Consider the following 68,986-nt stretch of genomic DNA (forward strand, 5'->3'; position numbering starts at 1 on the left):
TCCACTTCAACCACTTCCTCCACTTCCTCCACTTCCTCAACTTCTTCAACTTTGTCCACTTTGTCAACTTCGTCAACGTCGTCTTCTTCGTCAACTTCGTCCCCTTTGTTCACTTCGTCATCTTCGTCCACTTCGTCAACTTCGTCATCTTCCTCCACTTCGTCCACCTCCTCAACTTCCTCCATTTTGTCCACTCCGTCAACTTCGTCCGCTTCCTGCACTTCCTCAACTTCCTCCACTACGTCCACTTGCTTCACTTCGTCCACTTCCTCAACTTCCTCGACTTCGTCCACTTCCTCAACTTCTTCCACTTCGTCCACTTCGTCCACTTCATCAACTTCGTCGACTTCGTCCACTTCGTCCACTTCGTCCACTTCGTCCCCTTCGTGAACTTCGTCCACTTGGTCCACTTCGTCAACTTGGTCCACATCGTCCACTTCGTCCACTTCCTCCACTTCCATTACTTCCTCCACTTCCTCAACTTCCTCAACTTCCTCCACTTCCTCAACTTCCTCCACTTCCTCCACTTCCTCCACTTCCTCAACTTCCTCAACTTCCTCCACTTCCACCACTTCCTCCACTTCGTCCACTTCCAGCACTACATCCACTTCCTCAACTTCCTCCACTACGTCCCCTTCGTCCACTTCCTCCACTACGTCCACTTCCTCCACTTCGTCAACTTCGTCCACTTCGTGAACTTCGTCCACTTCGTCTACTACGTCCACTTCCTCCACTTCGTCCACTTCGTCTACTTCGTCCACTTCGTTAACTCCCTCCACTCCCTCCACTTCCTCAACTTGGTCCCCTTCGTCAACTTCGTCAACTTCGTCATCTTGGTCCACATCGTCCACTTCAACCACTTCCTCCACTTCCTCAACTTCTTCAACTTTGTCCACTTTGTCAACTTCGTCAACGTCGTCTTCTTCGTCAACTTCGTCCCCTTTGTTAACTTCGTCATCTTCGTCCACTTCGTCAACTTCGTCATCTTCCTCCACTTCGTCCACCTCCTCAACTTCCTCTATTTTGTCCACTCCGGCAACTTCGTCCACTTCCTCCACTTCCTCAACTTCCTCCACTACGTCCACTTGCTTCACTTCGTCCACTTCCTCAACTTCCTCGACTTCGTCCACTTCGTCAACTTCTTCCACTTCGTCCACTTCGTCCACTTCGTCAACTTCCTCCACTTCGTCAACTTCCTCCACTTCCTCAACTTCGTCCACTTCCTCCACTTCCTCCACTTCCTCTACTTCCTCCACTACGTCCACTCCTCCACTTCGTCCACTGCGTCGACTTCGTCCATTTCGTCCACTAAGTCAACTTCGTCCACTTCTTCCACTTCGCCCACTTCGTCCACTTCGCCCACTTCGTCCACTTCGTCAACTGGCTCCATTTCCTCGACTTCCTCGACTTCCTCCACTTCCTCAACTTCGTCCACTTCCTCCACTTCCACCCCTTCGTCCACTTCCTTGACGTCCTCCACTTCCTCCACTTCCCCAACTTCCTCAACTTCCTCCACTTCGTCCACTTCGTCCACTTCGTCAACTTGCTCCACTTTCCCCACTTCCTCCACTTCCTCCACTTCATCAACTTCGTTCGCTTCCTCAACTTCCACCACCACTTCCTCCACTTCCTCAACTTCCTCCACTACGTCCCCTTCGTCCACTTCCTCCACTTCATCCACTTCCTCCACTTCGTCTACTTGGTCCACATCGTCCACTTCGTCCACTTCATCCACTTCGTCCACTTCGTCCCGTTCGTGAACTTCGTCAACTTGGTCCACTTCGTCTACTTGGTCCACATCGTCCACTTCGTCCACTTCGTCGACTTCGTCCACTTCCTCCACTTCCTCCACTTCCTCCACTTCCTCCACTTCCTCCACTTCCTCCACTTCCTCCACTTCGTCCACTTCGTCAACTTCGTCCACTTCGTTAACTTCCTCCACTCCCTCCACTTCCTCAACTTGGTCCCCTTCGTCAACTTCGTCAACTTCGTCAACTTGGTCAACGTCGTCCACTTCAACCACTTCCTCCACTTCCTCCACTTCCTCTACTTCCTGCACTTCCTCAACTTCTTCAACTTTGTCCACTTCGTCAACTTCGTCCCCTTTGTTAACTTCGTCATCTTCGTCCACTTCGTCAACTTGCTCCACTTCCTCCACTTCGTCCACTTCCTCCATTTTGTCCACTTCGTCAACTTCGTCCACTTCCTCCACTTCCTCAACTTCCTCCACTACGTCCACTTGCTTCACTTCGTCCACTTCCTCCACTTCCTCGACTTCGTCCACTTCGTCAACTTCTTCCACTTCATCGACTTCGTCCACTTCGTCCACTTCCTCCACTTCGTCCACTGCGTCGATTTCGTCCATTTCATCCACTAAGTCAACTTCGTCCACTTCGTCCACTTCTTCCACTTCGCCCACTTCGTCCACTTCGCCCACTTCGTCCACTTCGTCAACTTGCTCCACTTCCTCGACTTCCTCGACTTCATCCACTTCCTCAACTTCCTCCACTTCCTCAACTTCGTCCACTTCGTCCACTTCCTCCACTTCCTCAACTTCCTCCACTACGTCCACTTCCTCCACTTCCTCCACTTCGTCCACTGCGTCGACTTCGTCCATTTCGTCCACTAAGTCAACTTCGTCCACTTCTTCCACTTCGCCCACTTCGTCCACTTCGCCCACTTCGTCCACTTCGTTAACTTGCTCCACTTCCTCGACTTCCTCGACTTCCTCCACTTCCTCAACTTCGTCCACTTCCTCCACTTCCACCCCTTTGTCCACTTCCTTGACGTCCTCCACTTCCTCCACTTCCCCAACTTCCTCAACTTCCTCCACTTCGTCCACTTCGTCCACTTCGTCCACTTCGTCAACTTGCTCCACTTTCTCCACTTCCTCCACTTCCTCCACTTCATCAACTTCGTTCACTTCCTCCACTTCCACCACTTCCTCCACTTCCTCAACTTCCCCAACTTCCTCCACTACGTCCCCTTCGTCCACTTCCTCCACTTCGTCCACTTCCTCCACTTCGTCTACTTCGTCCACTTCATCCACTTCGTCCACTTCGTGAACTTCGTCCACTTCGTCCCCTTCGTGAACTTCGTCAACTTGGTCCACTTCGTGAACTTGGTCCACATCGTCCACTTCCTCCACTTCCTCCACTTCCACAATTTCCTCCACTTCCACAACTTCCTCCACTTCCTCAACTTCCTCCACTTCCTCCACTTCCTCCACTTCCTCCACTTCCTCCACTTCCTCCACTTCCACCACTTCCTCCACTTCCTCCACTTCCACCACTACATCCACTTCCTCCACTTCCTCCACTACGTCTCCTTTGTCAACTTCCTCCACTACGTCCACTTCCTCCACTTCGTCAACTTCGTCAACCTCGTCAACTTCCTCAACTTCCTCTACTTCCTCAACTTCCTCAACTTCCTCCACTTCCACCACTTCCTCCACTTCGTCCACTTCCACCACTACATCCACTTCCTCAACTTCCTCCACTACGTCCCTTTCGTCCACTTCCTCCACTACGTCCACTTCCTCCACTTCCTCAACTTCGTCCACTTTGTGAACATCGTCCACTTCGTCCACTACGTCCACTTCCTCCACTTCCTCCACTTCGTCCACTTCTTCCACTTCGTCAACCTCGTCCATTTCGTCAACTCCGTCCAGTTCGTTAACTTCCTCCACTCCTTCCACTTCCTCTACTTGGTCCCCTTCGTGAAATTCGTCAACTTCGCCAACTTGGTCCACATCGTCCACTTCAACCACTTCCTCCACTTCCTCCACTTCCTCAACTTCTTCAACTTTGTCCACTTCGTCATCTTCGTCAACTTCGTCCCCTTCGTCCACTTTGTCCACTTCGTCCACTTCGTCAACTTCGTCAACTTCGTCCACTTCGTCAACTTCGTCAACTTGCTCCACTTCGTCCACTTCGTCAACTTCGTGAACTTGCTCCACTTCCTCCACTTCGACCACTTCCTCCACTTACTCCACTTCTTCCACATCGTACACTTTGCCAACTTCGTCCACTTCCACCACTTCCTCCACTTCCTCCTCGTGGAGCAAGTTGACGAAGTGGACGAAGTCGAAGAAGTGGAGGAAGTGGATGAAGTGGAGGACTTGGAGGAAGTGGACGAAGTTGACGAAGTGGAGAAAGTGGAGCAAGTGGACGAAGTTGACGAAGTGGACGAAGTGGATGAAGTGCAGGAAGTGGAGGAAGTGGACGAAGTGGAGGAAGTTGACGAAGTGGACGAAGTTGAAGAAGTGGAGGAAGTTTTGGAAGTGGAGGAAGTAGACGAAGTTGAAGAAGTGGAGGCAGTGGTCGAAGTGGAGGAAGTGGAAGAAGTTGACGAAGTGGAGGAAGTGCACGAGGTGGAGGAAGTGGAGGTAGTGGACAAAGTGGACGAAGTTCACGAAGTGGAGGAAGTGGAGGAAATGGAGGAAGTGGAGGTAGTGGAGGAAGTGGCCGAAGTGGAGGAAGTGGACGAAGTTGACGAATTGGACGAAGTTGACGAAGTAGATGAAGTGGAAGAAGTCAAGAAGTGGAGGGAGGAAGTGGAGGAACTGGACGAATTTGACGAAGTGGAGGAAGTGGACGAAGTTGACGAAGTGGACGAAGTGGACAGAGTGGACGAGGTGGAGGAAGTGGACGAAGTGGACGAAGTTGAAGAAGTGGAGCAAGCGGACGAAGTTGACGAAGTGGAGGAAGTGGAGGAAGTGGAGGAAGTGGAGGCAGTGGAGGAAGTGGAGGAGGTGGAGGAAGTGGAGGAAGTAGAGGAAGTGGAAGAAGATGAGGGAGTGGAGGAAGTTGACGAATTGGACGAAGTTGACGAAGTGGACGAAGTGGAAGAAATGGAGGAAGTGGACGAAGTTGACGAAGTGCACGAAGTGGATGAAGTGGACGATGTGGAGGAAGTTGACGAAGTGGACGAAGTGCACGAAGTTGAAGAAGTGGACGAAGTTGAGGAAGTGGAGGAAGTGGGGGAAGTGGACAAAGTGGAGGCAGTGGACGAAGTGGAAGAAGTGGAAGAAGTGGAGGAAGTGGACGAAATGGAGGAAGTGGAGGGAGTGGAGGAAGTGGACAAAGTGGACGAAGTTCACGAAGTGGAGGAAATAGAGGAAGTAGAGGAAGTGGAGGAAGTGGAGGAAGTGGAGGAAGTGGAGGAAGTGGAAGAAGTGGAGGAAGTGGAGGAAGTGGAGGAAGTGGAAGTGGAAGAAGTGGAGGGAGTGGAAGAAGTGGAGGGAGGAAGTTGAGGAAGTTGAGGAAGTGGAGGAAGTGGAGGAAGTGGACAAAGTGGACGAAGTGGACGAATTTGACGAAGTGGAGGAAGTGGATGAAGTGCAGGATGTGGAGGAAGTGGAGGAAGTGGAGGCAGTGGACAAAGTTGACGAAGTTCACGAAGTGGAGGAAGTGGAGGAAGTGCACGAAGTGGAGGAAGTGGAGGAAGTGGAAGAAATGGAGGAAGTGGAGGAAGTTGACGAATTGGACGAAGTTGACGAAGTGGACGAAGTGAAAGAAGTGGAGGAAGTGCACGAAGTGGAGGAAGTGGAGGAAGTGGAGGAAGTGGAGGAAGTGGACGAATTTGACAGAGTTGAAGCAGTGGACGAAGTGGAGGAAGTTTACGAAGTGGACGAAGTGGACGAACTGGTCGAAGTGGAGGAAGTGGACAAAGTTGACGAAGTGGAGGAAGTGGACCAACTTGACGAAGTGGATAAAGTGGACGAAGTTAACGAAGTGGACGAAGTGGACAGAGTGGACGAAGTGGAGGAAGTGGACGAAGTTGAAGAAGTGCAAGAAGTGGACGAAGCGGTTGAAGTGGAGGAAGTGGACGAAGTTGACGAAGTGGAGGAAGTGGAGGAAGTGGAGGCAGTGGACAAAGTTGACGAAGTTCACGAAGTGGAGGAAGTGCACGAAGTGGAGGAAGTGGAAGAAATTGAGGAAGTGGAGGAAGTTGACGAATTGGACGAAGTTGACGAAGTGGACCAAGTGGTCGAAGTGAAAGAAGTGGAGGAAGTGGAGGAAGTGGAGGAAGTGCACGAAGTGGAGGAAGTGGACGAAGTACAAGAAGTTGAGGAAGTGGAGGAAGTTGACGAATTGGACGAAGTTGAAGATGTGGACGACGTCGTAGAAGTGGAGGAAGTGGAGGAAGTGGACGAAGTTGACGAAGTGGAGAAAGTGGAGGAAGTGGACTAAGTGGACGAAGTTGACGAAGTGGACGAAGTGGACGAAATGGACGAAGTGGATGAAGTGTAGGCAGTGGAGGAGGTGGGGGTAGTGGACGAATTTTGACGAAGTTGAAAAAGTGGACGAAGTGGAAGAACTGGAGGAAGTGGAGGAAGTGGAAGAAGTAGACGAAATTGACGAAGTTGACGAAGTGGAAAAAGTGGAAGAAGTGGAGGAATTGGGGGAAGTGGAGGAAGTGGAGGAAGTCGAGGAAGTGGACGAAGTTGACGAATTGGACAAAGTGTACGAAATTGACAAAGTGGGGAAGTGGAGATAGTGGAGGATGTGGACGAAGTCGACGAAGTGGAAGAAGTGGATGAAGTGCAGGCAGTGGAGGAGGCTGAGAAAGTGGACGAATTTTGAGGAAGTTGAAGAAGTGGAGGAAGTGGAGGAAGTGGAGGAAGTTTACAAACTTGACGAAGTGGAGGAAGTGGAGGAAGTTGACGAAATTGACGAAGTTGACGAAGTTGAAGAAGTGGAAGAAGTGGAGGAAGTGGGGGAAACGGAGGAATTGGACGAAGTGGAGGAAGTCAAGGAAGAGGACGAAGTTGACAAATTGGTCGAAGTGGACGAAGTTGACAAAGTAGAGAAAGTGGAGGAAGTGGAGGAAGTGGAGGAAGTGGAGGAAGTGGACGAAGTTGACGAAGTTCAAGAAGTGGACGAAGTGGAAAAGTGGAGGAAGTACACGAAGTGGACGAAGTGGATGAAGTGGACGAAATTGACGAAGTGGACAAAGTTGAGAAAGTGGACGAAGTGGACGAAGTGCAAGAAATTGAGGAAGTGGAGGAAGTTGACGAATTGGACGAAGTGGACGAAGTGGAGGTAGTGGACGAAGTGGACGAAATGGAGGAAGTGGAGGAAGTGGAGGAAGTGGAGGAAGTGGACGAAGTGGAGGAAGTGGAGGAAGTGGATGAAGTGGACGAAGTTGACAAAGTTGAAGAAGTGGACGAAGTGGAAGATTGGAGGAACTGGAGGAAGTTGAGGAAGTGGAGGAAGTGGACGCAATGCAGGAAGTGGCGGAGGTGGTCGAACTGGACGAAGTGGACGAAATTAACGAAGGGGAAGAAGTGGACGAAGTTGACGAAGTGGAGGAAGTGGACGAAGTGGAAGAAATTGAGGAAGTGGAGGAAGTTGACGAATTGGACGAAGTGGACGAAGTGGACGAAGTGGAAGAAGGGGAGGACGTGGAGGAAGTGGAGGAAGTGGAGGACTGGGAGGAAGTGGACGAAGTTGACGAAGTGGAGAAAGTGGAGGAAGTGGAGGAAGTGGACGAAGTGGAGGAAGTGGACGAAGTGGAGGAAGTTGACGAAGTTGACGAAGTGGACGAAGTGGACGAAGTTGAAGAAGTGGAGGAAGTTTAGGAAGTGGAGGAAGTAGACGAAGTTGACGAAGTTGAAGAAGTGGAAAAAGTGGAGGCAGTGGTCGAAGTGGAGGAAGTGGAGGAAGTGGAGGAAGTGGAGGAAGTGGAGGAAGTGGAGGAAGTGGAGGCAGTGGAGGAAGTGGACAAAGTGGACGAGGTTCACGAAGTGGAGGAAGTGGCCGAAGTGGAGGAAGTGGACGAAGTTGACGAATTGGACGAAGTTGACGAAGTGGACGAAGTGGACGAAGTGGAAGAAGTGGAAGAAGTGGAGGGAGGAAGTGGAAGAAGTGGAAGAAGTGGAGGGAGGAAGTGGAGGAAGTGGAGGAAGTGGAGGAATTTGACGAAGTGGACGAAGTTGACGAAGTGGACGAAGTGGACAGAGTGGACGAAGTGGAGGAAATGTAGGAAGTGGACGAAGTTGAAGAAGTGCAAGAAGTGGACGAAGTGGTCGAAGTGGAGGAAGTGGACGAAGTTGACGAAGTGGAGGAAGTTGACGAAATGGAGGAAGTGGAGGAAGTTGAGGCAGTGGAGGAAGTGGAGGAGGTGGAGGAAGTGGAGGAAGTAGAGGAAGTGGAAGAAGTTGAGGAAGTGGAGGAAGTTGACGAATTGGACGAAGTGGAAGAAATGGAGGAACTGGAGGAAGTGGAGGAAGTGGAGGAACTGGAGGAAGTGGAGGAAGTGGACAAAGTGGACGAAGTTGACGAAGTGGAGAAAGTGAAGGAAGTGGACGAAGTTGACGAAGTGCACGAAGTGGATGAAGGGCAAGAAGTGGACGAAGTGGAGGAAGTTGACGAAGTGGACGAAGTTGAAGAAGTGGACGAAGTGGGGGAAGTGGACATAGTGGAGGCAGTGGACGAAGTGGAAGAAGTGGAGGAAGTGGACAAAGTGGAGGAAGTCGAGGAAGTGGAGGAAATGGACAAAGTGGACGAAGTTCACGAAGTGGAGGAAATAGAGGAAGTGGAGGAAGTAGAAGAAGTGGAGGAAGTGGAGGAAGTGGAAGTGGAAGAAGTGGAGGGAGTGGAGGAAGTGGAGGGAGGAAGTTGAGGAAGTTGAGGAAGTGGAGGAAGTGGAGGAAGTGGACAAAGTGGACGAACTGGACGAATTTGACGAAGTGGAGGAAGTGGATGAAGTGCAAGATGTGGAGGAAGTGGAGGAAGTGGGGGAAGTGGAGGAAGTGGAGGAAGTGGAGGCAGTGGACAAAGTTGACGAAGTTCACGAAGTGGAGGAAGTGGAGGAAGTGCACGAAGTGGAGGAAGTGGAAGAAATTGAGGAAGTGGAGGAAGTTGACGAATTGGACGAAGTTGACGAAGTTGACGAAGTGGACGAAGTGAAAGAAGTGGAGGAAGTGGAGGAAGTGCACGAAGTGGAGGAAGTGGAGGAAGTGGACGAAGTGGACGAGTTTGACAGAGTTGAAGCAGTGGACGAAGTGGAAGAAGTGGACGAAGTGGAGGAAGTTTACGAAGTGGACGAAGTGGACGAACTGGTCGAAGTGGAGGAAGTGGAGGAAGTGGAGGAAGTGGAGGAAGTGGAGGAAGTAGAAGAAGTGGAGGAAGTGGAGGAAGTAGAAGAAGTTGAGGAAGTGGAGGAAGTTGACGAATTGGACGAAGTTGACGATGTGGACGACGTCGTAGAGGTGGAGGAAGTGGAGGAAGTGGAGAAAGTGGACAAAGTGGACGAAGTTCACGAAGTGGAGGAAGTGGAGGAAATGGAGGAAGTGGAGGAAGTGGCCGAAGTGGAGGAAGTGGACGAAGTTGACGAATTGGACGAAGTTGACGAAGTGGACGAAGTGGAAGAAGTGGAAGAAGTGGAGGGAGGAAGTGGAGGAAGTGGACGAATTTGACGAAGTGGAGGAAGTGGACGAAGTTGACGAAGTGGAGGAAGTGGAAAGAGTGCACGAAGTGGAGGAAGTGGACGAAGTGGACGAAGTTGAAAAAGTGCAAGAAGTGGACGAAGTGGTCGAAGTGGAGGAAGTGGACGAAGTTGACGAAGTTGAGGAAGTTGACGAAGTGGAGGATGTGGAGGAAGTGGAGGCAGTGGAGGAAATGGAGGAGGTGGAGGAATTGGAGGAAGTAGAGGAAGTGGAAGAAGTTGAGGAAGTGGAGGAAGTTGACGAATTGGACGAAGTGGAAGAAATGGAGGAAGTGGAGGAAGTGGAGGAAGTGGAGGAAGTGGAGGAAGTGGACGAAGTGGACGAAGTTGACGAAGTGGAGAAAGTGAAGGCAGTGGACGAAGTTGACGAAGTGCACGAAGTGGATGAAGTGCAAGAAGTGGACGAAGTGGAGGAAGTTGACGAAGTGGACGAAGTTGAAGAAGTGGACGAAGTTGAGGAAGTGGAGGAAGTGGAGGAAGTGGACAAAGTCGACGCAGTGGACGAAGTGGAAGAAGTGGAAGAAGTGGAGGAAGTGGACAAAGTGGAGGAAGTCGATGCAGCGGAGGAAGTGGACAAAGTGGACGAAGTTCACGAAGTGGAGAAAATAGAGGAAGTGGAGGAAGTGGAGGAAGTAGAGGAAGTGGAGGAAGTGGAGGAAGTAGAGGAAGTGGAGGAAGTGGAAGAAGTGGAGGAAGTGGAGGAAGTGGAAGTGGAAGAAGTGGAGGGAGTGGAAGAAGTGGAGAGAGGAAGTTGAGGAAGTTGAGGAAGTTGAGAAAGTGGAGGAAGTGGAGGAAGTGGACAAAGTGGACGAAGTGGACGAATTTGACGAAGTGGAGGAAGTGGATGAAGTGCAGGATGTGGAGGAAGTGGAGGAAGTGGAGGAAGTGGAGGCAGTGGACAAAGTTGACGAAGTTCACGAAGTGGAGGAAGTGGAGGAAGTGCACGAAGTGGAGGAAGTGGAAGAAATTGAGGAAGTGGAGGAAGTTGACGAATTGGACGAAGTTGACGAAGTGTACGAAGTGAAAGAAGTGGAGGAAGTGGAGGAAGTGCACGAAGTGGAGGAAGTGGAGGAAGTGGAGGAAGTGGAGGAAGTGGACGAGTTTGACAGAGTTGAAGCAGTGGACGAAGTGGAAGAAGTGGACGAAGTGGAGGAAGTTTACGAAGTGGACGAAGTGGACGAACTGGTCGAAGTGGAGGAAGTGGACAAAGTTGACGAAGTGGAGGAAGTGGACCAACTTGACGAAGTGGATAAAGTGGACGAAGTTAACGAAGTGGGCGAAGTGGACAGAGTGGACGAAGTGGAGGAAGTGGAGGAGGTGGACGAAGTTGAAGAAGTTTAAGAAGTGGACGAAGTGGTTGAAGTGGAGGAAGTGGACGAAGTTGACGAAGTGGAGGAAGTGGACGAAGTGGAGGAAGTGGAGCAAGTGGAGGAAGTGGAGGTAGTGGACAAAGTTGACGAAGTGGAGGAAGTGGAGGAAGTGCGCGAAGTGGAGGAAGTTGACGAATTGGACGAAGTTGACGAAGAGACGAAGTGGACGAAGTGGACGAAGTGGACGAAGTGAAAGAAGTGGAGGAAGTGGAGGAAGTGGAGGAAGTGCACGAAGTGGAGGAAGTGCACGAAGTGGAGGAAGTGGAGGAAGTAGAAGAAGTTGAGGAAGTGGAGGAAGTTGACGAATTGGACGAAGTTGACGATGTGGACGACGTCGTAGAAGTGGAGGAAGTGGAGGAAGTGGAGAAAGTGGACACAGTGGACGAAGTTCACGAAGTGGAGGAAGTGCAGGAAATGGAGGAAGTGGAGGAAGTGGCCGAAGTGGAGGAAGTGGACGAAGTTGACGAATTGGACGAAGTTGACGAAGTGGACGAAGTGGAAGAAGTGGAAGAAGTGGAGGGAGGAAGTGGAGGAAGTGGTGGAAGTGGACGAATTTGACGAAGTGGAGGAAGTGGACGAAGTTGACGAAGTGGAGGAAGTGGACAGAGTGCACGAAGTGGAGGAAGTGGACGAAGTGGACGAAGTTGAAAAAGTGCAAGAAGTGGACGAAGTGGTCGAAGTGGAGGAAGTGGACGAAGTTGACGAAGTGGAGGAAGTGGAAAGAGTGCACGAAGTGGAGGAAGTGGACGAAGTGGACGAAGTTGAAAAAGTGCAAGAACTGGACGAAGTTGACGAAGTTCAGGAAGTTGACGAAGTGGAGGATGTGGAGGAAGTGGAGGCAGTGGAGGAAGTGGAGGAGGTGGAGGAATTGGAGGAAGTAGAGGAAGTGGAAGAAGTTGAGGAAGTGGAGGAAGTTGACGAATTGGACGAAGTGGAAGAAATGGAGGAAGTGGAGGAAGTGGACAAAGTGGACGAAGTTGACGAAGTGGAGAAAGTGAAGGCAGTGGACGAAGTTGACGAAGTGCACGAAGTGGATGAAGTGCAAGAAGTGGACGAAGTGGTGGAAGTTGACGAAGTGGACGAAGTTGAAGAAGTGGACGAAGTTGAGGAAGTGGAGGAAGTGGGGGAAGTGGACAAAGTGGAGGCAGTGGACGAAGTGGAAGAAGTGGAAGAAGTGGAAGAAGTGGAGGAAGTGGACAAAGTGGAGGAAGTCGAGGCAGCGGAGGAAGTGGACAAAGTAGACGAAGTTCACGAAGTGGAGGAAATAGAGGAAGTGGAGGAAGTAGAGGAAGTGGAGGAAGTGGAGGAAGTAGAGGAAGTGGAGGAAGTGGAAGAAGTGGAGGAAGTGGAGGAAGTGGAAGTGGAAGAAGTGGAGGGAGTGGAAGAAGTGGAGAGAGGAAGTTGAGGAAGTTGAGGAAGTTGAGGAAGTGGAGGAAGTGGAGGAAGTGGACAAAGTGGACGAATTTGACGAAGTGGAGGAAGTGGATGAAGTGCAGGATGTGGAGGAAGTGGAGGAAGTGGAGGAAGTGGAGGAAGTGGAGGCAGTGGACAAAGTTGACGAAGTTCACGAAGTGGAGGAAGTGGAGGAAGTGCACGAAGTGGAGGAAGTGGAAGAAATTGAGGAAGTGGAGGAAGTTGACGAATTGGACGAAGTTGACGAAGTGGACGAAGTGAAAGAAGTGGAGGAAGTGGAGGAAGTGGAGGAAGTGGAGGAAGTGGAGGAAGTGGACGAGTTTGACAGAGTTGAAGCAGTGGACGAAGTGGAGGAAGTGGACGAAGTGGAGGAAGTTTACGAAGTGGACGAACTGGTCGAAGTGGAGGAAGTGGACAAAGTTGACGAAGTGGAGGAAGTGGACCAACTTGACGAAGTGAATAAAGTGGACGAAGTTAACGAAGTGGGCGAAGTGGACAGAGTGGACGAAGTGGAGGAAGTGGACGAAGTTGAAGAAGTGCAAGAAGTGGACGAAGTGGTTGAAGTGGAGGAAGTGGACGAAGTTGACGAAGTGGAGGAAGTGGAGGAAGTGGAGGAAGTGGAGGAAGTGGAGGCAGTGGACAAAGTTGACGAAGTTCACGAAGTGGAGGAAGTGGAGGAAGTGGAGGAAGTGCACGAAGTGGAGGAAGTGGAGGAAGTAGAAGAAGTTGAGGAAGTGGAGGAAGTTGACGAATTGGACGAAGTGAAAGAAGTGGAGGAAGTGGAGGAAGTGCACGAAGTGGAGGAAGTGGAGGAAGTGGAGGAAGTGGACGAGTTTGACAGAGTTGAAGCAGTGGACGAAGTGGAAGAAGTGGACGAAGTGGAGGAAGTTTACGAAGTGGACGAAGTGGACGAACTGGTCGAAGTGGAGGAAGTCGACAAAGTTGACGAAGTGGAGGAAGTGGACCAACTTGACGAAGTGGATAAAGTGGACGAAGTTAACGAAGTGGGCGAAATGGACAGAGTGGACGAAGTGGAGGAAGTGGACGAAGTGGACGAAGTTGAAGAAGTGTAAGAAGTGGACGAAGTGGTTGAAGTTGAGGAAGTGGACGAAGTGGAGGAAGTGGACGAAGTGGAGGAAGTGGAGGAAGTGGAGGAAGTGGAGGTAGTGGACAAAGTTGACGAAGTGGAGGAAGTGGAGGAAGTGCGCGAAGTGGAGGAAGTGGAGGAAGTTGACGAATTGGACGAAGTTGACGAAGAGACGAAGTGGACGAAGTGGACGAAGTGGACGAAGTGGACGAAGTGGACGAAGTGGAGGAAGTGCACGAAGTGGAGGAAGTGGAGGAAGTAGAAGAAGTTGAGGAAGTGGAGGAAGTTGACGAATTGGACGAAGTTGACGATGTGGACGACGTCGTAGAAGTGGAGGAAGTGGAGAAAGTGGACAAAGTGGACGAAGTTCACGAAGTGGAGGAAGTGGAGGAAATGGAGGAAGTGGAGGTAGTGGCCGAAGTGGAGGAAGTGGACGAAGTTGACGAATTGGACGAAGTGCACGAAGTGGATGAAGTGCAAGACGTGGACGTAGTGGACGAAGTTGACGAAGTGGACGAAGTTGAAGAAGTGGACGAAGTTGAGGAAGTGGAGGAAGTGGGGGAAGTGGACAAAGTGGAGGCAGTGGACGAAGTGAAAGAAGTGGAAGAAGTGGAGGAAGTGGACAAAGTGGAGGAAGTCGAGGCAGCGGAGGAAGTGGACAAAGTGGACGAAGATCATGAAGTGGAGGAAATAGAGGAAGTGGAGGAAGTAGAGGAAGTGGAGGAAGTGGAAGAAGTGGAGGAAGTGGAGGAAGTGGAAGTGGAACAAGTGGAGGGAGTGGAAGAAGTGGAGAGAGGAAGTTGAGGAAGTTGAGGAAGTTGAGGAAGTGGAGGAAGTGGAGGAAGTGGACAAAGTGGACGAATTTGACGAAGTGGAGGAAGTGGATGAAGTGCAGGATGTGGAGGAAGTGGAGGAAGTGGAGGAAGTGGAGGAAGTGGAGGCAGTGGACAAAGTTGACGAAGTTCACGAAGTGGAGGAAGTGGAGGAAGTGCACGAAGTGGAGGAAGTGGAAGAAATTGAGGAAGTGGAGGAAGTTGACGAATTGGACGAAGTTGACGAAGTGGACGAAGTGAAAGAAGTGGAGGAAGTGCAGGAAGAGCACGAAGTGGAGGAAGTGGAGGAAGTGGACGAGTTTGACAGAGTTGAAGCAGTGGACGAAGTGGAAGAAGTGGACGAAGTGGAGGAAGTTTACGAAGTGTACGAAGTGGACGAACTGGTCGAAGTGGACGAAGTGGACAAAGTTGACGAAGTGGAGGAAGTGGACCAACTTGACGAAGTGGATAAAGTGGACGAAGATAACGAAGTGGGCGAAGTGAAAGAAGTGGAGGAAGTGGAGGAAGTGCACGAAGTGGAGGAAGTGGAGGAAGTGGAGGAAGTGGACGAGTTTGACAGAGTTGAAGCAGTGGACGAAGTGGAAGAAGTGGACGAAGTGGAGGAAGTTTACGAAGTGGACGAAGTGGACGAACTGGTCGAAGTGGAGGAAGTGGACAAAGTTGACGAAGTGGAGGAAGTGGACCAACTTGACGAAGTGGATAAAGTGGACGAAGTTAACGAAGTGGGCGAAGTGGACAGAGTGGACGAAGTGGAGGAAGTGGACGAAGTGGACGAAGTTGAAGAAGTGTAAGAAGTGGACGAAGTGGTTGAAGTTGAGGAAGTGGACGAAGTTGACGAAGTGGAGGAAGTGGACGAAGTGGAGGAAGTGGAGGAAGTGGAGGTAGTGGAGGAAGTGCGCGAAGTGGAGGAAGTGCGCGAAGTGGAGGAAGTGGAGGAAGTTGACGAATTGGACGAAGTTGACGAAGAGACGAAGTGGACGAAGTGGACAAAGTGGACGAAGTGGACGAAGTGGAGGAAGTGCACGAAGTGGAGGAAGTGGAGGAAGTAGAAGAAGTTGAGGAAGTGGAGGAAGTTGACGAATTGGACGAAGTTGACGATGTGGACGACGTCGTAGAAGTGGAGGAAGTGGAGGAAGTGGAGAAAGTGGAGAAAGTGGACGAAGTTCACGAAGTGGAGGAAGTGGAGGAAATGGAGGAAGTGGAGGTAGTGGCCGAAGTGGAGGAAGTGGACGAAGTTGACGAATTGGACGAAGTGCACGAATTGGATGAAGTGCAAGACGTGGACGAAGTGGACGAAGTTGACGAAGTGGACGAAGTTGAAGAAGTGGACGAAGTTGAGGAAGTGGAGGAAGTGGGGGAAGTGGACAAAGTGGAGGCAGTGGACGAAGTGAAAGAAGTGGAAGAAGTGGAGGAAGTGGACAAAGTGGAGGAAGTCGACGCAGCGGAGGAAGTGGACAAAGTGGACGAAGTTCATGAAGTGGAGGAAATAGAGGAAGTGGAGGAAGTAGAGGAAGTGGAGGAAGTGGAAGAAGTGGAGGAAGTGGAGGAAGTGGAAGTGGAACAAGTGGAGGGAGTGGAAGAAGTGGAGAGAGGAAGTTGAGGAAGTTGAGGAAGTTGAGGAAGTGGAGGAAGTGGAGGAAGTGGACAAAGTGGACGAATTTGACGAAGTGGAGGAAGTGGATGAAGTGCAGGATGTGGAGGAAGTGGAGGAAGTCGAGGAAGTGGAGGAAGTGGAGGCAGTGGACAAAGTTGACGAAGTTCACGAAGTGGAGGAAGTGGAGGAAGTGCACGAAGTGGAGGAAGTGGAAGAAATTGAGGAAGTGGAGGAAGTTGACGAATTGGACGAAGTTGACGAAGTGGACGAAGTGAAAGAAGTGGAGGAAGTGCAGGAAGAGCACGAAGTGGAGGAAGTGGAGGAAGTGGACGAGTTTGACAGAGTTGAAGCAGTGGACGAAGTGGAAGAAGTGGACGAAGTGGAGGAAGTTTACGAAGTGTACGAAGTGGACGAACTGGTCGAAGTGGACGAAGTGGACAAAGTTGACGAAGTGGAGGAAGTGGACCAACTTGACGAAGTGGATAAAGTGGACGAAGATAACGAAGTGGGCGAAGTGGACAGAGTGGACGAAGTGGAGGAAGTGGAGGAAGTGGACGAAGTTGAAGAAGGGCAAGAAGTGGACGAAGTGGTTGAAGTGGAGGAAGTGGACGAAGTTGACGAAGTGGAGGAAGTGGACGAAGTTGACGAAGTGGAGGAAGTGGAGGAAGTGGAGGCAGTGGACAAAGTTGACGAAGTTCACGAAGTGGAGGAAGTGGAGGAAGTGCACGAAGTGGAGGAAATGGAGGAAGTTGACGAATTGGACGAAGTTGACGAAGTGGACGAAGTGGACGAAGTGGACGAAGTGGACGAAGTGGACGAAGTGGACGAAGTGAAAGAAGTGGAGGAAGTGGAGGAAGTGGAGGAAGTGCACGAAGTGGAGGAAGTGGAGGAAGTAGAAGAAGTTGAGGAAGTGGAGGAAGTTGACGAATTGGACGAAGTTGACGATGTGGACGACGTCGTAGAAGTGGAGGAAGTGGTGAAAGTTGACAAAGTGGACGAAGTTCACGAAGTGGAGGAAGTGGAGGAAGTGGAGGAAGTGGACGAAGTTGACGAATTGGACGAAGTTGACGAAGTAGACGAAGTGGAAGAAGTGGAAGAAGCGGAGGGACGAAGTGGAGGAAGTGGAGGAAGTGGACGAATTTGACGAAGTGGAGGAAGTGGACGAAGTTGACGAAGTGGACGAAGTGGACAGAGTGGAGGAAGTGGACGAAGTGGACGAAGTTGAAGAAGTGCAAGAAGTGGACGAAGTGGTCGAAGTGGAGGAAGTGGACGAAGTTGACGAAGTGGAGGAAGTTGACGAAGTGGAGGATGTGGAGGAAGTGGAGGCAGTGGAGGAAGTGGAGGAGCTGGAGGAAGTGGAGGAAGTAGAGGAAGTGGAAGAAGTTGAGGAAGTGGAGGAAGTTGACGAATTGGACGAAGTGGAAGAAATGGAGGAAGTGGAGGAAGTGGAGGAAGTGGAGCAAGTGGACAAAGTGGACGAAGTGGACGAAGTTGACGAAGTGGAGAAAGTGAAGGAAGTAGACGAAGTTGACGAAGTGCAGGAAGTGGATGAAGTGAGAGAAGTGGACGAAGTGGAGGAAGTTGACGAAGTGGACGAAGTTGAAGAAGTGGACGAAGTTGAGGAAGTGGAGGAAGTGGGGGAAGTGGACAAAGTGGAGGCAGTGGACGAAGTGGAAGAAGTGGAAGAAGTGGAGGAAGTGGACAAAGTAGAAGAAGTCGAGCCAGTGGAGGAAGTGGACAAAGTGGACGAAGTTCACGAAGTGGAGGAAATAGAGGAAGTGGAGGAAGTAGAGGAAGTGGAGGAAGTGGAGGAAGTAGAGGAAGTGGAGGAAGTGGAAGAAGTGGAGGAAGTGGAGGAAGTGGAAGTGGAAGAAGTGGAGGGAGTGGAAGAAGTGGAGGGAGGAAGTTGAGGAAGTTGAGGAAGTGGAGGAAGTGGAGGAAGTGGAAAAAGTGGACGAAGTGGACGAATTTGCCGAAGTGGAGGAAGTGGATGAAGTGCAGGATGTAGAGGAAGTGGAGGAAGTGGAGGCAGTGGACAAAGTTGACGAAGTTCACGAAGTGGAGGAAGTGGAGGATGTGCACGAAGTGGAGGAAGTGGAGGAAGTGGAAGAAATTGAGGAAGTGGAGGAAGTGGAAGAAATTGAGGAAGTGGAGGAAGTGAAAGAAGTGGAGGAAGTGGAGGAAGTGCACGAAGTGGAGGAAGTGGAGGAAGTGGACGAGTTTGACAAAGTTGAAGCAGTGGACGAAGTGGAAGAACTGGACGAAGTGGAGGAAGTTTACGAAGTGGACGAAGTGGACGAACTGGTCGAAGTGGAGGAAGTGGACAAAGTTGACGAAGTGGAGGAAGTGGACCAACTTGACGAAGTGGATAAAGTGGACGAAGTTAACGAAGTGGGCGAAGTGGACAGAGTGGACGAAGTGGAGGAAGTGGACGAAGTTGAAGAAGTGCAAGAAGTGGACGAAGTGGTTGAAGTGGAGGAAGTGGACGAAGTTGACGAAGTTGACGAAGTGGAGGAAGTGGAGGAAGTGGAGGAAGTGGAGGCAGTGGACAAAGTTGACGATGTTCACGAAGTGGAGGAAGTGGAGGAAGTGGAGGAAGTGCACGAAGTGGAGGAAGTGGAGGAAGTAGAAGAAGTTGAGGAAGTGGAGGAAGTTGACGAATTGGACGAAGTTGACGAAGTGGACGAAGTGAAAGAAGTGGAGGAAGTGGAGGAAGTGCACGAAGTGGAGGAAGTGGAGGAAGTGGACGAGTTTGACAGAGTTGAAGCAGTGGACGAAGTGGAAGAAGTGGACGAAGTGGAGGAAGTTTACGAAGTGGACGAAGCGGACGAACTGGTCGAAGTGGAGGAAGTGGACAAAGTTGACGAAGTGGAGGAAGTGGACCAACTTGACGAAGTGGATAAAGTGGACGAAGTTAACGAAGTGGGCGAAGTGGACAGAGTGGACTAAGTGGAGGAAGTGGACGAAGTGGACGAAGTTGAAGAAGTGTAAGAAGTGGACGAAGTGGTTGAAGTTGAGGAAGTGGACGAAGTGGAGGAAGTGGACGAAGTGGAGGAAGTGGAGGAAGTGGAGGTAGTGGACAAAGTTGACGAAGTGGAGGAAGTGGAGGAAGTGCGCGAAGTGGAGGAAGTGGAGGAAGTTGACGAATTGGACGAAGTTGACGAAGAGACGAAGTGGACGAAGTGGACGAAGTGGAGGAAGTGGACGAAGTGGAGGAAGTGCACGAAGTGGAGGAAGTGGAGGAAGTAGAAGAAGTTGAGGAAGTGGAGGAAGTTGACGAATTGGACGAAGTTAACGATGTGGACGACGTCGTAGAAGTGGAGGAAGTCGAGGAAGTGGAGAAAGTGGACAAAGTGGACGAAGTTCACGAAGTGGAGGAAGTGGAGGAAATGGAGGAAGTGGAGGTAGTGGCCGAAGTGGAGGAAGTGGACGAAGTTGACGAATTGGACGAAGTGCACGAAGTGGATGAAGTGCAAGACGTGGACGTAGTGGACGAAGTTGACGAAGTGGACGAAGTTGAAGAAGTGGACGAAGTTGAGGAAGTGGAGGAAGTGGGGGAAGTGGACAAAGTGGAGGCAGTGGACGAAGTGAAAGAAGTGGAAGAAGTGGAGGAAGTGGACAAAGTGGAGGAAGTCGAGGCAGCGGAGGAAGTGGACAAAGTGGACGAAGTTCATGAAGTGGAGGAAATAGAGGAAGTGGAGGAAGTAGAGGAAGTGGAGGAAGTGGAAGAAGTGGAGGAAGTGGAGGAAGTGGAAGTGGAACAAGTGGAGGGAGTGGAAGAAGTGGAGAGAGGAAGTTGAGGAAGTTGAGGAAGTTGAGGAAGTGGAGGAAGTGGAGGAAGTGGACAAAGTGGACGAATTTGACGAAGTGGAGGAAGTGGATGAAGTGCAGGATGTGGAGGAAGTGGAGGAAGTGGAGGAAGTGGAGGAAGTGGAGGCAGTGGACAAAGTTGACGAAGTTCACGAAGTGGAGGAAGTGGAGGAAGTGCACGAAGTGGAGGAAGTGGAAGAAATTGAGAAAGTGGAGGAAGTTGACGAATTGGACGAAGTTGACGAAGTGGACGAAGTGAAAGAAGTGGAGGAAGTGCAGGAAGAGCACGAAGTGGAGGAAGTGGAGGAAGTGGACGAGTTTGACAGAGTTGAAGCAGTGGACGAAGTGGAAGAAGTGGACGAAGTGGAGGAAGTTTACGAAGTGTACGAAGTGGACGAACTGGTCGAAGTGGAGGAAGTGGACAAAGTTGACGAAGTGGAGGAAGTGGACCAACTTGACGAAGTGGATAAAGTGGACGAAGATAACGAAGTGGGCGAAGTGAAAGAAGTGGAGGAAGTGGAGGAAGTGCACGAAGTGGAGGAAGTGGAGGAAGTGGAGGAAGTGGACGAGTTTGACAGAGTTGAAGCAGTGGACGAAGTGGAAGAAGTGGACGAAGTGGAGGAAGTTTACGAAGTGGACGAAGTGGACGAACTGGTCGAAGTGGAGGAAGTGGACAAAGTTGACGAAGTGGAGGAAGTGGACCAACTTGACGAAGTGGATAAAGTGGACGAAGTTAACGAAGTGGGCGAAGTGGACAGAGTGGACGAAGTGGAGGAAGTGGACGAAGTGGACGAAGTTGAAGAAGTGTAAGAAGTGGACGAAGTGGTTGAAGTTGAGGAAGTGGACGAAGTTGACGAAGTGGAGGAAGTGGACGAAGTGGACGAAGTGGAGGAAGTGGAGGTAGTGGACAAAGTTGACGAAGTGGAGGAAGTGGAGGAAGTGGAGGAAGTGGACGAGTTTGACAGAGTTGAAGCAGTGGACGAAGTGGAAGAAGTGGACGAAGTGGAGGAAGTTTACGAAGTGGACGAAGTGGACGAACTGGTCGAAGTGGAGGAAGTGGACAAAGTTGACGAAGTGGAGGAAGTGGACCAACTTGACGAAGTGGATAAAGTGGACGAAGTTAACGAAGTGGGCGAAGTGGACAGAGTGGACGAAGTGGAGGAAGTGGACGAAGTGGACGAAGTTGAAGAAGTGTAAGAAGTGGAGGAAGTGGTTGAAGTTGAGGAAGTGGACGAAGTTGACGAAGTGGAGGAAGTGGACGAAGTGGACGAAGTGGAGGAAGTGGAGGTAGTGGACAAAGTTGACGAAGTGGAGGAAGTGGAGGAAGTGCGCGAAGTGGAGGAAGTGGAGGAAGTTGACGAATTGGACGAAGTTGACGAAGAGACGAAGTGGACGAAGTGGACAAAGTGGACGAAGTGGACGAAGTGGACGAAGTGGAGGAAGTGCACGAAGTGGAGGAAGTGGAGGAAGTAGAAGAAGTTGAGGAAGTGGAGGAAGTTGACGAATTGGACGAAGTTGACGATGTGGACGACGTTGTAGAAGTCGAGGAAGTGGAGGAAGTGGAGAAAGTGGAGAAAGTGGACGAAGTTCACGAAGTGGAGGAAGTGGAGGAAGTGGAGGAAGTGGCCGAAGTGGAGGAAGTGGAGGAAGTGGAGGAAGTGGACGAAGTTGACGAATTGGACGAAGTTTACGAAGTAGACGAAGTGGAAGAAGTGGAAGAAGTGGAGGGAGGAAGTGGAGGAAGTGGAGGAAGTGGACGAATTTGACGAAGTGGAGGAAGTGGACGAAGTTGACGAAGTGGACGAAGTGGACAGAGTGGACGAAGTGGAGGAAGTGGACGAAGTGGACGAAGTTGAAGAAGTGCAAGAAGTGGACGAAGTGGTCGAAGTGGAGGAAGTGGACGAAGTTGACGAAGTGGACGAAGTTGACGAAGTGGAGGAAGTTGACGAAGTGGTGGATGTGGAGGAAGTGGAGGAAGTGGAGGAGGTGGAGGAAGTGGAGGAAGTAGAGGAAGTGGAAGAAGTTGAGGAAGTGGAGGAAGTTGACAAAGTGGACGAAGTGGACGAAGTTGACGAAGTGGAGAAAGTGAAGGAAGTAGACGAAGTTGACGAAGTGCACGAAGTGGATGAAGTGCAAGAAGTGGACGAAGTGGAGGAAGTTGACGAAGTGGACGAAGTTGAAGAAGTGGACGAAGTTGAGGAAGTGGAGGAAGTGGGGGAACTGGACAAAGTGGAGGCAGTGGACGAAGTGGAAGAAGTGGAAGAAGTGGAGGAAGTGGACAAAGTGGAAGAAGTCGAGGCAGTGGAGGAAGTGGACAAAGTGGACGAAGTTCACGAAGTGGAGGAAATAGAGGAAGTGGAGGAAGTAGAGGAAGTGGAGGAAGTGGAGGAAGTAGAGGAAGTGGAGGAAGTGGAAGAAGTGGAGGAAGTGGAGGAAGTGGAAGTGGAAGAAGTGGAGGGAGTGGAAGAAGTGGAGGGAGGAAGTTGAGGAAGTTGAGGAAGTGGAGGAAGTGGAGGAAGTGGACAAAGTGGACGAAGTGGACGAATTTGCCGAAGTGGAGGAAGTGGATGAAGTGCATGATGTGGAGGAAGTGGAGGAAGTGGAGGCAGTGGACAAAGTTGACGAAGTTCACGAAGTGGAGGAAGTGGAGGAAGTGCACGAAGTGGAGGAAGTGGAGGAAGTGGAAGAAATTGAGGAAGTGGAGGAAGTTGACGAATTGGACGAAGTGGACGAAGTGAAAGAAGTGGAGGAAGTGGAGGAAGTGGAGGAAGTGGACGAGTTTGACAGAGTTGAAGCAGTGGACGAAGTGGAAGCAGTGGACGAAGTGGAGGAATTGGTCGAAGTGGAGGAAGTGGAGGAAGTGGAGGCAGTGGACAAAGTTGACGAAGTTCACGAAGTGGAGGAAGTGGAGGAAGTGCACGAAGTGGAGGAAGTGGAGGAAGTAGAAGAAGTTGAGGAAGTGGAGGAAGTTGACGAATTGGACGAAGTTGACGATGTGGACGACGTCGTAGAAGTGGAGGAAGTGGAGGAAGTGGACAAAGTGGACAAAGTGGACGAAGTTCACGAAGTGGAGGAAGTGGAGGAAATGGAGGATGTGGACGAAGTTGACGAATTGGACGAAGTTAACGAAGTAGACGAAGTGGAAGAAGTGGAAAAAGTGGAGGGAGGAAGTGGAGGAAGTGGACGAATTTGACGAAGTGGAGGAAGTGGACGAAGTTGACGAAGTGGACGAAGTGGACAGAGTGGACGAAGTGGAGGAAGTGGACGAAGTGGAAGAAGTGGACGAAGTTGAAAAAGTGCAAGAAGTGGACGAAGTGGTCGAAGTGGAGGAAGTGGACGAAGTTGACGAAGTGGAGGAAGTTGACGAAGTGGAGGATGTGGAGGAAGTGGGGGCAGTGGAGGAAGTGGAGGAGGGGAGGAAGTGGAGGAAGTAGAGGAAGTGGAAGAAGTTGAGGAAGTGGAGGAAGTGGGGGAAGTGGAGGAAGTGGAGGAAGTGGAGGAAGTGGAGGAAGTCGAGGAAGTGGACGAAGTTGACGAATTGGACAAAGTGGACGAAATTGACAAAGTGGAGGAAGTGGAGGAAGTGGATGAAGTGCACGAAGTTGACGAAGTTGAAGAAGTGGAGGAAGTGAAAGAGTGAAGGTAGTTGAGGAAGTGGAGGAAGTTGAGGAAGTGGGGGAAGTAGAGGAAGTGGAGGAAGTCCAGGAAGTTGACGAAGTGGAAAAAGTGGAAGAAGTGGAGGAAGTGGGGGAAGCGGAGGAACTGGACGAAGTGGAGGAAGTCGAGGAAGTGGACGAAATTGACGAATTGGACAAAGTGGACGAATTTGACAAAGTGGAGGAATTGGAGGAAGTGGACGAAGTGGACGAAGTTGACGAAGAGGAGGAAGTGGAGGAAGTGGAGGAAGTGGAGGAAGTGGAGGAAGTGGAGTAAGTGGATGAAGTGGTCGAGGTGGACAAGGTGGACGAAATTGACGAAGTGGACGAAGTGGACGAAGTGGAGGAAGTGGATGAAGTGGACGAAGTCGAGGAAGTGGACAAAGTGGACGAAGTTAAAGAAGTTGAGGAAGTGGAGGAAATGGAGGAAGTGGAGGAAGTGGAGGAAGTGGAGGAAGTGCACGAAGTGGAGGAGGTGGAGGAAGTGGAGACAGTGGACGAAGTTCGCAAAGTGGAGGAAGTGGAGGAAGTGGATTAAGTGGAGCAACTGGACCAAGTGGACGAAGTGGACGAAGTGAAAGAAGTGGAGGAAGTGGAGGAAGTGGAGGAAGTACACGAAGTGGAGGAAGTGGAAGAAATTGAGGAAGTGGAGGAAGTTGACGAATTGGACGAAGTTGACGAAGTGGACGAAGTGGAAGAAGTGGAGGAAGTGGAGGAAGTGGAGGAAGTTTACAAACTAGACGAAGTGGAGGAAGTGGAAGAAGTAGACGAAATTATCGAAGTTGACGAAGTGGAAAAAGTGGAAGAAGTGGAGGAAGTGGGGGAAGTGGAGGAAGTGGAGGAAGTCGAAGAAGTGGACGAAGTTGACGAATTGGACAAAGTGAACGAAATTGCCAAAGTGGAGGAAGTGGAGAAAGTGGAGGAAGTGGAGGAAGTTGACGAAGAGGAGGAAGTGGAGGAAGTGGAGGAAGTGGAGGAAGTGGATGAAGTGCACGAAGTTGACGAAGTTGAAGAAGTGGACGAAGTGGAAGAGTGAAGGTAGTTGAGGAAGTGGAGGAAGTTGAGGAAGTGGGGGAAGTTGAGGAAGTGGGGGAAGTAGAGGAAGTGAAGGAAGTCCAGGAAGTTGACGAAGTGGAAAAAGTGGAAGAAGTGGAGGAAGTGGGGGAAGTGGAGGAACTGGACGAAGTGGAGGAAATCGAGGAAGTGGACGAAATTGACGAATTGGACAAAGTGGACGAAATTGACAAAGTGGAGGAAGTGGAGGAAGTGGACGAAGTAGACGAAGTTGACGAAGAGGAGGAAGTGGAGGAAGTGGAGGAAGTGGAGTAAGTGGATGAAGTGGACGAAGTTGACGAAGTTGAAGAAGTGGACGTTGTGAAAGAGTGAAGGAAGTTGAGGAAGTGGAGGAAGTTGAGGAAGTGGACGAAGTGGGGGAAGTGGTCGAAGTGGACGAGGTGGACGAAATTGACGAAGTGGAGGAAGTGGACGAAGTGGAGGAAGTGGAGGAAGTGGACGAAGTGGATGAAGTGGACGAAGTGGAGGAAGTGGATAAAGTGGACGAAGTTCACGAAGTTAAGGAAGTGGAGGAAATGGAGGAAGTGGAGGAAGTGCACGAAGGGAGGAGGTGGAGGAAGTTGACGAAGTGGACGAAGTGGAAGAAGTGGAAGAAATGGAGGGAGGAAGTGGAGGAAGTAGACAAAGTGGACGAAGTGGACGACTTTGACGAAGTGGAGGAAGTGATGAAGTTGACAAAGTGGAGGAAGTGGATGAAGTGCAGGAAGTGGAGGAAGTGAAGGAAGTGGACGAATTTGACGAAGTTGAAGAAGTGAACGAAGTGGAAGAAGTGGACGAAGTGGAGGAAGTGGAGGAAGTGGATTAAGTGGAGGAAGTGGAGCAACTGGAAGAAGTTGACGAAGTGGATGAAGTGGACAAAGTGGAGGAAGTGGAGGAAGTGCACGAAGTGGAGGAAGTGGACGAAGTTAACGAAGTGGAGGAATTGGAAGAAGTGGAGGAAGTGGACGAAGTGGACGACATGGTCGAAGTGGACGAAGTGGTTGAAGTGGACGAAGTTGACGAAGTGGACGAAGTTGACAAAGTGGGGGAAGTGGACGAAGTGGAGGTAGTAAAGGAAGTTGGCGAAGTGGACGAAGTGGACAAAGGTGAAGAAGTTGAAGAAGTGGACGAAGTGGAAGAAGTGGACGAAGGGGACGAAGTGGTCGAAGTGGAGGAAGTGGACAAAGTTGACGAAGTAGAGGAAGTTGACCAACTTGACGAATTGGAGAAAGTGGATGAAGTTGATGAAGTGGATGAAGTAGAACTATAGGAGGAAGTGGAGGAAGTGGACGAAGTTGAAGAAGTGGAAGTAGTTGACGAAGTGATACAAGTGGAGGAAGTGGACGAAGTTGACGAAGTGGACGAAGTGGAGGAAGTGGAGGAAGTAGAGGAAGTGGAGGAAGTGGACAAAGTGGACGAAGTTAAGGAAGTGGAGGAAATGGTAGAAGTGGAGGAAGTGAAGGAATTGAGGAAGTGGAGGAAGTTGACGAATTGGACGAAGTTCACGAAGTGGACGAAGTGGAAGAAGGGGAGGAAGTGGAGGACGTGGAGGAAGTGGAGGAAGTGGAGGACGTGGAGGAAGTGCACGAAGTGGAGGAAGTAGAGGAAGTGGAGGAAGTGGAGGACGTGGAGGAAGTGGAGGAAGTGGAGGAAGTGGAGGAAGTTGACGAATTGGAAGAAGTTGACGAAGTGGAGGAAGTGGAAGAAGTGGAGGGAGGAAGTGGAGGAAGTGGAGGAAGTGGACAAAGTGGACGAAGTGGACGAATTTGACGAAGTGGAGGAGGTGGAGGAAGTGCAGGATGTGGAGGAAGTGGAGGAAGTGGACGAATTTGACGAAGTTGAAGCAGTGGACGAAGAGGAAGAAGTGGACGAATTGGAGGAAGTGGATTAAGTGGAGCAAGTGCAGCAACTGGACGAAGTGGACGAAGTGGACGAAGTGGTCGAAGTGGACGAAGTTGACAAAGTGGACGAAGTGGACGAAGTGGACGAAGTGGACGAAGTGGACGAAGTGGACGAAGTGGACGAAGTGGACGAAGTTGACGAAGTGGACGAAGTGGACGAAGTGGACGAAGTGGACGAAGTTGACGAAGTGGACGAAGTGGACCAACTTGACGAAGTGAAGAAAGTGGACGAAGTTAACGAAGTGGACGAAGTGGACAGAGTGGACGAAGTGGAGGAAGTGGAGGAAGTGGACGAAATTGACGAAGTGGACGAAGTTGAAGCAGTGGAAGAAGTGGAGGAAGTGGAGGAAGTGGAGGAAGTTGACGAAGTGGAGGAAGTGGAGGAAGTGGAGGAAGTGGAGGAAGTGGAGGCAGTGGACGAAGTTCACGAAGTGGAGGAAGTGGAGGAAGTGGAGCAACTGGACGAAGTGGACAAAGTCGACGAAGTGGACGAAGTGAAAGAAGTGGAGGAAGTGGAGGAAGTGGAGAGGAAGTACACAAAGTTGATGAAGTGGAAGAAATTGAGGAAGTGGAGGAAGTTGACGAATTGGACGAAGTTGACGAAGTGGACGAAGTGGAAGAAGTGGAGGAAGTGGAGGAAGTGGAGGAAGTTTACAAACTAGACGAAGTGGAGGAAGTGGAAGAAGTAGACGAAATTGACGAAGTTGACGAAGTGGAAAAAGTGGAAGAAGTGGAGGAAGTGGGGGAAGTGGAGGAAGTGGAGGAAGTGGAGGAAGTCGAGGAAGTGGACGAAGTTGACGAATTGGACAAAGTGGACGAAATTGACAAAGTGGAGGAAGTGGAGGAAGTGGAGGAAGTGGACGAAATGGACGAAGTTGACGAAGAGGAGGAAGTGGAGGAAGTGGACGAAGTTGACGAAGTTGAAGAAGTGGACGAAGTGGAAGAGTGAAGGTAGTTGAGGAAGTGGAGGAAGTTGAGGAAGTGGGGGAAGTGGAGGAAGTCCAGGAAGTGGAAGGAAGTGGACGAAGATGACAAAGTGGAGGAAGTGGAGGAACTGGACGAAGTGGGGGAAGTCGAGGATGTGGACGAAATTGACGAATTGGACAAAGTGGACGAAGATGACAAAGTGGAGGAAGTGGACGAAGTAGACAGAGTTGACGAAGAGGAGGAAGTGGAGGAAGTGGAGTAAGTGGATGAAGTGGACGAAGTTGACGAAGTTGAAGAAGTGGACGTTGTGGAAGAGTGAAGGAAGTTGAGGAAGTGGAGGAAGTTGAGGAAGTGGACGAAGTGGTGGAAGTGGTCGAAGTGGACGAGGTGGACGAAATTGACGAAGTGGAGGAAGTGGACGAAGTGGAGGCAGTGGATGAAGTGGACGAAGTGGAGGAAGTGGACGAAGTTCACGAAGTTGAGGAAGTGGAGGAAATGGAGGAAGTAGAGGAAGTGGACCAACTTGACGAAGTGAAGAAAGTGGACGAAGTTAACGAAGTGGACTAAGTGGACAGAGTGGACGAAGTGGACGAAGTGGAGGAAGTGGAGGAAGTGGACGAAGTGGACGAAGTTGAAGCAGTGGAAGAAGTGGACGAAGTGGACGAAGTGGACGAAGTGGAGGAAGTGGAGGAAGTGGAGGAAGTGGAGGCAGTGGACGAAGTGTACGAAGTGGAGGAATTGGAGGAAGTGGAGGAAGTGGATTAAGTGGAGCAACTGGACGAAGTGGACGAAGTGGACGAAGTTGACGAAGTGAAAGAAGTAGAGGAAGTGGAGGAAGTGGAGGAAGTACACGAAGTGGAGGAAGTGGAAGAAATTGAGGAAGTGGAAGAAGTTGACGAATTAGACGAAGTTGACGAAGTGGACGAAGTGGAAGAAGTGGAGGAAGTGGAGGAAATGCACGAAGTGGAGGAAGTGGAGGAAGTGGAAGAAGTTGAGGAAGTGGACAAAGTGGAGGAAGTGGAGGAAGTGCACGAAGTGGAGGAAGTGGACGAAGTTAACGAAGTGGAGGAATTGGAAGAAGTGGAGGAAGTGGACGAAGTGGACGACATGGTCGAAGTGGACGAAGTGGTTGAAGTGGACGAAGTTGACGAAGTGGACGAAGTTGACAAAGTGGGGGAAGTTCACGAAGTGGAGGAAGTGGAGGAAGTGGAGGAAGTGGCCGAAGTGGAGGAAGTGGACGAAGTGGACGAAGTTGACGAATTGGACGAAGTTTACGAAGTAGACGAAGTGGAAGAAGTGGAAGAAGTGGAGGGAGGAAGTGGAGGAAGTGGAGGAAGTGGACGAATTTGACGAAGTGGAGGAAGTGGACGAAGTTGACGAAGTGGACGAAGTGGACAGAGTGGACGAAGTGGAGGAAGTGGACGAAGTGGACGAAGTGGACGAAGTTGAAGAAGTGCAAGAAGTGGACGAAGTGGTCGAAGTGGAGGAAGTGGACGAAGTTGACGAAGTGGACGAAGTTGACGAAGTGGAGGAAGTTGACGAAGTGGTGGATGTGGAGGAAGTGGAGGAAGTGGAGGAGGTGGAGGAAGTGGAGGAAGTAGAGGAAGTGGAAGAAGTTGAGGAAGTGGAGGAAGTTGACAAAGTGGACGAAGTGGACGAAGTTGACGAAGTGGAGAAAGTGAAGGAAGTAGACGAAGTTGACGAAGTGCACGAAGTGGATGAAGTGCAAGAAGTGGACGAAGTGGAGGAAGTTGACGAAGTGGACGAAGTTGAAGAAGTGGACGAAGTTGAGGAAGTGGAGGAAGTGGGGGAACTGGACAAAGTGGAGGCAGTGGACGAAGTGGAAGAAGTGGAAGAAGTGGAGGAAGTGGACAAAGTGGAAGAAGTCGAGGCAGTGGAGGAAGTGGACAAAGTGGACGAAGTTCACGAAGTGGAGGAAATAGAGGAAGTGGAGGAAGTAGAGGAAGTGGAGGAAGTGGAGGAAGTAGAGGAAGTGGAGGAAGTGGAAGAAGTGGAAGAAGTGGACAAAGTGGATGAAGTGGACAAAGTGGAGGAAGTGGAGGAAGTGCACGAAGTGGAGGAAGTGGACGAAGTTAACGAAGTGGAGGAATTGGAAGAAGTGGAGGAAGTGGACGAAGTGGACGACATGGTCGAAGTGGACGAAGTGGTTGAAGTGGACGAAGTTGACGAAGTGGACGAAGTTGACAAAGTGGGGGAAGTGGACGAAGTGGAGGTAGTAAAGGAAGTTGACGAAGTGGACGAAGTGGACAAAGGTGAAGAAGTTGAAGAAGTGGACGAAGTGGAAGAAGTGGACGAAGTGGAGGAAGTGTAGGAAGTGGACGAAGTGGACGAAGGGGACGAAGTGGTCGAAGTGGAGGAAGTGGACAAAGTTGACGAAGTAGAGGAAGTTGACCAACTTGACGAATTGGAGAAAGTGGATGAAGTTGATGAAGTGGATGAAGTAGAACTATAGGAGGAAGTGGAGGAAGTGGACAAAGTTGAAGAAGTGGAAGTAGTTGACGAAGTGATACAAGTGGAGGAAGTGGACGAAGTTGACGAAGTGGACGAAGTGGAGGAAGTGGAGGAAGTAGAGGAAGTGGAGGAAGTGGACAAAGTGGACGAAGTTAAGGAAGTGGAGGAAATGGTAGAAGTGGAGGAAGTGAAGGAATTGAGGAAGTGGAGGAAGTTGACGAATTGGACGAAGTTCACGAAGTGGACGAAGTGGAAGAAGGGGAGGAAGTGGAGGAAGTGGAGGAAGTGGAGGAAGTGGAGGACGTGGAGGAAGTGCACGAAGTGGAGGAAGTAGAGGAAGTGGAGGAAGTGGAGGACGTGGAGGAAGTGGAGGAAGTGGAGGAAGTGGAGGAAGTTGACGAATTGGAAGAAGTTGACGAAGTGGAGGAAGTGGAAGAAGTGGAGGGAGGAAGTGGAGGAAGTGGAGGAAGTGGACAAAGTGGACGAAGTGGACGAATTTGACGAAGTGGAGGAGGTGGAGGAAGTGCAGGATGTGGAGGAAGTGGAGGAAGTGGACGAATTTGACGAAGTTGAAGCAGTGGACGAAGAGGAAGAAGTGGACGAATTGGAGGAAGTGGATTAAGTGGAGCAAGTGCAGCAACTGGACGAAGTGGACGAAGTGGACGAAGTGGTCGAAGTGGACGAAGTTGACAAAGTGGACGAAGTGGACGAAGTGGACGAAGTTGACGAAGTGGACGAAGTGGACGAAGTGGACGAAGTGGACGAAGTTGACGAAGTGGACGAAGTGGACGAAGTGGACGAAGTTGACGAAGTGGACGAAGTGGACCAACTTGACGAAGTGAAGAAAGTGGACGAAGTTAACGAAGTGGACGAAGTGGACAGAGTGGACGAAGTGGAGGAAGTGGAGGAAGTGGACGAAATTGACGAAGTGGACGAAGTTGAAGCAGTGGAAGAAGTGGAGGAAGTGGAGGAAGTGGAGGAAGTTGACGAAGTGGAGGAAGTGGAGGAAGTGGAGGAAGTGGAGGAAGTGGAGGCAGTGGACGAAGTTCACGAAGTGGAGGAAGTGGAGGAAGTGGAGCAACTGGACGAAGTGGACGAAGTCGACGAAGTGGACGAAGTGAAAGAAGTGGAGGAAGTGGAGGAAGTGGAGAGGAAGTACACAAAGTTGATGAAGTGGAAGAAATTGAGGAAGTGGAGGAAGTTGACGAATTGGACGAAGTTGACGAAGTGGACGAAGTGGAAGAAGTGGAGGAAGTGGAGGAAGTGGAGGAAGTTTACAAACTAGACGAAGTGGAGGAAGTGGAAGAAGTAGACGAAATTGACGAAGTTGACGAAGTGGAAAAAGTGGAAGAAGTGGAGGAAGTGGGGGAAGTGGAGGAAGTGGAGGAAGTGGAGGAAGTGGAGGAAGTGGACGAAGTTGACGAATTGGACAAAGTGGACGAAATTGACAAAGTGGAGGAAGTGGAGGAAGTGGAGGAAGTGGACGAAATGGACGAAGTTGACGAAGAGGAGGAAGTGGAGGAAGTGGACGAAGTTGACGAAGTTGAAGAAGTGGACGAAGTGGAAGAGTGAAGGTAGTTGAGGAAGTGGAGGAAGTTGAGGAAGTGGGGGAAGTGGAGGAAGTCCAGGAAGTGGAAGGAAGTGGACGAAGATGACAAAGTGGAGGAAGTGGAGGAACTGGACGAAGTGGGGGAAGTCGAGGATGTGGACGAAATTGACGAATTGGACAAAGTGGACGAAGATAACAAAGTGGAGGAAGTGGACGAAGTAGACAGAGTTGACGAAGAGGAGGAAGTGGAGGAAGTGGAGTAAGTGGATGAAGTGGACGAAGTTGACGAAGTTGAAGAAGTGGACGTTGTGGAAGAGTGAAGGAAGTTGAGGAAGTTGAGGAAGTGGACGAAGTGGTGGAAGTGGTCGAAGTGGACGAGGTGGACGAAATTGACGAAGTGGAGGAAGTGGACGAAGTGGAGGAAGTGGATGAAGTGGACGAAGTGGAGGAAGTGGACGAAGTTCACGAAGTTGAGGAAGTGGAGGAAATGGAGGAAGTGGAGGAAGTGGACCAACTTGACGAAGTGAAGAAAGTGGACGAAGTTAACGAAGTGGACTAAGTGGACAGAGTGGACGAAGTGGACGAAGTGGAGGAAGTGGAGGAAGTGGACGAAGTGGACGAAGTTGAAGCAGTGGAAGAAGTGGACGAAGTGGAGGAAGTGGACGAAGTGGAGGAAGTGGAGGAAGTGGAGGAAGTGGAGGCAGTGGACGAAGTGTACGAAGTGGAGGAATTGGAGGAAGTGGAGGAAGTGGATTAAGTGGAGCAACTGGACGAAGTGGACGAAGTGGACGAAGTTGACGAAGTGAAAGAAGTAGAGGAAGTGGAGGAAGTGGAGGAAGTACACGAAGTGGAGGAAGTGGAAGAAATTGAGGAAGTGGAAGAAGTTGACGAATTGGACGAAGTTGACGAAGTGGACGAAGTGGAAGAAGTGGAGGAAGTGGAGGAAGTGGAGGAAATGCACGAAGTGGAGGAAGTGGAGGAAGTGGAAGAAGTTGAGGAAGTGGACAAAGTGGAGGAAGTGGAGGAAGTGCACGAAGTGGAGGAAGTGGACGAAGTTAACGAAGTGGAGGAATTGGAAGAAGTGGAGGAAGTGGACGAAGTGGACGACATGGTCGAAGTGGACGAAGTGGTTGAAGTGGACGAAGTTGACGAAGTGGACGAAGTTGACAAAGTGGGGGAAGTTCACGAAGTGGAGGAAGTGGAGGAAGTGGAGGAAGTGGCCGAAGTGGAGGAAGTGGACGAAGTGGACGAAGTGGACGAAGTTGACGAATTGGACGAAGTTTACGAAGTAGACGAAGTGGACGTTGTGGAAGAGTGAAGGAAGTTGAGGAAGTTGAGGAAGTGGACGAAGTGGTGGAAGTGGTCGAAGTGGACGAGGTGGACGAAATTGACGAAGTGGAGGAAGTGGACGAAGTGGAGGAAGTGGATGAAGTGGACGAAGTGGAGGAAGTGGACGAAGTTCACGAAGTTGAGGAAGTGGAGGAAATGGAGGAAGTGGAGGAAGTGGACCAACTTGACGAAGTGAAGAAAGTGGACGAAGTTAACGAAGTGGACTAAGTGGACAGAGTGGACGAAGTGGACGAAGTGGAGGAAGTGGAGGAAGTGGACGAAGTGGACGAAGTTGAAGCAGTGGAAGAAGTGGACGAAGTGGAGGAAGTGGACGAAGTGGAGGAAGTGGAGGAAGTGGAGGAAGTGGAGGCAGTGGACGAAGTGGACGAAGTGGAGGAATTGGAGGAAGTGGAGGAAGTGGATTAAGTGGAGCAACTGGACGAAGTGGACGAAGTGGACGAAGTTGACGAAGTGAAAGAAGTAGAGGAAGTGGAGGAAGTGGAGGAAGTGGAGGAAGTACACGAAGTGGAGGAAGTGGAAGAAATTGAGGAAGTGGAAGAAGTTGACGAATTGGACGAAGTTGACGAAGTGGACGAAGTGGAAGAAGTGGAGGAAGTGGAGGAAGTGGAGGAAATGCACGAAGTGGAGGAAGTGGAGGAAGTGGAAGAAGTTGAGGAAGTGGAGGAAGTTGACGAGCTGGACGAAGTTGACAATCTAGACGTGGAAGAAGTGGGGGAAGTGAAGCAAGTGGAGGAAGTGGACGAAGTTGACGAAATTGACGAAGTGGAGAAAGTGGAGGATGTGGACGAAGTCGACGAAGTTGAAGAAGTGGAGGAAGTGGACGAAGTGTAGGCAGTGGAGCAGGTTGAGGAAGTGGAGTAAGTTGACGAAATTGACGAAGTTGACGAAGTTCACGATGTGGAAGAAGTGGAAGAAGTGGAGGAAGTGGGCGAAGTAGAGGAATTGGACGAAGTGGAGGAAGTCGAGGAAGAGGACGAAGTTGACAAATTGGTCGAAGTGGACGAAGTTGACAAAGTAGAGGAAGTGGAGGAAGTGGAGGAAGTGGACGAAGTGGACGAAGTTGAAGTGGACGAAGTAGAAGAGTGGAGGAAGTGGAGGAAGTGGACGAAGTTGAGGAAGTGGCGGAAGTGGTCGAAGTGGACGAAGTGGACGAAATTGACGAAGTGGAAGAAGTGGATGAAGTTGACAAAGTGGAGGAAGTAGACGAAATGGACGAAGTGGAAGAAGTTGAGGAAGTTGAGGAAGTGGAGGAAGTTGACGAATTGGACGAAGTTGATGAAGTGGACGAAGTGGAAGAAGTGGAGGAAGTCGACGAAGTGGAGGAAGTGGACGAAGTGGACGAAGTGGAGGAAGTAGAGGAAGTGGAGGAATTGGAGGAAGTGGACGAAGTGGAGGAAGTGGAGGAACTAGAGGAAGTGGAGGAAGTGGAGGAAGTGGACGAAGTGGGGGAAGTGGAGGAAGTGGATGAAGTGGACGAAGTTGACGAAGTTGAAGAAGTGGACGAAGTGGAAGAGTAGAGGAAGTGGAGGAATTGGAGGAAGTTGAGGAAGTGGAGGAAGTGGACGCAGTGGAGGAAGTGGCGGAAGTGGTCGAACTGGACGAAGTGGACGAAATTGACGAAGTGGAAGAAGTGGACGAAGTTGACGAAGTGGAGGAAGTGGACGAAGTGGAAGAAATTGAGGAAGTGGAGGAAGTTGACGAATTGGACGAAGTTGACGAAGTGGACGAAGTGGACGAAGTGCACGAAGTGGAAGAAGTGGAGGAAGTGGAGGAAGTGCACGAAGTGGAGGAAGTGGACGAAGTGGAAGAAGTTGAGGAAGTGGAGGAAGTTGACGAATTGGACGAAGTGGACGAAGTCGAAGAAGTGGAGGAAGTGGAGGAAGTGGAGGACTTGGAGGAAGTGGACGAAGTTGACGAAGTGGAGAAAGTGGAGGAAGTGGAGGAAGTGGACGAAGTTAACGAAGTGGACGAAGTGGACGAAGTGGACGAAGTGCATGAAGTGCAGGAAGTGGAGGAAATGGAGCAAGTGGACGAAGTGGAGGAAGTTGACGAAATGGACGAAGTGGACGAAGTTGAAGAACTGGAGGAAGTTTAGGAAGTGGAGGAAGTGGGCGAAGTGGAGGAAGTGGGCGAAGTGGTCGAAGTGGACGAAATTGACGCAGTGGAAGAAGTGGACGAAGTTGACGAAGTGGAGGAAGTGGAGGAACTGGAGGAAGTGGAGGAAGAAGACGAAGTTGACGAAGTTGAAGAAGTGGAAGAAGTGGAGGCAGTGCTCGAAGTGGAGGAAGTGGAAGAAGTTGACGAAGTGGAGGAAGAGGAGGCAGTGGACGAAGTGGACGAAGTTCACGAAGTGGAGGAAGTGGAGGAAGTGGAGGAAGTGCACGAAGTGGAGGAAGTGGAGGAAGTGGAAGAAATTGAAGAAGTGGAGGAAGTTGACGAATTGGACGAAGTTGACGAAGTGGACGAAGTGAAAGAAGTGGAGGAAGTGGAGGAAGTGCACGAAGTGGAGGAAGTGGAGGAAGTCGAGGAAGTGGACGAATTTGACAGAGTTGAAGTAGTGGACGAAGTGGAAGAAGTGGACGAACTGGTCGAAGCGGAGGAAGTGGACAAAGTTGACGAAGTGGAGGAAGTGGACCAACTTGACGAAGTGGATAAAGTGGACGAAGTTAACGAAGTGGACGAGTTGGACAGAGTGGACGAAGTGGAGGAAGTGGACGAAGTTGAAGAAGTGCAAGAAGTGGACGAAGTGGTCGAAGTGGACGAAGTGGAAGAACTTGACGAAATGGAGGAAGTGGACGAAGTGGAGGAAGTGGAGGACGTGGAGGAAGTTGACGAAGTTGAGGAAGTGGAGGAAGTTGACGAATTGGACGAAGTTGACGATGTGGACGACGTCGTAGAAGTGGAGGAAGTGGAGGAAGTGGTGAAAGTTGACAAAGTGGACGAAGTTCACGAAGTGGAGGAAGTGGAGGAAGTGGAGGAAGTGGACGAAGTTGACGAATTGGACGAAGTTGACGAAGTAGACGAAGTGGAAGAAGTGGAAGAAGTGGAGGGACGAAGTGGAGGAAGTGGAGGAAGTGGACGAATTTGACGAAGTGGAGGAAGTGGACGAAGTTGACGAAGTGGACGAAGTGGACAGAGTGGAGGAAGTGGACGAAGTGGACGAAGTTGAAGAAGTGCAAGAAGTGGACGAAGTGGTCGAAGTGGAGGAAGTGGACGAAGTTGACGAAGTGGAGGAAGTTGACGAAGTGGAGGATGTGGAGGAAGTGGAGGCAGTGGAGGAAGTGGAGGAGGTGGAGGAAGTGGAGGAAGTAGAGGAAGTGGAAGAAGTTGAGGAAGTGGAGGAAGTTGACGAATTGGACGAAGTGGAAGAAATGGAGGAAGTGGAGGAAGTGGAGGAAGTGGAGGAAGTGGAGCAAGTGGACAAAGTGGACGAAGTTGACGAAGTGGAGAAAGTGAAGGAAGTAGACGAAGTTGACGAAGTGCAGGAAGTGGATGAAGTGAGAGAAGTGGACGAAGTGGAGGAAGTTGACGAAGTGGACGAAGTTGAAGAAGTGGACGAAGTTGAGGAAGTGGAGGAAGTGGGGGAAGTGGACAAAGTGGAGGCAGTGGACGAAGTGGAAGAAGTGGAAGAAGTGGAGGAAGTGGACAAAGTAGAAGAAGTCGAGCCAGTGGAGGAAGTGGACAAAGTGGACGAAGTTCACGAAGTGGAGGAAATAGAGGAAGTGGAGGAAGTAGAGGAAGTGGAGGAAGTAGAGGAAGTGGAGGAAGTGGAAGAAGTGGAGGAAGTGGAGGAAGTGGAAGTGGAAGAAGTGGAGGGAGTGGAAGAAGTGGAGGGAGGAAGTTGAGGAAGTTGAGGAAGTGGAGGAAGTGGAGGAAGTGGAAAAAGTGGACGAAGTGGACGAATTTGCCGAAGTGGAGGAAGTGGATGAAGTGCAGGATGTAGAGGAAGTGGAGGAAGTGGAGGCAGTGGACAAAGTTGACGAAGTTCACGAAGTGGAGGAAGTGGAGGATGTGCACGAAGTGGAGGAAGTGGAGGAAGTGGAAGAAATTGAGGAAGTGGAGGAAGTGGAAGAAATTGAGGAAGTGGAGGAAGTGAAAGAAGTGGAGGAAGTGGAGGAAGTGCACGAAGTGGAGGAAGTGGAGGAAGTGGACGAGTTTGACAGAGTTGAAGCAGTGGACGAAGTGGAAGAACTGGACGAAGTGGAGGAAGTTTACGAAGTGGACGAAGTGGACGAACTGGTCGAAGTGGAGGAAGTGGACAAAGTTGACGAAGTGGAGGAAGTGGACCAACTTGACGAAGTGGATAAAGTGGACGAAGTTAACGAAGTGGGCGAAGTGGACAGAGTGGACGAAGTGGAGGAAGTGGACGAAGTTGAAGAAGTGCAAGAAGTGGACGAAGTGGTTGAAGTGGAGGAAGTGGACGAAGTTGACGAAGTTGAGGAAGTGGACGAAGTTAACGAAGTGGGCGAAGTGGACAGAGTGGACGAAGTGGAGGAAGTGGACGAAGTGGACGAAGTTGAAGAAGTGCAAGAAGTGGACGAAGTGGTTGAAGTGGAGGAAGTGGACGAAGTTGACGAAGTTGAGGAAGTGGACGAAGTGGAGGAAGTGGAGGAAGTGGAGGTAGTGGACAAAGTTGACGAAGTGGAGGAAGTGGAGGAAGTGGAGGAAGTGCGCGAAGTGGAGGAAGTGGAGGAAGTTGACGAATTGGACGAAGTTGACGAAGAGACGAAGTGGACGAAGTGGACGAAGTGGACGAAGTGGACGAAGTGGACGAAGTGGACGAAGTGAAAGAAGTGGAGGAACTGGAGGAACTGGAGGAAGTGCACGAAGTGGAGGAAGTGGAGGAAGTGGAGAAAGTGGACGAAGTTCACGAAGTGGAGGAAGTGGAGGAAATGGAGGAAGTGGAGGAAGTGGCCGAAGTGGAGGAAGTGGACGAAGTTGACGAATTGGACGAAGTGGACGAAGTGGACGAAGTGGAAGAAGTGGAGGGAGGAAGTGGAGGAAGTGGACGAATTTGACGAAGTGGAGGAAGTGGACGAAGTTGACGAAGTGGAGGAAGTGGACAGAGTGCACGAAGTGGACGAAGTGGACGAAGTGGACGAAGTGGACGAAGTTGAAAAAGTGAAAGAAGTGGACGAAGTGGTCGAAGTGGAGGAAGTGGACGAAGTTGACAAAGTTGAGGAAGTTCACGAAGTGGAGGATGTGGAGGAAGTGGAGGCAGTGGAGGAAGTGGAGGAGGTGGAGGAATTGGAGGAAGTAGAGGAAGTGGAAGAAGTTGAGGAAGTGGAGGAAGTTGACGAATTGGACGAAGTTGACGAATTGGACGAAGTGGAAGAAATGGAGGAAGTGGAGGAAGTGGAGGAAGTGGAGAAAGTGGACGAAGTAGACGAAGTTGACGAAGTGGAGAAAGTGAAGGCAGTGGACGAAGTTGACGAAGTGCACGAAGTGGATGAAGTGCAAGAAGTGGACGAAGTGGAGGAAGTTCACGAAGTGGACGAAGTTGAAGAAGTGGACGAAGTTGAGGAAGTGGAGGAAGTTAGGGAAGTGGACAAAGTGGAGGCAGTGGACGAAGTGCAAGAAGTGGAAGAAGTGGAGGAAGTGGACAAAGTGGAAGAAGTCGAGGCAGTGGAGGAAGTGGACAAAGTGGACGAAGTTCACGAAGTGGAGGAAATAGAGGAAGTGGAGGAAGTAGAGGAAGTGGAGGAAGTGGAGGAAGTAGAGGAAGTGGAGGAAGTGGAAGAAGTGGAGGAAGTGGAGGAAGTGGAAGTGGAAGAAGTGGAGGGAGTGGAAGAAGTGGAGGGAGGAAGTTGAGGCAGTTGAGGAAGTGGAGGAAGTGGAGGAAGTGGAGGAAGTGGACAAAGTGGACGAAGTGGACGAATTTGCCGAAGTGGAGGAAGTGGATGAAGTGCAGGATGTCGAGGAAGTGGAGGAAGTGGAGGCAGTGGACAAAGTTGACGAAGTTCACGAAGTGGAGGAAGTGGAGGAAGTGCACGAAGTGGAGGAAGTGGAGGAAGTGGAAGAAATTGAGGAAGTGGAGGAAGTTGACGAATTGGACGAAGTGGACGAAGTGAAAGAAGTGGAGGAAGTGGAGGAAGTGCACGAAGTGGAGGAAGTGGAGGAAGTGGAGGAAGTGGACCAGTTTGACAGAGTTGAAGCAGTGGACGAAGTGGAAGAAGTGGACGAAGTGGAGGAAGTTTACGAAGTGGACGAAGTGGACGAACTGGTCGAAGTGGAGGAAGTGGACAAAGTTGACGAAGTGGAGGAAGTGGACCAACTTGACGAAGTGGATAAAGTTGACGAAGTTAACGAAGTGTGCGACGCGGACAGAGTGGACGAAGTGGAGGAAGTGGACGAAGTGGACGAAGTTTAAGAAGTGCACGAAGTGGTTGAAGTGGACGAAGTGGAAGATGGAGGAAGTGGTTGAAGTAGAAGAAGTTGAGGAAGTGGAGGAAGTTGACGAATTGGACGAAGTTGACGATGTGGACGACGTCGTAGAAGTGGAGGAAGTGGAGGAAGTGGAGAAAGTGGACAAAGTGGACGAAGTTCACGAAGTGGAGGAAGTGGAGGAAGTGGAGGAAGTGGCCGAAGTGGAGGAAGTGGACGAAGTGGACGAAGTGGACGAAGTTGACGAATTGGACGAAGTTTACGAAGTAGACGAAGTGGAAGAAGTGGAAGAAGTGGAGGGAGGAAGTGGAGGAAGTGGAGGAAGTGGACGAATTTGACGAAGTGGAGGAAGTGGACGAAGTTGACGAAGTGGACGAAGTGGACAGAGTGGACGAAGTGGAGGAAGTGGACGAAGTGGACGAAGTGGACGAAGTTGAAGAAGTGCAAGAAGTGGACGAAGTGGTCGAAGTGGAGGAAGTGGACGAAGTTGACGAAGTGGAGGAAGTTGACGAAGTGGTGGATGTGGAGGAAGTGGAGGAAGTGGAGGAGGTGGAGGAAGTGGAGGAAGTGGAAGAAGTTGAGGAAGTGGAGGAAGTGGACGAAGTGGACGAAGTTGACGAAGTGGAGAAAGTGAAGGAAGTAGACGAAGTTGACGAAGTGCACGAAGTGGATGAAGTGCAAGAAGTGGACGAAGTGGAGGAAGTTGACGAAGTGGACGAAGTTGAAGAAGTGGACGAAGTTGAGGAAGTGGAGGAAGTGGGGGAACTGGACAAAAGTGGAGGCAGTGGACGAAGTGGAAGAAGTGGAGGAAGTGGACAAAGTGGAAGAAGTCGAGGCAGTGGAGGAAGTGGACAAAGTGGACGAAGTTCACGAAGTGGAGGAAATAGAGGAAGTGGAGGAAGTAGAGGAAGTGGAGGAAGTGGAGGAAGTAGAGGAAGTGGAGGAAGTGGAAGAAGTGGAGGAAGTGGAGGAAGTGGAAGTGGAAGAAGTGGAGGGAGTGGAAGAAGTGGAGGGAGGAAGTTGAGGAAGTTGAGGAAGTGGAGGAAGTGGAGGAAGTGGACAAAGTGGACGAAGTGGACGAAGTGGACGAATTTGCCGAAGTGGAGGAAGTGGATGAAGTGCATGATGTGGAGGAAGTGGAGGAAGTGGAGGAAGTGGAGGCAGTGGACAAAGTTGACGAAGTTCACGAAGTGGAGGAAGTGGAGGAAGTGCACGAAGTGGAGGAAGTGGAGGAAGTGGAAGAAATTGAGGAAGTGGAGGAAGTTGACGAATTGGACGAAGTGGACGAAGTGAAAGAAGTGGAGGAAGTGGACGAGTTTGACAGAGTTGAAGTAGTGGACGAAGTGGAAGCAGTGGACGAAGTGGAGGAATTGGTCGAAGTGGAGGAAGTGGAGGAAGTGGAGGCAGTGGACAAAGTTGACGAAGTTCACGAAGTGGAGGAAGTGGAGGAAGTGGAGGAAGTGCACGAAGTGGAGGAAGTGGAGGAAGTAGAAGAAGTTGAGGAAGTGGAGGAAGTTGACGAATTGGACGAAGTTGACGATGTGGACGACGTCGTAGAAGTGGAGGAAGTGGAGGAAGTGGACAAAGTGGACGAAGTTCACGAAGTGGAGGAAGTGGAGGAAATGGAGGATGTGGACGAAGTTGACGAATTGGACGAAGTTAACGAAGTAGACGAAGTGGAAGAAGTGGAAAAAGTGGAGGGAGGAAGTGGAGGAAGTGGAGGAAGTGGACGAATTTGACGAAGTGGAGGAAGTGGACGAAGTTGACGAAGTGGACGAAGTGGACAGAGTGGACGAAGTGGACGAAGTGGAAGAAGTGGACGAAGTTGAAAAAGTGCAAGAAGTGGACGAAGTGGTCGAAGTGGAGGAAGTGGACGAAGTTGACGAAGTGGAGGAAGTTGACGAAGTGGAGGATGTGGAGGAAGTGGGGGCAGTGGAGGAAGTGGAGGAGGGGAGGAAGTGGAGGAAGTAGAGGAAGTGGAAGAAGTTGAGGAAGTGGAGGAAGTGGGGGAAGTGGAGGAAGTGGAGGAAGTGGAGGAAGTGGAGGAAGTCGAGGAAGTGGACGAAGTTGACGAATTGGACAAAGTGGACGAAATTGACAAAGTGGAGGAAGTGGAGGAAGTGGATGAAGTGCACGAAGTTGACGAAGTTGAAGAAGTGGACGAAGTGGAAGAGTGAAGGTAGTTGAGGAAGTGGAGGAAGTTGAGGAAGTGGGGGAAGTAGAGGAAGTGGAGGAAGTCCAGGAAGTTGACGAAGTGGAAAAAGTGGAAGAAGTGGAGGAAGCGGAGGAACTGGACGAAGTGGAGGAAGTCGAGGAAGTGGACGAAATTGACGAATTGGACAAAGTGGACGAAATTGACAAAGTGGAGGAAGTGGAGGAAGTGGACGAAGTGGACGAAGTTGACGAAGAGGAGGAAGTGGAGGAAGTGGAGGAAGTGGAGGAAGTGGAGTAAGTGGATGAAGTGGACGAAGATGAAGAAGTGGACGTTGTGAAAGAGTGAAGGAAGTTGAGGAAGTGGAGGAAGTTGAGGAAGTGGACGAAGTGGACGAAGTGGTCGAAGTGGACGAGGTGGACGAAATTGACGAAGTGAACGAAGTGGACGAAGTGGATGAAGTGGACGAAGTGGAGGAAGTGGACAAAGTGGACGAAGTTAAAGAAGTTGAGGAAGTGGAGGAAATGGAGGAAGTGGAGGAAGTGGAGGAAGTGGAGGAAGTGCACGAAGTGGAGGAGGTGGAGGAAGTGGAGACAGTGGACGAAGTTCGCAAAGTGGAGGAAGTGGAGGAAGTGGATTAAGTGGAGCAACTGGACCAAGTGGACGAAGTGGACGAAGTGAAAGAAGTGGAGGAAGTGGAGGAAGTGGAGGAAGTACACGAAGTGGAGGAAGTGGAAGAAATTGAGGAAGTGGAGGAAGTTGACGAATTGGACGAAGTTGATGAAGTGGACGAAGTGGAAGAAGTGGAGGAAGTGGAGGAAGTTTACAAACTAGACGAAGTGGAGGAAGTGGAAGAAGTAGACGAAATTATCGAAGTTGACGAAGTGGAAAAAGTGGAAGAAGTGGAGGAAGTGGGGGAAGTGGAGGAAGTGGAGGAAGTCGAAGAAGTGGACGAAGTTGACGAATTGGACAAAGTGAACGAAATTGACAAAGTGGAGGAAGTGGAGGAAGTGGACGAAGTTGACGAAGAGGAGGAAGTGGAGGAAGTGGAGGAAGTGGATGAAGTGCACGAAGTTGACGAAGTTGAAGAAGTGGACGAAGTGGAAGAGTGAAGGTAGTTGAGGAAGTGGAGGAAGTTGAGGAAGTGGGGGAAGTTGAGGAAGTGGGGGAAGTAGAGGAAGTGAAGGAAGTCCAGGAAGTTGACGAAGTGGAAAAAGTGGAAGAAGTGGAGGAAGTGGGGGAAGTGGAGGAACTGGACGAAGTGGAGGAAATCGAGGAAGTGGACGAAATTGACGAATTGGACAAAGTGGACGAAATTGACAAAGTGGAGGAAGTGGAGGAAGTGGACGAAGTAGACGAAGTTGACGAAGAGGAGGAAGTGGAGGAAGTGGAGGAAGTGGAGTAAGTGGATGAAGTGGACGAAGTTGACGAAGTTGAAGAAGTGGACGTTGTGAAAGAGTGAAGGAAGTTGAGGAAGTGGAGGAAGTTGAGGAAGTGGACGAAGTGGGGGAAGTGGTCGAAGTGGACGAGGTGGACGAAATTGACGAAGTGGAGGAAGTGGACGAAGTGGAGGAAGTGGAGGAAGTGGACGAAGTGGATGAAGTGGACGAAGTGGAGGAAGTGGATAAAGTGGACGAAGTTCACGAAGTTAAGGAAGTGGAGGAAATGGAGGAAGTGGAGGAAGTGCACGAAGGGAGGAGGTGGAGGAAGTTGACGAAGTGGACGAAGTGGAAGAAGTGGAAGAAATGGAGGGAGGAAGTGGAGGAAGTAGACAAAGTGGACGAAGTGGACGACTTTGACGAAGTGGAGGAAGTGATGAAGTTGACAAAGTGGAGGAAGTGGATGAAGTGCAGGAAGTGGAGGAAGTGAAGGAAGTGGACGAATTTGACGAAGATGAAGCAGTGAACGAAGTGGAAGAAGTGGACGAAGTGGAGGAAGTGGAGGAAGTGGATTAAGTGGAGGAAGTGGAGCAACTGGAAGAAGTTGACGAAGTGGATGAAGTGGACAAAGTGGAGGAAGTGGAGGAAGTGCACGAAGTGGAGGAAGTGGACGAAGTTAACGAAGTGGAGGAATTGGAAGAAGTGGAGGAAGTGGACGAAGTGGACGACATGGTCGAAGTGGACGAAGTGGTTGAAGTGGACGAAGTTGACGAAGTGGACGAAGTTGACAAAGTGGGGGAAGTGGACGAAGTGGAGGTAGTAAAGGAAGTTGACGAAGTGGACGAAGTGGACAAAGGTGAAGAAGTTGAAGAAGTGGACGAAGTGGAAGAAGTGGACGAAGTGGAGGAAGTGTAGGAAGTGGACGAAGTGGACGAAGGGGACGAAGTGGTCGAAGTGGAGGAAGTGGACAAAGTTGACGAAGTAGAGGAAGTTGACCAACTTGACGAATTGGAGAAAGTGGATGAAGTTGATGAAGTGGATGAAGTAGAACTATAGGAGGAAGTGGAGGAAGTGGACGAAGTTGAAGAAGTGGAAGTAGTTGACGAAGTGATACAAGTGGAGGAAGTGGACGAAGTTGACGAAGTGGACGAAGTGGAGGAAGTGGAGGAAGTAGAGGAAGTGGAGGAAGTGGACAAAGTGGACGAAGTTAAGGAAGTGGAGGAAATGGTAGAAGTGGAGGAAGTGAAGGAATTGAGGAAGTGGAGGAAGTTGACGAATTGGACGAAGTTCACGAAGTGGACGAAGTGGAAGAAGGGGAGGAAGTGGAGGAAGTGGAGGAAGTGGAGGACGTGGAGGAAGTAGAGGAAGTGGAGGAAGTGGAGGACGTGGAGGAAGTGGAGGAAGTGGAGGAAGTGGAGGAAGTTGACGAATTGGAAGAAGTTGACGAAGTGGAGGAAGTGGAAGAAGTGGAGGGAGGAAGTGGAGGAAGTGGAGGAAGTGGACAAAGTGGACGAAGTGGACGAATTTGACGAAGTGGAGGAGGTGGAGGAAGTGCAGGATGTGGAGGAAGTGGAGGAAGTGGACGAATTTGACGAAGTTGAAGCAGTGGACGAAGAGGAAGAAGTGGACGAATTGGAGGAAGTGGATTAAGTGGAGCAAGTGCAGCAACTGGACGAAGTGGACGAAGTGGACGAAGTGGTCGAAGTGGACGAAGTTGACAAAGTGGACGAAGTGGACGAAGTGGACGAAGTTGACGAAGTGGACGAAGTGGACGAAGTGGACGAAGTGGACGAAGTTGACGAAGTGGACGAAGTGGACGAAGTGGACGAAGTTGACGAAGTGGACGAAGTGGACCAACTTGACGAAGTGAAGAAAGTGGACGAAGTTAACGAAGTGGACGAAGTGGACAGAGTGGACGAAGTGGAGGAAGTGGAGGAAGTGGACGAAATTGACGAAGTGGACGAAGTTGAAGCAGTGGAAGAAGTGGAGGAAGTGGAGGAAGTGGAGGAAGTTGACGAAGTGGAGGAAGTGGAGGAAGTGGAGGAAGTGGAGGAAGTGGAGGAAGTGGACGAAGTTCACGAAGTGGAGGAAGTGGAGGAAGTGGAGCAACTGGACGAAGTGGACGAAGTCGACGAAGTGGACGAAGTGAAAGAAGTGGAGGAAGTGGAGGAAGTGGAGAGGAAGTACACAAAGTTGATGAAGTGGAAGAAATTGAGGAAGTGGAGGAAGTTGACGAATTGGACGAAGTTGACGAAGTGGACGAAGTGGAAGAAGTGGAGGAAGTGGAGGAAGTGGAGGAAGTTTACAAACTAGACGAAGTGGAGGAAGTGGAAGAAGTAGACGAAATTGACGAAGTTGACGAAGTGGAAAAAGTGGAAGAAGTGGAGGAAGTGGGGGAAGTGGAGGAAGTGGAGGAAGTGGAGGAAGTCGAGGAAGTGGACGAAGTTGACGAATTGGACAAAGTGGACGAAATTGACAAAGTGGAGGAAGTGGAGGAAGTGGAGGAAGTGGACGAAATGGACGAAGTTGACGAAGAGGAGGAAGTGGAGGAAGTGGACGAAGTTGACGAAGTTGAAGAAGTGGACGAAGTGGAAGAGTGAAGGTAGTTGAGGAAGTGGAGGAAGTTGAGGAAGTGGGGGAAGTGGAGGAGGTCCAGGAAGTGGAAGGAAGTGGACGAAGATGACAAAGTGGAGGAAGTGGAGGAACTGGACGAAGTGGGGGAAGTCGAGGATGTGGACGAAATTGACGAATTGGACAAAGTGGACGAAGATGACAAAGTGGAGGAAGTGGACGAAGTAGACAGAGTTGACGAAGAGGAGGAAGTGGAGGAAGTGGAGTAAGTGGATGAAGTGGACGAAGTTGACGAAGTTGAAGAAGTGGACGTTGTGGAAGAGTGAAGGAAGTTGAGGAAGTTGAGGAAGTGGACGAAGTGGTGGAAGTGGTCGAAGTTCACGAAGTTGAGGAAGTGGAGGAAATGGAGGAAGTGGAGGAAGTGGACCAACTTGACGAAGTGAAGAAAGTGGACGAAGTTAACGAAGTGGACTAAGTGGACAGAGTGGACGAAGTGGACGAAGTGGAGGAAGTGGAGGAAGTGGACGAAGTGGACGAAGTTGAAGCAGTGGAAGAAGTGGACGAAGTGGAGGAAGTGGACGAAATGGAGGAAGTGGAGGAAGTGGAGGCAGTGGACGAAGTGGACGAAGTGGAGGAATTGGAGGAAGTGGAGGAAGTGGATTAAGTGGAGCAACTGGACGAAGTGGACGAAGTTGACGAAGTGAAAGAAGTAGAGGAAGTGGAGGAAGTGGAGGAAGTGGAGGAAGTACACGAAGTGGAGGAAGTGGAAGAAATTGAGGAAGTGGAAGAAGTTGACGAATTGGACGAAGTTGACGAAGTGGACGAAGTGGAAGAAGTGGAGGAAGTGGAGGAAGTGGAGGAAATGCACGAAGTGGAGGAAGTGGAGGAAGTGGAAGAAGTTGAGGAAGTGGAGGAAGTTGACGAGCTGGACGAAGTTGACAATCTAGACGTGGAAGAAGTGGGGGAAGTGAAGCAAGTGGAGGAAGTGGACGAAGTTGACGAAATTGACGAAGTGGAGAAAGTGGAGGATGTGGACGAAGTCGACGAAGTTGAAGAAGTGGAGGAAGTGGACGAAGTGTAGGCAGTGGAGCAGGTTGAGGAAGTGGAGTAAGTTGACGAAATTGACGAAGTTGACGAAGTTCACGATGTGGAAGAAGTGGAAGAAGTGGAGGAAGTGGGCGAAGTAGAGGAATTAGACGAAGTGGAGGAAGTCGAGGAAGAGGACGAAGTTGACAAATTGGTCGAAGTGGACGAAGTTGACAAAGTAGAGGAAGTGGAGGAAGTGGAGGAAGTGGACGAAGTGGACGAAGTTGAAGTGGACGAAGTAGAAGAGTGGAGGAAGTGGAGGAAGTGGACGAAGTTGAGGAAGTGGCGGAAGTGGTCGAAGTGGACGAAGTGGACGAAATTGACGAAGTGGAAGAAGTGGATGAAGTTGACAAAGTGGAGGAAGTAGACGAAATGGACGAAGTGGAAGAAGTTGAGGAAGTTGAGGAAGTGGAGGAAGTTGACGAATTGGACGAAGTTGATGAAGTGGACGAAGTGGAAGAAGTGGAGGAAGTCGACGAAGTGGAGGAAGTGGACGAAGTGGACGAAGTGGAGGAAGTAGAGGAAGTGGAGGAATTGGAGGAAGTGGACGAAGTGGAGGAAGTGGAGGAACTAGAGGAAGTGGAGGAAGTGGACGAAGTGGACGAAGTGGGGGAAGTGGAGGAAGTGGATGAAGTGGACGAAGTTGACGAAGTTGAAGAAGTGGACGAAGTGGAAGAGTAGAGGAAGTGGAGGAATTGGAGGAAGTTGAGGAAGTGGAGGAAGTGGACGCAGTGGTCGAACTGGACGAAGTGGACGAAATTGACGAAGTGGAAGAAGTGGACGAAGTTGACGAAGTGGAGGAAGTGGACGAAGTGGAAGAAATTGAGGAAGTGGAGGAAGTTGACGAATTGGACGAAGTTGACGAAGTGGACGAAGTGGACGAAGTGGAAGAAGTGGAGGAAGTGGAGGAAGTGCACGAAGTGGAGGAAGTGGACGAAGTGGAAGAAGTTGAGGAAGTGGAGGAAGTTGACGAATTGGACGAAGTGGACGAAGTCGAAGAAGTGGAGGAAGTGGAGGAAGTGGAGGACTTGGAGGAAGTGGACGAAGTTGACGAAGTGGAGAAAGTGGAGGAAGTGGAGGAAGTGGACGAAGTTAACGAAGTGGACGAAGTGGACGAAGTGGACGAAGTGCACGAAGTGCAGGAAGTGGAGGAAATGGAGCAAGTGGACGAAGTGGAGGAAGTTGACGAAGTGGACGAAGTTGAAGAAGTGGAGGAAGTTTAGGAAGTGGAGGAAGTGGGCGAAGTGGAGGAAGTGGGCGAAGTGGTCGAAGTGGACGAAATTGACGCAGTGGAAGAAGTGGACGAAGTTGACGAAGTGGAGGAAGTGGAGGAACTGGAGGAAGTGGAGGAAGAAGACGAAGTTGACGAAGTTGACGAAGTTGAAGAAGTGGAAGAAGTGGAGGCAGTGCTCGAAGTGGAGGAAGTGGAAGAAGTTGACGAAGTGGAGGAAGAGGAGGCAGTGGACGAAGTGGACGAAGTTCACGAAGTGGAGGAAGTGGAGGAAGTGGAGGAAGTGCACGAAGTGGAGGAAGTGGAGGAAGTGGAAGAAATTGAAGAAGTGGAGGAAGTTGACGAATTGGACGAAGTTGACGAAGTGGACGAAGTGAAAGAAGTGGACGAAGTGGAGGAAGTGCACGAAGTGGAGGAAGTGGAGGAAGTCGAGGAAGTGGACGAATTTGACAGAGTTGAAGCAGTGGACGAAGTGGAAGAAGTGGACGAACTGGTCGAAGCGGAGGAAGTGGACAAAGTTGACGAAGTGGAGGAAGTGGACCAACTTGACGAAGTGGATAAAGTGGACGAAGTTAACGAAGTGGACGAGTTGGACAGAGTGGACGAAGTGGAGGAAGTGGAGGAACTAGACGAAGTGGAGGAAGTGGACGAAGTGGACGAAGTGGAGGAAGTGGAGGAAGTGGATGAAGTGGACGAAGTTGACGAAGTTGAAGAAGTGGACGAAGTGGAAGAGTAGAGGAAGTGGAGGAATTGGAGGAAGTTGAGGAAGTGGAGGAAGTGGACGCAGTGGAGGAAGTGGCGGAAGTGGTCGAACTGGACGAAGTGGACGAAATTGACGAAGTGGAAGAAGTGGACGAAGTTGACGAAGTGGAGGAAGTGGACGAAGTGGAAGAAATTGAGGAAGTGGAGGAAGTTGACGAATTGGACGAAGTTGACGAAGTGGACGAAGTGGACGAAGTGCACGAAGTGGAAGAAGTGGAGGAAGTGGAGGAAGTGCACGAAGTGGAGGAAGTGGACGAAGTGGAAGAAGTTGAGGAAGTGGAGGAAGTTGACGAATTGGACGAAGTGGACGAAGTCGAAGAAGTGGAGGAAGTGGAGGAAGTGGAGGACTTGGAGGAAGTGGACGAAGTTGACGAAGTGGAGAAAGTGGAGGAAGTGGACGAAGTGGACGAAGTTGACGAAGTGGACGAAGTGGACGAAGTGGACGAAGTGGACGAAGTGGATGAAGTGCAGGAAGTGGAGGAAATGGAGCAAGTGGACGAAGTGGAGGAAGTTGACGAAGTGGACGAAGTGGACGAAGTGGACGAAGTGGACGAAGTGGACGAAGTTGAAGAAGTGGAGGAAGTTTAGGAAGTGGGCGAAGTGGAGGAAGTGGGCGAAGTGGTCGAAGTGGACGAAGTGGACGAAATTGACGCAGTGGAAGAAGTGGACGAAGTTGACGAAGCGGAGGAAGTGGAGGAACTGGAGGAAGTGGAGGAAGAAGACGAAGTTGACGAAGTTGAAGAAGTGGAAGAAGTGGAGGCAGTGCTCGAAGTGGAGGAAGTGGAAGAAGTTGACGAAGTGGAGGAAGTGGAGGAAGTGGAGGAAGAGGAGACAGTGGAGGAAGTGGACGAAGTTCACGAAGTGGAGGAAGTGGAGGAAGTGGAGGAAGTGCACGAAGTGGAGGAAGTGGAAGAAATTGAGGAAGTGGAGGAAGTTGACGAATTGGACGAAGTTGACGAAGTGGACGAAGTGAAAGAAGTGGACGAAGTGGAGGAAGTGCACGAAGTGGAGGAAGTGCACGAAGTGGAGGAAGTGGAGGAAGTCGAGGAAGTGGACGAATTTGACAGAGTTGAAGCAGTGGACGAAGTGGAAGAAGTGGACGAACTGGTCGAAGTGGAGGAAGTGGACAAAGTTGACGAAGTGGAGGAAGTGGACCAACTTGACGAAGTGGATAAAGTGGACGAAGTTAACGAAGTGGACGAGTTGGACAGAGTGGACGAAGTGGAGGAAGTGGACGAAGTTGAAGAAGTGCAAGAAGTGGACGAAGTGGTCGAAGTGGACGAAGTGGAAGAAGTTGACGAAATGGAGGAAGTGGAGGAAGTGGAGGACGTGGAGGACGTGGAGGAAGTTGACGAAGTGGAGAATTGGACGAAGTGGTCGAAGTGGAGGAAGTGGACGAAGTTGCCGAAGTGGAGGAAGTGGAGGAAGTGGACGAAGTGGACGAAGTGGATGAAGTGGATGAAGTGGAGGCAGTGGACAAAATGGACGAAGTTCACGAAGTGGAGGAAGTGGAGGAAATGGAGGAAGGGGAGGAAGTGGAGGAAGTGCACGAAGTGGACGAAGTGAAGGAAGTGGTCGAAGGGGAGGAAGTGGACAAAGTTGACGAAGTGGGGGAAGTGGACGAAGTTGATGAAGTGGGGGAAGTGGACGAAGTGGACGAAGTGGAAGAAGTGGAGGAAGTGGAGGAAGTGGAAGAAGTGGAGGAAGTTGTCGAAGTGGACGAAGTTGAAGAAGTGGAGGAAGTTGAGGAATTGGACGAAGTTGACGAAGAGGACGAAGTCGACGAAGTGCACGAAGTGGACGAAGTGGAGGAAGTGGAGGAACCTGAGGAAGTGGAGGAAGTGGAGGAAGTGGAGGAAGTGGACAAAGTGGACGAATTTGACGAAGTGGAGTAAGTGGAGGAATTTGACGAAGTTGACGAAGTGGAGAAAGGGGATGAAGTGCAGGAAGTGGAGGAAGTGGAGATAGTCGATGAATTTGACGAAGTTGAAGCAGTGGACGAAGTGGAAGAAGTGGACGAAGTGGAGGAAGTGGAGGAAGTGGAGGAAGTGGAGGAAGTGGAGCAATTGGACGAAGTTGAGGAAGTGGACGAAGTGGACGAAGTGGAGGAAGTGGGGGAAGTGGAGGAAGTGGACAAAGGGGATGAAGTTGACAAAGTTGACGAAGTTGAAGAAGTGGACGAAGTGGACGAAGTGGAAGAGGTTGACGAAGTGGAGGATGTGTACGAAGTGGACGAGGTGGACAACGTGGACGAAGTGGAGGAAGTGGACGAAGTTGACGAAGTGGACGAAGTGGATAGAGTGTACGAAGTGGAGAAAGTGGAGGAAGTGGACTAAGTGGAGGAAGTGGACGAAGTTGACGAAGTCGACGAAGTTCAAGAAGTGGAAGAAGTGGACGAAGTGGTCGAAGTGGAGGAAGTAGACGAAGTTGACGAAGTGGAGGAAGTGGACGAAGTGGAGGAAGTGCACGAAGTGGAGGAAGTGGATGAAGTGGAAGAAATTGAGGAAGTGGACGAAGTTGACGAATTGGACGAAGTTGACGAAGTGGACAAAGTGGACGAAGTGGAAAAACTGGAGGAAGTGGAGGAATTAGAGGAAGTTGACAAAATTGACGAAGTGGAGGAAGTGGAGGAGGAGGACGAAGTTGACGAAGTGGAGGAAGTGGACGAAGTTGACGAAGTGGGGGAAGTTGACGAAGTGGAGGAAGTGGACGAAGTGGAGAAAGTGGTCGAAGTGGACGAAGTTGACGAAGTGGACGAAGTGGACGAAGTTGACGAAGTGGAAGAAGTGGAAGAAGTGGAAGAAGTGGAGGAAGTGGACGAAATTGAGGAAGTGGAGGAAGTGGAGGAAGTGGACGAATTGGACGAAGTTGACAAAGTGGAGGAAGTGGACGAAGTGGAGGAAGTGGAGGAAATGGAGGAGGTGGACGAAGTTGACGAAGTTGAAGAAGTGGACGAAGTGGAAGGGTCGAGGAAGTGGAGGAAGTGGACGAAGTGGAGGGAGTGGGGGAAGTGGTCGAAGTGGACGAAATTGACGAAGTGGTAGAAGTGGACAAAATTGACGAAGTGGAGGAAGTGGAGGAAGTCGAGGAGGTGGAGGAAGTTGACGAAGTGGAGGAAGTGGAGGAAGTTGAGGCAGTGGAGGAAGTGGACAAAGTGGACGAAGTTGAAGAAGTGGAGGAAATTGAGGAAGTGGAGGAAGTTGACGAATTGGACGAAGTTGACGAAGTGGACGAAGTGGAAGAAGTGGAAGATGTGGAGAGAGGAAGTGGAGGAAGTGGACACAGTGGACGAAGTGGACGAAGTGGACGAATTTGACGAAGTGGAGAAGTGGAGGAAGTGGAGGAAGTGGAGGCAGTGGACAAAGTGGACGAAGTGGAGGAAGTGGAGAAAATGGAGGAAGGGGAGGAAGTGGAGGAAGTGGACAAACTTGACGAAGTGGAGGAAGTGGACAAACTTGACGAAGTGGAGGAAGTGGAGGAAGAGGACAAAGTTGAGGAAGTGGAGGAAGTGGACGAAGTTGACGAAATGGGGGTAGTGGAGGAAGTGGACAAACTTGACGAAGTGGAGGAAGTGGAGGAGGAGGACGAAGTTGACGAAGTGGAGGAAGTGGACGAAGTTGACGAAGTGGGTGAAGTTGACGAAGTAGAGGAAGTGGACGAAGTGGAGGAAGTGGAGGAAGTGGTCGAAGTGGACCAAGAGGACGAAGTGGACGAAGTTGACGAAGTGGAAGAAGTGGAAGAAGTGGAAGAAGTGGAGGAAGTGGACGAAATGAAGGAAGTGGAGGAAGTGGACGAAGTTGACGAATTGGACGAAGTTGACAAAGCGGAGGAAGTGGAGGAAGTGGAGAAGTGGAGGAAGTAGAGAAAGTGGACGAAGTGGAGGAAGTGGACGAAGTGGACGAAGTGGAGGAAGTGGACGAAGTGGGGGAAGTGCTCGAAGTGGACGAAATTGACGAAGTGGAAGAAGTGGACAAAGTTGACGAAGTGGATGAAGTGGGGGAAGTGGAGGAAGTGGAGGAAGTGGAGGAAGTGAAGGAGGTTGAGGAAGTAGAGGAAGTGGAGGAACTGGATGAAGTTGACGAAGTGGACGAAGTTGAAGAAGTGGAAGAAGTGCACGAAGTGGACGAAGAGGTCGAAGTGGAGGAGGTGGACGAAGTGGAGGAAGTGACGAAGTGGAGGAAGTGGAGGAAGTGGAGGAAGTTGAGGCAGTGGAGGAAGTGGAGGAAGAGGATGAAGTTGACGAAGTGGAGGAAGTGGACGAAGTTGACGAAGTGGGGGAGGTGGAGGAAGTGGACGAAGTGGACAAAGTTGACGAAGTGGAGGAAGTGGAGGAGGAGGACGAAGTTGACGAAGTGGAGGAAGTGGAGGAAGTGGATGAAGTGGAGGAAGTGGAGGAAGTGGAGGAAGTTGAGGCAGTGTAGGAAGTGGAAGAGGGGAGGAAGTGGAGGAAGTGGAGGAAGTGGGGGAAGTGGTCGAAGTGGACGAAATTGACAAAGTGGAAGAGGTGGACAAAGTTGACGAAGTGGAGGAAGTTGAGGAAGTAGAGGAAGTCGAGGAAGTGGAGGAAGTTGACGAAGTGGACGAAGTGGACGAAGAGGTCGAAGTGGTGGAAGTGGAGGAAGTTGACGAAGTGGAGGAAGTGGAAGACGTGGAGGAAGTGGAGGAAGTTGAGGCAGTGGAGGAAGTGGAGGAAGAGGACGAAGTTGACGAAGTGAAGGAAGTGGACGAAGTTGACGAAGTGGGTGAAGTGGAGGAAGTGGAGGAAGTGGAGGAAGAGGACGAAGTTGACGAAGTGGAGGAAGTGGAAGGGTGGAGGAAGTGGAGGAAGTGGAGGAAGTGGAGGAAGTGGAGGAAGTGGTCGAAGTGGACGAAATTGACGAAGTGGAAGAAGTGGACAAAGTTGACGAAGTGGAGGAAGTGGAGGAGGTTGAGGAAGTAGAGGAAGTGGAGGAAGTGGATGAAGTTGACGAAGTAGACGAAGTTGAAGAAGTGGAAGAAAAGGACGAAGTGGACGAAGAGGTCGAAGTGGAGGAAGTGGAGGAAGTTGACGAAGTGGAGGAAGTGGAGGAAGTGGATGAAGTGGAGGAAGTGGAGGAAGTGGAGGAAGTGGAGGAAGTTGAGGCAGTGTAGGAAGTGGACGAAGTTGACGAAGTGGAGGAAGTGGAGGAAGTGGAGGAAGTGGAGGAAGTTGAGGAGGTTGAGGAAGTTGAGGAAGTGGAGGAAGGTGATGAAGTTTACGAAATGGACGAAGTTGACGAAGTTGAAGAAGTGGAAGAAGTGGACGAGGTGGACGAAGAGGTCGAAGTGGAGGAAGTGGAGGAAGTTGACGAAGTGGAGGAAGTGGAGGCAGTGGAGGAAGTGGACAAAGTGGAGGAAGTGCACGAAGTGGAGAAAATGGAGGAAGTGGAAGAAGTGGAGGAAGTGGAGGAAGTTGACGAATTGGACGAAGTTGACGAAGTGGACGAAGTGAATGAAGTGGAAGTGGGCGAAGTGGATGAAGTAGAGGAAGTGGACAGAGTGGACGAAGTTCACGAAGTGGAGGAAGTGGAGGAAGTGCATGAAGTGGAGAAAGTGGAGGAAGTGGAAGAAGTGAAGGAACTGGAGGAAGTTGGCGAATTGGACAAAGTTGACGAAGTGGACGAAGTTCACGAAGTGGAGGAAGTGGAGGAACTGGAGGAAGTGGACAAACTTGACGAAGTGGACGAAGTGGAGGAAGAGGACGAAGTTGACGAAGTGGAGGAAGTGGAGGAAGTGGGGGAAGTGGAGGACGTGGAGGAAGTGGACAAACTTGACGAAGTGGAGGAAGTGGAGGAAGAGGACGAAGTTGACGAATTGGAGGAAGTAGACGAAGTTGACGAAGTGGGGAAGTTGACGAAGTGGAGGAAGTGGACGAAGAGGACGAAGTTGACGAAGCGGAAGAAGTGGAGGAAGTGGAGGAAGTGGAGGAAATGGACGAAGTTGACGAATTCGAGGAAGTTGACAAAGTGGAGGAAGTGGAGGAAGTGGAGGAAGTGGAGGAAGTAGAGGAAGTAGAGGAAGTGGAGTAAGTGGAGGAAGTGGAGGAAGTGGAGGAAGTGGAAGAAGTGGACGAAGGGGACGAAGTGGAGGAAGTGGAGGAAAGGGATGAGGTGGACGAAGTTGAAGAAGTGGACGAAGTGGAAGAGTGGAGGAAGTGGAGGAAGTGGAGGAAGTTGAGGAATTGGAGGAAGTGGAGGAAGGGGGGGAAGTGGTCGAAGTGGACAAAATGGACGAAGTGGAAGAAGTGGACGAAGTGGAGGAAGTGGACGAAGTTGAGGAAGTTGAGGAAGTGGAGGAGGTTGAGGAAGTTGAGGAAGTGGAGGAAGTTGATGAAGTTGACGAACTGGACGAAGTTGACGAAGTTGAAGAAGTGGACGAAGTGGAAGAGTGGAGGAAGTGCAGGAAGTGGAGGAAGTTGAGGAAGTGGGGGATGTGGAGGAAGTGAGGGAAGTGGTCAAAGTGGACGAAATGGACGAAGTGAAGAAGGGGACGAAGTGGAGGAAGTGGACGAAGTGGAGGAAGTGGAGGAGGTTGAGGAAGTTGAGGGAGTGGAGGAAGTTGATGAAGTTGACGAAGTGGACGAAGTTGACGAAGTGGACGAAGTTGACGAAGTTGAAGAAGTGGAAGAAGTGGATGAAGTGGACGAAGAGGTCGAAGTGGAGGAAGTGGAGGAAGTGGAGGCAGTGGAGGAAGTGGACGAAGTTGACGAAGTGGAGGAAGTGGAAGAAGTGGATGAAGTGGACGAAGAGGTCGAAGTGGAGAGGAAGTGGAGGAAGTTGACGAAGTGGAGGAAGGGGAGGAAGTGGAGGAAGTGGAGGCAGTGGAGGAAGTGGACAAAGTGGACGAAGTCCACGAAGTGGAGGCAGTGGAGGAAGTGGACAAAGTGGACGAAGTTCACGAAGTGGAGGACGTGGAGGAAATGGAGGAAGTGGAGGAAGTTGACGAATTGGACGAAGTTGGCGAAGTGGACGAAGTGGAAGTGGGCAAAGTGGATGAAGTGGAGGAAGTGGACAAAGTGGACGAAGTTCACGAAGTGGAGGAAGTGGAGGAAATGGAGGAAGTGGAGGAAGTGGAGGAAGTGCACGAAGTGGAGAAAATGGAGGAAGTGGAAGAAGTGGAGGAAGTGGAGGAAGTTGACGCATTTGACGAAGTGGACGAAGTTCACGATGTGGAGGAAGTGGAGGAAATGGAGGAAGTGGAGGAAGTGGAGGAAGTGCACGAAGTGGAGAAAGTGGACGAAGAGGTCGAAGTGGAGGAAGTGGAGGAAGTGGAAGAAGTGGAGGAAGTGGAGGAAGTGGAGGCAGTGGAGGAAGTGGACAAAGTGGACGAAGTTCACGAAGTGGAGGAAGTGGAGGAAGTGGAGGAAGTGGAGAAAGTGGAGGAAGTGGAAGAAGTTGACGAATTGGACGAAGTTGACGAAGTGGAGGGACGAAGTGGAAGAAGTGGAGGGACGAAGTGGATGAAGTGTACGAAGTTGACGAAATTGAAGAAGTGGAGGAAGTGGAAGAGTTGAGGAAGTGGAGAAGTGGAGAAAGTTGAGGAAGTGGAGGAAGTGGAGGAAGTGGAGGAAGTGGGGGAAGTGGTCGAAGTGGAGGAAGTGGATGAAGTTTACAAAGTGGAGGAAGTGGACGAAATGGAGGAATTGGAGGAAGTGGAGGAAGTGGAGGAACTGGAGGCAGTGGAGGAAGTGGACAAAGTGCACGAACTTCACGAAGTGGAGGAAGTGTCGGAAATGGAGGAAGTGGAGGAAGTGAAAGATGTCGACGAAGTGGAGGAAGTTGACGAAATGGACGAAGTTGACGAAGTTGAAGAAGTGGGCGAAGTGGAAGAAGTGGATGAAGTGGACGAAGTTGACGAAGTGGACTAAGTGGAGGAAGTGGAGGAAGTGGACCAAGTGGACGAGGTTGACGAAGTGGAGGTAGTGAACGAAGTTGACAAAGTGGGGGAAGTGGAGGAAGTGAAGGAAGTGGAGGAAGTGGAGGAAGTTGACGAAGTCAACGAAGTTTAAGAAGTGGAAGAAGTGGACGAAAGTTGACGAAGGGGACGAAGTGGGGAAAGTGGACGAAGTTGACGAAGTGGACGAAGTGGACTAACTGGAGGAAGTGGAGGAAGTGGAGGAAGTTGAAGAAGTGGAAGAAGAGGTCGAAGATGAAGAAGTGGAGGAAATTGACGAAGTGGAAGAAGTGGACAAAGTTGACGAAGTGGAGGAAGTGGAGGAAGTGGAGGAAGTGGACAAACTTGACGAAGTGGAGAAAGTGGAGAAAGAGGCCGAAGTTTACGAAGTGGAGGAAGTGGACGAAGTTGACGAAGTGGGGGAAGTGGAGGAAGTGGAGGAAGTGGAGGAAGTGGAGGAAGTGGACAATCTTGACGAAGTGGAGGAAGTGGAGGAAGAGGACGAAGTTGACGAAGTGGAGGAAGTGGACGAAGTTGACGAAGTGGCTGAAGTTGACGAAGTAGAGGAAGTGGACGAAGTGGAGGAAGTGGATGAAGTGGTCGAAGTGGACGAAGTGGACGAAGTGGAGGAAGTGGAGGAAGTGAAGGAAATGGACGAAGTTGACGAATTGGACGAAGTGGATGAAGTTGACAAAGTGGAGGAAGTGGAGGAAGTGGAGGAAGTGGAGGAAGTAGAGGAAGTAGAGGAAGTGGAGGAAGTGGAGTAGTGGAGGAAGTTGAGGAAGTGGAGGAAGTGGTGGAAGTGGAGGAAATGGATGAGGTGGACGAAGTTGAAGAAGTGGACGAAGTGGAAGAGTGGAGAAAGTGGAGGAAGTGGAGGAAGTTGAGGAAGTGGAGGAAGTGGAGGAAGTGGGGGACCTGGTCGAAGTGGATGAAATGGACGAAGTGGAAGAAGTGGAGGAAGCAGGCAAAGTGGAGGAAGTGGAGGAAGTGGAGGAGGTTGAGGAAGTTGAGTAAATGGAGGATGTTGATGAAGTTGATGAAGTGGACGAAGTTGACGAAGCTGAAGAAGTGGATGAAGTGGAAGAGTGGAGGAAGTGGAGGAAGTTGAGGAAGTGGGGGAAGTTGTCGAAGTGGACGAAATGGACGAATTGGAAGAAGTGGACGAAGTGGAGGAAGTGGACGAAGTGGAGGAAGCGGAGGAAGTGGAGGAGGTTGAGGAAGTTGAGGAAGTGGAGGAAGTTGATGAAGTTGATGAAGTGCACGAAGTGGTCGAAGTGGACGAAGTGGAGGAAGTGGAGGAAGTGGACAAAGTGGAAGAAGTGGACGAAGTGGTCGAAGTGGAGGAAGTGGACGAAGTTGATGAAGTGGAGGAAGTGGAGGAAGTGGAGGAAGTGGAAGAAGTGGACAAAGTGGACGAAGTTCACAAAGTGGAGGAAATGGAGGAAGTGGAGGAAGTAGAGGAAGTGCACGAAGTGGAGAAAGTGGAGGAAGTACAAGAAGTGGATGAAGTGGAGGAAGTGGAGGAAGTGGAGGAAGTGGACGAAGTGGAGGAAGTCGAGGAATAGGACGAAGTTGACGAATTGGACGAAGTGGAGGAAGTGGACAAGTGGACGAAGTTGACGAAGAGGAGGAAGTGGACCTAGTGGAGGAAGTGGAGGAAGTGGATGAAGTGGACGAAGTTGACGAAGTTGAAGAACTGGACGAAGTGGAAGAGTTGAGGAAGTGGAGGAAGTGGAGGAAGTGGAGGAAGTGGGGGAAGCTGATGAAGTGGAGGAAGTGGACGAAGTTGACGAAGTGCAAAAAGTGGAGGAAGTGGACGAGGTGGACGAAGTTGACGAGGTGGATGAAGTGCAGGAAGTGGAGGAAGTGGAGGAAGTGGACGAATTTGACGAAGTTAAAGAAGTGGACGAAGTGGAAGAAGTGGAGGAAGTGGAGGAAGTGGACAAACTTGACGAAGTGGAGGAAGTGGAGGAAGTGGAGGAAGTGGAAGAAGTGGAAGAAGTGGAGGAAGTGGAGGAAGTGGAGGAAGTGGACGAAGTGGAGGAAGTCGAGGAATATGACGAAGTTGACGAATTGGACGAAGTGGACGAATTTTAAAAAGCGGAGGAAGTGGACGAAGTGGAGGAAGTGGAGGAAGTGGAGAAGTGGAGGAAGTGGAGGAAGTGGAGGAAGTGGAGGAGGTTGAGGAAGTTGAGTAAATGGAGGATGTTGATGAAGTTGATGAAGTGGACGAAGTTGACGAAGCTGAAGAAGTGGATGAAGTGGAAGAGTGGAGGAAGTGGAGGAAGTTGAGGAAGTGGGGGAAGTTGTCGAAGTGGACGAAATGGACGAATTGGAAGAAGTGGACGAAGTGGAGGAAGTGGACGAAGTGGAGGAAGCGGAGGAAGTGGAGGAGGTTGAGGAAGTTGAGGAAGTGGAGGAAGTTGATGAAGTTGATGAAGTGCACGAAGTGGTCGAAGTGGACGAAGTGGAGGAAGTGGAGGAAGTGGACAAAGTGGAAGAAGTGGACGAAGTGGTCGAAGTGGAGGAAGTGGACGAAGTTGATGAAGTGGAGGAAGTGGAGGAAGTGGAGGAAGTGGAAGAAGTGGACAAAGTGGACGAAGTTCACAAAGTGGAGGAAATGGAGGAAGTGGAGGAAGTAGAGGAAGTGCACGAAGTGGAGAAAGTGGAGGAAGTACAAGAAGTGGATGAAGTGGAGGAAGTGGAGGAAGTGGAGGAAGTGGACGAAGTGGAGGAAGTCGAGGAATAGGACGAAGTTGACGAATTGGACGAAGTGGAGGAAGTGGACAAGTGGACGAAGTTGACGAAGAGGAGGAAGTGGACCTAGTGGAGGAAGTGGACGAAGTTGACGAAGTTGAAGAAGTGGACGAAGTGGAAGAGTTGAGGAAGTGGAGGAAGTGGAGGAAGTGGAGGAAGTGGGGGAAGCTGATGAAGTGGAGGAAGTGGACGAAGTTGACGAAGTGCAGAAAGTGGAGGAAGTGGACGAGGTGGACGAAGTTGACGAGGTGGATGAAGTGCAGGAAGTGGAGGAAGTGGAGGAAGTGGACGAATTTGACGAAGTTAAAGAAGTGGACGAAGTGGAAGAAGTGGAGGAAGTGGAGGAAGTGGACAAACTTGACGAAGTGGAGGAAGTGGAGGAAGTGGAGGAAGTGGAAGAAGTGGAAGAAGTGGAGGAAGTGGAGGAAGTGGAGGAAGTGGACGAAGTGGAGGAAGTCGAGGAATATGACGAAGTTGACGAATTGGACGAAGTGGACGAATTTTAAAAAGCGGAGGAAGTGGACGAAGTGGAGGAAGTGGAGGAAGTGGAGAAGTGGACGAAGTTGACGAAGAGGAGGAAGTGGACCAAGGGGAGGAAGCGGAGGAAGTGGACGAAGTGGATGAAGTGGACGAAGTTGACGAAGTTGACGAAGTTGAAGAAGTGGACGAAGTGGAAGAGTTGAGGAAGTGGAGGAAGAGGAGAAAGTTGAGGAAGTGGAGGAAGTGAACGAAGTGGAGGAAGTGGGGGAAGTGGTCGAAGTGGACGAAGTGGACGAAATTGACGAAGTGGAAGAAGTGGACGAAGTGGAGGAAGTGGAGAAAGTGGAGGAAGTGGAGGAAGTGGACGAAGTGGTCGAAGTGGAGGAAGTGGATGAAGTTGACGAAGTGGTGGAAGTGGACTAAATGGAGGAATTGGAGGAAGTGGAGGAAGTGGAGGTAGTGGAGGAAGTGGACAAAGTGGACGAACTTCACGAAGTGGAGGAAGTGGAGGAAATGGAGGAAGTGGAGGAAGTGGAAGAAGTGGAGGAAGTGCACGAAGTGGAGGAAGTGAAAGTTGTCGACGAAGTGGAGGATGTTGACGAATTGGACGAAGTTGACGAAGTTGAAGAAGCGGACGAAGTGGAAGAAGTGGACGAAGTTGACAAAGTGGAGGAAGTGGAGGAAGTGGAGCAAGTGGAGGAAGTGGAGGCAGTGGACGAAGTGGAGGAAGTGGAGGAAGTGGACGAAGTGGACGAAGTGGAGGAAGTGGACGAAGTGGAGGAAGTGGACCAAGTGGACGAAGTTGACGAAGTGGAGGAAGTGGAGGAAGTGGAGGAAGTCGAGGAAGTGGAGGAAGTGGTCGAAGTGGACGAAGTTGACGAAGCGAAGGAAGTGAACGAAGTTGACGAAGTGGGGGAAGTGGAGGAAGTGGAGGAAGTTGACCAAGTCAACGAAGTTGAAGAAGTGGAAGAAGTGGACGAAGTGGACGAAAGTTGACGAAGTGGAGAAAGTGGACGAAGTTGACGAAGTGGACGAAGTGGACTGAGTGGGCGAAGTGGAGGAAGTGGATGAAGTGGAAGAAGTGGAAAAAGTAGACGAAGTGGACGAAGTTGACGAAGAGGACAAAGTTGAAGAAGTGGAAGAAGTGGACGAAGTGGTCGAAGTGGAAGAAGTGGAAGAAGTGGAGGAAGTTGACGAAGTGGAGGAAGTGGCGGAAGTGGACAAAGTGGACGAAGTTCGCGAATTGAGGAAGTGGAGGAAATGGAGGAAGTGGAGGAAGCGGAGAAAGTGCACGAAAGGGACGAAGTGGAGGACATGGTCGAAGTGGAGGAAGTGGACGAAGTTGACGAAGTTGAGGAAGTGGACGAAGTTGACGAAGTGGGGGAAGTGGAGGATTTCGACGAAGTGGAGGAAATGGAGGAACTGGAGGAAGTGGGGAAAGTTGAGGAAGTGGGGAAAGTGGAGGAAGTGCACGAAGTGGAGGAAGTGGAAGAAATTGAGGAAGTGGAGGAAGTTGACGAATTGGACGAAGTTGACGAAGTGGACCAAGTGGACGAAGTGGAAGAAGAGGAGGAAGTGATGGAAGTGGAGGAAGTGGAGGAAGTGGAGGTAGTGGAGGAAGTGCACGAAGTGGAGGAAGTGAAGGAAGTGGAGGAAGTGGAGGAAGTGGAGGAAGTGAAGGAAGTGGAGGAAGTGGATGAAGTGCAGGAAGTGGAGGAAGTGGAGGAAGTGCACGAATTTGACGAAGTTGAAGAAGTGGACGAAATTGAAGAAGTGGAGGAAGTGGAGGAAGTGGAGGAAGTGGAGGAAGTGGAGGAAGTGGACAAACTTGACGAATTGGAGGAAGTGGAGGAAGTTGACGAAGTGGAGGAAGTGGAGGAAGTGGAGGAAGTGGACGAAGTTGACGAAGTGGGCCAAGTTGACGAAGTTGACGAAGTTGACAAAGTTGAAGAAGTCGAAGAAGAGGACGAAGTGGACGAACTGGAAGAAGTGGACGAAGTGGACGAAGTGTACGAAGTGGACGAAGTGGAGGAAGTGGACGAATTGGTCCATGTGGAGGATGTGGACAAAGTTGACGAAGAGGAGGAAGTGGACCAACTTGACGAAGTGGAGAAAGTTGACGAAGTTGACGAAGTGGACGAAGTTGACAGAGTGGAGGAAGTGGACAAACTTTACGAAGTGGAGGAACTGGACGAAGTTGACGAAGTTGACGAAGTTGACCAAGTGGAAGAAGTGGAAGAAGTGGAGGAAGTGGACGAAGTGGACGAAGTGGACGAAGTTGACGAATTGGACGAATTAGATGAAGTTCACAAAGTGGAGGAAGTGGAGGAAGTGGAGGAAGTAGAGGAAGTGGAGGAAGTGGAGGAAGTTGACTAAGTGGAGGGTGTGGAGGAAATGGAGGAAGTGGAGGAAGTGGACGAAGTTGACGAAGTTGAAGAAGTCGACCAAGTGGAAGAGTGGAGGAAGTGGACGAAGTGGACGAAATGGAGGAAGTGGGGGAAGTGCACGAAGTGGAGGAAGTGGGGGAAGTGGTCCAAGTGGACGAAGTGGACGAAATTGACGAAGTGGAAGAAGTGGACGAAGTTGACCAAGTGGAGGAAGTGGAGGAAGTGGAGGAAGTAGAGGAAGTGCAGGAAGTGGAGGAAGTGCAGGAAGTACACGAAGTTGACGAAGCGGACGAAGTTGAAGAAGTGGAAGAAGTGGAGGAAGTGGACGAAGTGGTCGAAGTGGAGGAAGTAGACGTTAGTTGACGAAGTGGAGGAAGTGGAGGAATTGGAGGCAGTGGAGGACGTGGACAAAGTGGACGAAGTTCACGAAGTGGAGGAAGTGAAGGAAATGGAGGAAGTGGAGGAAGGGGAGGATGTGCACGAAGTGGAGGAAGTGGAGGAAGTGGAAGAAGTCGAGGAAGTGGAAGAAGTTGACGAATTGGACGAAGTTGACGAAATTGAAGAAGTGGAGGAAGTGGAGGAAGTTGAGGAAGTGGAGGAAGTGGAGGAAGTGGACGAAGTTGACAAAGTGGGCGAAGTAAAGGAAGTGGACGAAGTGGACGAAGTGGACGAAGTGGACGAAGTGGAGGAAGTGGACCAAGTAGACGAAGTTGACGAAGTGGAGGAAGTGGACGAAGTTGACGAAGTAGGGAAACTGGACGAAGTGGTGGAAGTGGAAGAAGTGGAGAAAGTGGGCGAAGTTGACGAAGTGGACGAAGTTGACGAAGTTGAAGAAGTGGACGAAGTGGACGAAGTGGAAGAGGTGGACGAAGTGCAGGAAGTGTACGAAGTGGACGAAGTGGACGAAGTGGTCGAAGTGGACGAAGTGGACCAACTTGACGAAGTGGTGAAAGTGGACGAAGTGGACTGAGTTGACGAAGTGGACGAAGTGGACTGAGTGGGTGAAGTGGAGGAAGTGGAGGAAGTGGAGGAAATGGAGGAGGTGGAGGAAGTGGACGAAGTGAGCGAAGTTGACGAAGTTGACGAAGTTGAAGAAGTTGAAGAAGTGGAGGAAGTGGACGTAATGGAGGAAGTGGAGGAAGCGGAGGAAGGGGACGATGTGGACGAAGTTGACGAAGTGGAGGAAGTGGAGTAAGATGACGAAGTGGAGGGAGTGGAGGAAGTGGAGGAAGTGGAGGAAGTGGAGGAAGTGGATGAAGTACAGGAAGTAGAGGAAGTGGAGGAAGTGCACGAAGTTGATGAAGTTGACGAAGTGGAAGATGTGGACGAAGTGGAAGAAGTGGACGAAGTGGAGGAAGTTGACGAAGTGGAGGAAGTTGACGAACTGGAGGAAGTGGACGAAGTTGACGAAGTGGAGGAAGTGGACGAAGTTGACGAAGTACAGGAAGTGGAAGAAGTGGAGGATGTGGAGGATGTGGAGGAAGTGGACGAAGTTGATGAAGTGGACGAAGTTGACGAAGTGGAGGAAGTGGAGGAAGTGGAGGAAGTGGAGTAAGTGGGGTAAGTGGAGGAAGTGGACGAAGAGGAGGAGGTGGAGGAAGTGGAGGATGTGGAGGAAGTGGACGAAGTGGAAGAAGTGGAGGAAGTGGAGGAAGTGGAGGAAGTGGACGAAGTCCATGAAGTGGAAGAAATGGAGGATTGGAGGAAGTAGAGGAAGAGGAGGAAGTGCAAGAAGTGGAGGAAGTGGAGGAAATGGACAAAGTGGACGAAGTGGACGAAGTGGAGGAAATAGACAAAGTGGCCGAAGTGGACGAAGTTGACAAAGTGGAGGAAGTGGAGGAAGTGGAGGAAGTGGAGGAAGTGGACGAAGTTGACGAAGTGGACGAAGTGGACTATGTGAACGAAGTGGACGAAGTGGAGCAAGTGGACGACGTGGACGAAGTGGACGAAGTGGAGGAAGTGGAGGAAGCAGACGAATTGGACGAAGTGGAGGAAGTGGAGGAAGTTGACGAAGTGGACGACGTGGACGAATTGGACAAAGTGGGGGAAATGGAGGAAGTGGAGGAAGTTGAGGAAGTTGACGAAGTGGAGGAAATGAAGAAAGTGGATGAAGTAGAGGAAGTGGTTCAAGTGGACGAAGTTGATGAAGTTGAAGAAGTGGAAGAAGTGGAGGAAGTGGAGGAAGTGGAGGAAGTGCATGAAGTGGAGGAAGTGGATGAAGTTGACAAAGTAGAGGACGTGGAGGATAGGAGGAAGTGGTCGAAGTGGACGAAGTTGACGAAGTGGACGAAGTTGACAAATTGAAGGAAGTGGACAAATGGGGGGAAGTGGAAGAAGTGGACGAAGTGGAGGAAGTGGAAGAAGTGGACGAAGTGCACGAAGTAGAGGATGTGGAAGAGGTGGACGAAGTTGACAAGGTGGACGAAGTTCACGAAGTCGAGGAAGTGGAGTAAGTGCAGGAAGTTCAGGAAGTGGAGTAAGTGGAGGAAGTGGACGAAGTGGAGGAATTGGAGGAAGTGGATGAAGTGGACAAAGTGGACGAAATGGAGGAAGTGGAGGAAGTGAAGGAAGTGGAGGAAGTGCCCGAAGTGGACGAATTGGAGGAACTGCACGAAGTGGACGAAGTGAACGAAGTGGAGGAAGTGGAGGAAGTGGAGGAAGTGGACGAAGTGGACGAAGTGGAAGAAGTGGACGAAGTGGACGAAGTTGACGAAGCTGACGAAGTGGAGGAAGTGGACGAAGCTGACGAAGTGGACGAAGTGGACCAAGTGGACGAAGTGGAGGAAATGGAGGAAGTGGACGAAGTGGTCCAAGTGGATGAAGTTGAAGAAGTGGAGGAAATGGAGGAAGTGGAGGAAGGGGTGGAAGTGGACGAAGTTGACGAAGTGGAGGAAGTGGAGGAAGTGGACGAAGTGGAGGAAGTGGACGAAATGGACGAAGTGGATGAAGTGGACGAAGTGGACGAAGTGGACGAAGTGGACAAAGTTGACGAAGTGGAAGAAGTGGACAAAATGGAGGAAGTGGGGGAAGTGGAGGAAGTGCACGAAGTTCAGGAAGTGGACGAAGTGGAGGAAGTGGACGAAGCTGACGAAGTGGACGAAGTTGACGAAGTGGACGAAGTTGACGAAGGGGACGAAGTTGACGAAGTGGAGGAAGTGGAGTAAGTGGAGGAAGTGGCGGAAGTGGAGTAAGTGGAGGAAGTGGAGGAAGTGGACGAAGTAGAGGAATTTGAGGAAGTGGAGGAAGTGGACGAAGTGAACGAAATGCAGGAAGTGGAGGAAGTGGAGGAAGTGGACGCAGTGGGCGAATTGGAGGAAGTGCACGAAGTGGACGAAGTGGAGCAAGTGGACAAAATGGACGAAGTGGACTATTTGAATGAAGTGGAGGAAGTGGAGGAAGTGGAGGGAGTGGAGGAAGTGGACGGAGTTTACGAATTAGACGAAGTGGAGGAAGTGGAGGAAGTTGACGAAGTGGACGAAGTGGACGAAGTGAACGAAGTGAACGAAGTGGACCAAGTGGACCAAGTGGAGGAAATGGAGGAAGTGGAAGAACTGGTCCAAGTGGGCAAAGTGGACGAAGTTGAAGAAGTCGAGGAAATGGAGGAAGTGGAGGAAGTTGACGAAGTTGACGAAGTTGACGAAGTGGACGAAGTGGACGAAGTGATGGAAGTGGAGGGAGTGGAGGAAGTGGTGGAAGTGGAGGGAGTAGAGGAAATGGACGAAGTTGACGAATTAGACGAAGTGGACGAAGTTGACGAAGTGGACGAAGTGCTGGAAGTGGAGGAAGTGGAGGAGCTGGAGGAAGTGGAGGGAGTGGAGGAAGTGGACGATGTTGACGAATTGGACGAAGTGGATGAAGTTGACGAAGTGGATGAAGTGGAGGCAGTGGAGGGAGTGGAGGAAGTGGAGGAAGTTGACGTAGTGGAGGAAGTGCAGGAAATGGACGAAGTTGACGAAGTGGACTATGTAAACGAAGAGGAGGAAGTGGAGGAAGTGGACGAAGTGGACGAAGTGGAGGAAATGGAGGAAGTGGACGAAGTGGTCCAAGTGGACGAAGTTGAAGAAGTGGAGGAAATGGAGGAACTGGAGGAAGTGGTGGAAGTGGACGAAGTTGACGAAGTGGAGGAAGTGGACGAAGTGGACGAAATGGACGAAGTGGATGAAGTGGACGAAGTGGACAAAGTTGACGAAGTGGAAGAAGTGGACAAAATGGAGGAAGTGGGGGAAGTGCACGAAGTTCAGGAAGTGGACGAAGTGGAGGAAGTAGACGAAGCTGACGAAGTGGACGAAGTTGACGAAGTGGACGAAGTTGACGAAGGGGACGAAGTTGACGAAGTGGAGGAAGTAGAGGAATTTGAGGAAGTGGAGGATGTGGACGAAGTGGACGAAATGCAGGAAGTGGAGGAAGTGCACGCAGTGAGCGAATTGGAGGAAATGCACGAAGTGGACGAAGTGGAGGAAGTGGACAAAATGGACGAAGTGGACGAAGCGGACTATTTGAATGAAGTGGAGGAAGTGGAGGAAGTGGAGGGAGTGGAGGAAGTGGACGGAGTTGACGAATTAGACGAACTGGAGGAAGTGGAGGAAGTTGACGAAGTGGACGAAGTGGACGAAGTGAACGAAGTGGACGAAGTGGACCAAGTGGAGGAAATGGAGGAAGTGGAAGAAGTGGTCCAAGTGGGCAAAGTGGACGAAGTTGAAGAAGTGGAGGAAATGGAGGAAGTGGAGGAAGTTGACGAAGTTGACGAAGTGGACGGAGTTGACGAAGTGGACGAAGTGCTGGAAGTGGAGGAAGTGGAGCAGCTGGAGGAAGTGGAGGGAGTGGAGGAAGTGGACGATGTTGACGAATGGGACGAAGTGGATGAAGTTGACGAAGTGGATGAAGTGGAGGCAGTGGAGGGAGTGGAGGAAGTGGAGGAAGTTGACGAAGTGGAGGAAGTGCAGGAAATGGACGAAGTTGACGAAGTGGACTATGTAAACGAAGTGGAGGAAGTGGAGGAAGTGGAGGAAGTTTAGGGAGTGGAGGAAGTGGACGAAGTGGAGGAAGTGGACGAAGTTTCTGAAGTGGACGAAGTGGAGGAAGTAAGTTGACGAAGTGGACGAAGTGGACTATTTGAACGAAGTGGAGGAAGAGGAGGGAGTGGAGGAAGTGGACGAAATTGCCGAATTAGACGAAGTGGAGAAAGTGGACGAAGTTAAAGAAGTGGACGAAGTGGAGGAAGAGGACGAAGTGGAGGAAATGGAGGAAGTGGACGAAGTGGACCAAGTGGACGAAGTTGAAGAAGTGGAGGAAATGGAGGAAGTGGAGGAAGTGGAGGAAGTGGACGAGGTTGGCGAAGTGGAGGAAGTGGACGAAGTGGACGAATTGGAGGAAATGGACGAAGTGGAGGAAGTGGACGAAATGGAGGAAGTGGAGGAAGTGGAGGAAGTGCAAGAAGTTGAGGAAGTGGACGAAGTGGAGGAAGTGGACGAAGTTCACGTAGTGGACGAAGTTCACGAAGTGGATGAAGTTGACTAAGTGGACGAAGTTGATGAAGTGGAGGAAGTGGAGTAAGTGGAGGAAGTGGAGGAAGTGGAGTAAGGGGAGGAATTGGAGGAAGGGGAGGAAGTGGACGAAGTGGACGAAATGCAGGAAGTGGAGGAAGTGGAAGAAGTGGAGCAAGTGCACGAAGTGGACAAATTGGAGGAAGTGCACGAAGTGGAGGAAGTGGACAAAGTGGAGGAAGTGGAGGAAGTGGAGGAAGTGGAGGAAGTGGTCGAAGTGGAGGAAGTGGAGGAAGTGGGCGAAGTGGACGAAGTTGACGAAGTGGACGAAGTTGACTAAATGAACGAAGTGGACGAAGTGACGGAAGTGGAGGAAGTGGAGGAAGTTGAGGGAGTGGAGGAAGTGGACGAAGTTGACGAATTGGACGAAGTGGACGAAGTTCACGAAGTGGAGGGAGTGGAGGAAGTGGAGTAAGTTGACGAAGTGGAGGAAGTGGAGGAAATGGACGAAGTTGACGAAGTGGACGAAGTGGACTATGTGAACGAAGTGGACGAAGTGGAGGAAGTTGAGGGAGTGGAGGAAGTGGACGAAGTTGACGAAGTGGAGGAAGTGGAGGAAGTGGACGAAGTGGAGGAAATGGAGGAAGTGGACGAAGTGGACCAAGTGGACAATGTGGACGAAGTTGAAGAAGTGGAGGAAATGGAGGAAGTGGAGGAAGTGGACGAAGTGGAGGAAGTGGACGAATTGGACGAAGGGGATGAAGTGGACGAAGTGGACGACGTGGAGGAAGTGAACAAAGTTGACGAAGTGGAGGAAGTGGAGGAAGTGGACGAAGTTCAGGAAGTGGACGAAGTGGAGGAAGTGGACGAATTTGACGAAGTGGACGAGGTTGACGAAGTGCACGAAGTTGACTAAGTGGACGAAGTTGATGAAGTAGAGGAAGTGGAGTAAGTGGAGGAAGTGGAGGAGGTGGAGTAAGTGGAGGAATTGGAGGAAGTGGAGGATGTGGACGAAATGTAGGAAGTGGAGGAAGTATAGGAAGTTGAGGAAGTGCACGAAGTAGACGAATTGGACGAAGTGCACGAAGTCGACGAAGTGAACGAAGTGAAGGAAGTGGACAAGTGGACGAAGTTGCCGAAGTGGAGGAAGTGGAGGAAGTGGAAGGAGTGGAGGAAGTAAACGAAGTTGACGATTTGGACGAAGTGGACGAAGTTGACGAAGTGGAAGAAGTGGAGGGAGTGGAGGAAGTGGAGTAAGTTGACGAAGTGGAGGAAGTTGAGGAAATGGACGAAGTTGACGAACTGGACGAAGTGGACTATGTGAACAAAGTGGACGAAGTGGACAAAGTGGAGGAAGTGGACAAAGTGGAGGAAGTGAACGAAGTGGAGGAAGTCGAGGGAGTGGAGGAAGTGGACGAAGTTGACGAATATGACGAAGTGGATGAAGTGGAGGAAGTGGATGAAGTTAACGAAGGGGACGAAGTGGAGGAAATGGAGGAAGTGGAGAAAGTGGAGGAAGTTGAGAAGTTGACGAAGTGGAGGAAGTGGACGAAGTTGAGAAGTTGAAGAAGTGGACGAAGTGGAAGAAATGCAGGAAGTGGACGAATTGGACGAAGTGGATGAAGTGGAGGAAGGGAACGAAGTGGAGGAAGTGGAGGAAGTGGAGGAAGTGCACGAAGTGGACGAAGTGGAGGATAGGAGGAAATGGATGAAGTGGACGATGTTGACGAAGTGGAGAAAGTGAAGGAAGTGGACAAAGTGGAGCAAATGGAAGAAGTGGACGAAGTGGAGGAAGTGGAAGAAGTGGAGGAAGTGGACGAAGTAGAGCAAGTGGACAAAGTGGAGGAAGTTGACGAAGTGGACGAAGTGGAGGATGTGGAAGAGGAGGACGAAGTTGACAAGGTGGACGAAGTGGAGGAAGTGGACGAAGTG

The sequence above is a fragment of the Vigna umbellata genome, chromosome 6 (genome assembly GCF_029865625.1).
Source record: "Vigna umbellata cultivar VRB3 chromosome 6, Vumbellata_1.0, whole genome shotgun sequence".
Taxonomy (NCBI): Eukaryota; Viridiplantae; Streptophyta; class Magnoliopsida; order Fabales; family Fabaceae; genus Vigna; species Vigna umbellata.